The sequence below is a fragment of the Cornus florida genome, unplaced genomic scaffold, assembly GCF_030987335.1.
Source record: "Cornus florida cultivar Cherokee Brave unplaced genomic scaffold, ASM3098733v1 CherokeeBrave_3.0.0_Hap2_Chr02, whole genome shotgun sequence".
Classification (NCBI taxonomy): Eukaryota; Viridiplantae; Streptophyta; class Magnoliopsida; order Cornales; family Cornaceae; genus Cornus; species Cornus florida.
Window position 1 is genome coordinate 53,527,622 of NW_026775572.1, and position 72,089 is coordinate 53,599,710.

Sequence of the window (72,089 nt, forward strand, 5' to 3'; positions counted from 1 at the left end):
ATTCAAATCTTTTTTTACATTTGTTATCCTAATACAATACAAAGACAGTACTAATGTAAATCGAGCTCAAATTATTGAGGATATAAATAGTGATAAACACTATATAGTCCGGGAGATGCTAGTGATTTTATTTAATAATTTGATCGGTTTTAAGCTCATATTAATTATTTATGTATAATATTTTTAGATTATTTATATAAACTTAGAAAAGAGAATTTATTGTGACATTGTTTGTTGAAATATTTCAACCCAAACTTAAGTTGAATTGGGAGACAAATTGAGTCCAAATCAAATAATTGAATATATATATATATATAGTGGCGTTTATGAGTGTTTTTTTTTTTAATATTTAAGGTAATTGTTTCTTTTTTTATTACCATTATATATTATTAATAGGAAATGACAAAACTAGACATGTTTTTAATGGAAACAAATTAAAATCAAATTGGTTAGCATTTTCTTTTATACGAATTTCTTTCCATCCGAATTCTTGAAGCATACTAATTAAAAATAAAAATAAAAATTAATTATTTCCAATTCCTTCAACGATAGAAGGTTAAAACATAGAAGGCAACCACATTTGAAAAAAATAAAAATAATGAAATTTCCAATCTCATTAACTTTGAATTGCCATGGCGTATTCCACCTCCATCACTACCACCTTCACCACCCACCCCGCCACTGCCACCACCTCTACCACCGAAAATTTCCAATCCCATTAACTTTGAATTGCCATAACGCATTCCACCTCCATCACAACCACCTCCACTGCCGTAGCCGCCACCACCTACCCCGCCACTGCCACCACCTCCATCACCGGTGGTGGTGGAGGTAGCGGTAGTGGCGGCGACGACGGGGGCAGTGGAGGTGGCGGTAATGCCAGGGTAGGTTGTGAAGGTGGTTCATTCAATCATTTCCTTTCTCTTTCATATTTTATATATTGGATTACATGATTTGATGATTTTGTTTGTCTTTGAATTCATTTTTATGCACACACATACAAATAAACATATTTTGAGAGTACAACATTCATTTGTAATTGGATTATTCAGTAAGTATTGTTTCACAGACATAAATTAATTATAAGGTTGAGAAGGGGACAATTATGCGTTAATTTTTCAACTGGTATGCTTTGAGAATTCCTTGGCTGAACAGATATGAACGAAGGGAATTGGAAATAATTAATTTTTTTATTTTTAATTGGTATGCTTTGAGAATTCGGATGGGAAGGAATTCGTATAAAAGAAAATCCTAAACATGTCTAGTTTTGTCACTTCCTATTAATAATATATAATGGTAATAAATAAAGTAACAATTGTCTTAAAAAAAGAAACACTGATTAATGAATTGCCGTAGGATTAGATTCTAAAGTCAAGATCAAAAGTGAGTATACTACTCTATGCTCACCAGGGAGCAATTGAACGCCACTGCATATATATATATATATATATAATATAGTTTTACATATATTAAACTCATTATTTTATTTATATTTGTATTGATCTAGGAAGCACGGACATTTCACCTAGTGGTACAGTGCTTCAACATGGGGACACAGCTCGGACACGATTAGAAGTGTCCTGAAATTTGAATATTTTATTTTCTAGTTGGACATGGTTAGAACATGTTTTGGACACTTTCAAGACACGACGGAGTGATTTTGTAATTATTTTTTTTAAAAAAAATGAAATTCAATAAAATTTAAAATATATTATGGAGTAATGGGAAAAAAAAAAAAAAAAAATTTAAAACAACAAACATTAAATTCAAAATTCCAAATTAGTGCTTTCATTCGTGATTATGTGGATAAAATGAATAAAAATAATTATTTTTCTATATATAATAAAATATTATATTTTTATTTTTTGACGTATTCATCCCATATTCGTGTCCTTATTTTTTGTAATTACCGTCGTATCCATATTGTGTTGTACTCGTGTTTGTATATGTGCTTCCTAAGTTTTGACAATATTCATTTTATCACTCCTAAAAATTTAAGTTATAATCGTTAGTATTCGGAAGGAAAAAAAAAAAAAAAAAAAATTAGGACGTTCACAGGAAAACTTTAAAATTGATTATCTTTGGAAAAAGAATTCCTTAATTTGTTAATATGTTTCTGTATCATTCTAATTATTTGAAATGTTGTCAAAGGAACTGACGTTTGATACACACATGTATTGGTAATTCTTGGTTCAATTTTTTATTTTTTTTTGTTATTTCTAATACAATTTTATTTATCAAAAAGAAATTGAGAAACTAAAAACAATGCAAAAAATTACCTAGTTGACAGTTTTATGAGAAGTTAGAAAGAAAATTTTGTTATGACATGACAGTTATTTGTAATTCTAAGAAATCATTATGTTTTTCGAATTATTGAAAACTGCTTTTTAAAAGACCATTTGATTTGTACTTTACAGCATCCACTCTCCATCGCAAACTGCTCCATAAAAATAAGCTCCATAAAGGATCGTTCATACATATCCATCTTCGGCGACCTAGGAAACATCCATCTTCTGAGACGGCTCAGAATATTAGATCAAGAAACACAAACTCTCAATACACTGACACCTTCTCGATTGTTGTCAAGGCTGTGATCTTGACATTAGTAGGTGTTAGTTTTGCTTTGGATAGTTTAGTGTCTTTTGGCACTGTATGTGTTTCTTTGTTTTGTGTATGGTCCAATGTTCTTACCCATGTAGATGCCGTATGGCGATTATCTTGCCACGTTATAAAACAAAACAAAAAAAAAAAAAAACAGAGAAATGGGTGACGGTTCCTATCTTCCTTTGTGTGTATACTGATGTGAATAGCTGCATGTGTCATGTGAGTGGGTAGCTGCGTGCGTGCGTGGGTGTGTGTGTGTGACAGCCCACACGCGCATCTGTAAAGGCTCAGTTGATAAATCATGATATATTCATGATCAACGAGGCAGAGAAGTAATTGTTAACCATATGCACACTAGGCACTGAACAAGAAAAGCGAGGTAGAAAAATTCAAGCCCAGGTGTACATACATATAAAACAGCAAATAAGGAGTTAAATTCTTATAAGTCATTGCCAGAATCTGTTCCCAAAATTAAAGAAATCCCAGATGAAGATACGAGAATCTAATCAATGACAATAGGAGAAATTGAAGTCGCGCCATTTACCCTTGCTAGCAATTCGGGTGGGAAGTCACCGCGGAGAATTTGAACTCTGAACTCGACCTTCCCGCTGCTGCATTCCTGGAGTTCAAATACCAATCCATCTCCATAATTTAGATTGTTGTCAATGGCAAATGTCTTCCAATGGAAGTCGAACCTTTTGTTGCTGCGATCTCCATAATAGGATGTCTCCCATTTCTTGCCACGACAGGAGAGAATCACTGGAACTGTAGCTTGAGGAAGTACCGACTGCATTTTGGTTGGAAGGACCTACAAGAATCAAACGAGAACGTCTATAAATTAGCTTAAGCTTATTTATCATATAATTTACCCCAACTGCTGTAAAATCGGAGCTTCCCAACTCTCTGCATTTTTAATATTGTGTTTGTCCAATTAACTGGACACAAAATGTGCTCTTAAACACACATTTACTTGCAAACACATAGATGATACAAGTGATATGGATATCATAAAACTGGCTCAAATTTTTGAACCATCAAATTAAGGATGTAGATAACACAATATTAGTCAAAGAAAGTGATATATTAATTAGATGGGAGAATTACTTTTAAGACCTATTAAATAAGGAATATCCTAGAGAAGTAGAAGGAAATGAACTTCACATGGGTATGATATATGAAGTCACCAATAAGAAGGTAAAGGACGCACTTAAGAAGATGGGGAGTAATAAAGCTGTATGCCCGGAGAGTATTTACCTATAGAAGCTTGGTAACCTCAAGTAACATAGGAATTGAGTGGCTTACAAAGTTGTGTTAACATTATCCTAAAAAAAGGCATGATACCAAATGAGTGGAGAAAAAGTACAATAATACCAATTTATAAAAATAAAGAGGATATACAAAATTGGGGCAACTATAGAGGAATTAAATTAACACTAGTGGCCCAGCGGTATTAGGCTCTTACCTCCCAAAAGAAGGTCAAGGGTTTGAGCCTCTATAGAGACATGTGCGTGTGAGTACCAACTATGAAAATAAAATAAAATAAAATATTAACAAGTCATACAATGAAAATATGGGAAAGGGTAATACAACAAAGACTAAGGAATCCACAGTTTCCAATAACCAATTCGGATTCAGACCGGGGAGACTTAAGGAATCCATAGTATCCGATAACCAATTCGGATTCACACCGGGGAGATCAACAATGGAAGCTATATACCTACTTAGACAATTAATTGAAGAATGTAGGAATAAGCAACAAGACTTAAATATGGTTTTTATAAATTAAAAAAAGAAAAAAGAAAAAAGAAAAGAAAACAAATATGAATTTGGTGAGCTCTACGAAGAAAACAAATTCCCTTACAAATCATAAAAATTATCCCAGATATGTATATGAATTCAAAAACTAAAGTTCGTACCTCATGTGGTGACATTAGTGAGTTTTCCATAAACTTAGGATTGCACCAAGGATCGGTGTTACGTCCATATTTATTTGCAATAAATTTAGATGAGATAACAAAAGAATTCCAAAATGAGATTCCATGGTGCATGATAATTGCCGATGATATCACACTCTTGGATATCTCCAAACAGAATTTAGCAATAAAACTAGAAATGTACAGAAATGCTTTAGAATCCAAAAGTCTGAGAATTAGTAGAACTAAAACCCATTACATGGAATGTAAATTAAGTAGAAATTCGAACACTGATAATATAATTATAATCCTTCAAAATGAAAAGATAACTCAAAACAACCACTTTCATTATCTAGGATAGATAATACAAAAAGATGGAGAGATGGATATAATAATGTAACTAGTAAAATTGGGATAGTCACTTCATGTACCATGTTGAACACCTAAGATCATCTCACTGTTCGCTGATATTCAAATGAATCAAATGATTATCCCATCACTCAATTACATGAGTTACAACCTTCACCTGATTGAAATCAAACAAGTCCTTCATTACCTGGGAAAATAGAATCATACAAGTCCTTGAGTAGAGTGATTACCATTTGATACAAGGGTTTGAGATGTGTTTTTAAAACAAAAGTATGGAAGTTTGGTTTCTTTGAAAGAGGCCAATAGTCATCATCTTCTGCATGAGTATCCATCTGGAGGTTTTCAACATGTTGGACCTGTGGCAGGGGCATTTTAAGTTCTGCTTCTGGAGCACTTGCCAATGGATCCATCTGAAAATAAAATAAAATTAGAATATTCCCAAATTGGCTTACATGAAAATATGTATAGATTAAGTATTCCATCAACACAAAAAATTAGGTGGTCCCACCCACAACCCATTATCCAATTGGAGGCCCAAGATGGACACTAATACATGAAACATGCACAACTAGAATTATTAGTATACAAAATATAAAATTAAATCATGTACAAAAAAAATGTCCTTGTTGTAAGATATTGTGCATCCTATCTGAAGCTCCCTCCAATTTTGGGGAGAAGCTATTCTAAATGAATCAATACATCCCTATATGAAAACCTAATCAAGTAAATCTGTAACACTGACCATTTTAACAATAACTATTTCTAACTTACCAACTTCTTGAGGTAAAGAGCAAACCATAATTTTCATTAGAGGTAAAATAATTCCACCTATAAATATATATAAATAAATAAATAAATATATATATATATATAAATATATATATATATATATATAACAATAATTCCAAAAAAATTATCAAGAAAACACTACAACAAACCCAAATACATCAAAATACCATGAATACAACATTTAATTTGTAATATATTTCCATAGTTCCCTATTCTGCAGAATAATGGAATGAGTTGAAAGACAGCAAATCCCTGTGTTCACCACATGCATTGTTTTCCTCGTAATAAGGCATTCTTAGATTTTCTTCATATTATCTAAAACAATTTCCATACTAAGTCTATGATTCAAAATTTAATAATGAAATGCCCAAGTAATTTCTAAATCCTACATTTTTCATTATGGTCCAATGACAGAAGAGCAAAAGATGATGAATGTGAATCTAGCCACTGTGCCATTCATATGGATAGCCAATACCAATAAAATAACATAGAAAGCACAAAAACCCAGATAAATACCTTCTCTAAAGATCTCAGAGACAACTGATATTAATTGAAATTCAATTTATTATGAAATAAACAATATTTCTAATCATTTTTTCACTCATCCTCATTAAAATTTACTTCCTCTTTGTAATTCTTCTTCCATAACTATCTTGCATCCTTCTTCCTCTATGCAATCTCTTAGAAAGTATAACACTTACCACACTATAGTAACTAATTAAACCACCAACATGACAGCAGACCACCCCCCACCAAAAAAAAAAAAAAATTCTCCTCCTCTCCCCACCAGAGAGAGAGAGTGCAGGTGTGTGATGCAGTGAATGTGAGAAAATAGAAACAAAAAAGAATACAGATATCAAATATCTTTCATAGATACAGTAACCAGAAACAAGCATCAATGGCAAAAGAAAAAGCCGTTGAATGCAGTGTCTCTCCAGCAAATCTCAACTTTTGTGCCTCCAAAAAACTGAAAAGGTGAAGAAATAAAAATAAAAACTAGCTTTGTCACCACTCATTACTAAGTGTTTTCTTTCTCGAAAACAGAAGGTTTTAACCAAGCCAATCAAGTCTTCCTCTTGTGCTCTTATAAAATATTTGGCCTCCCTTTGCTTCATGCCCAAACTGATCTTTCTGACATCCCATACAAGAACCTTTATGAGAAAAAATTGTAGTTTTTACATTCCCCCATTTTATTTCTTTCTTTTCCTTTATTGTAACACAGAATTTAAAATTGGAAACAAAAAACATGTTCAGTAAATATTAACAAGTAAAGAATCACATGAAATGCTGCAAGAATCAATCCAAGAACCTTTCTGCTGCAATAATGTCTCATATTCCAATTTAATTAGGTTTCTACTCTATAGTTGTATTTTATTTAGGAAAATACTTGCCGGGATATACTTGGTCTCCTATGATGCTTAAGAAATAATTAAGATTGGTACTTTTTGAATAGATACTTAGGATTTTGTTGAAACTTATTAAATTAAGAGATATGTGCCTCATGAGATAGGTTCATGAGGGTTTCAGATCCTCTTCCTCACAAGACCAGTAGAGATGTGGTATATGGTTGGTAAAGTGGAGACAACATTGATTGCTAGAACTGAGTCGTGTAGAGTGGTACACTTGAACTTCTCTACAAAATTATAGTTGAATATCCGTTCTCATTCATGAATGCAAGTTGGGTTGTGTCGAATAATGTCAAATCTTATATTTTTGTATGATTTCTTTTTTAAGTCTATCTCCAAGTGCATCTGTTTCCACCTAAGAAGACGGACACTTCTATGAGCCGCCTTGTCCGTGTCCGACACCGTCCTACACTCATGGACACTCCTAGACACGTGTCCGACACTTCATGGCCGTGTCCATTATTTAAAAATAATTTTTTATTATTTTGGACACTTAGCCGACACATTTTGGACACTTGATCGAGGGTCAACACATTCCAGACACTCGACCAACACATCCAACATTCTTCGTCTTATATAAAAGAAGCACATGACAGTTCCGGAAACAACATTATGAATGTACACCAAAGTGTTCAACCTCTAAGGAACAAAAATATAACTATAATGAGAGGATAGAATAATAATATTATACATAATATAACATATTCTTTTTTATATTCGAATAGTGTCATCTTCTTACTTATGTAACTTTAGTATAGAATTAATTAAAGTTCTATGATTGTCTCATTTAATAGATATATAAATTTTTTTTGATAAGTAAAATATATTAGAAAAGCGTTCAAAAGGGGAATGCGTCCCTAATACACAAAATGAAAAATGGACCTAAGGACCAATAGAGTCCAATAGATCAAATAAGTCATCATTCGAGGAGCAAGCGCTTCCTCTTACATAGCAGAAAAGAGAACGAAAAATATGAATTTTTAAATTTACTAAAGACGATTCCTTTCCTTCGAAGTTTTTGTTATTTCTCTTTCTCCATATACACCACCAAACACAGTGTGGAACCATCCTCCAATAATCACGGACATGATCTTTGACTGGGCATCTTCTCCATGCGTTAATCAGTTGTATAGTGTGCTTAGGCATTACCCAATGAACGCCAAAGATACTGAAGATGAGAGTCCAACAATCGTATGCCACAAGACAGTGCATAAGAATGTGATCCACGGACTCGCCGTATGTTTTACATAAACAGTACCAGTTAACAATGGTGTTACCTCTCTTTCCCAAATTATTCAACGTCAAAACCTTTCCCAAGATGGCAGTCCAAACAAAGAATGCGACTCTGAGTGGAGCTTTAGAGCGCCATATAGACTTCCATGGGAAATCGTGGCCAACGAAATTGGACAAACACAAGAACATGTCGTGTCCATGCCTTTTCTGTGTCCTACTCTTTAAGAATTTGACGTGTCGGCATATCCGTGCTTCTTAGGGTTCCATTGTCCCAACAGTTCGTTATATTTTTAACTATTGATCAACCGGAGTCTCTATATTCTTCTATATTATTGAGTATCTACCACTACGATATTCAGTTATAAAAAATATTAATCACTTTGAAAGAGTAGTCTAAGTGTTTTGACCAAATTAAACTAAGTCTAAAAAAGAGATCTTATATATTTAATATTTCAATTGAATCCTAACTTGAATCGTGTCCGACTAATCTATTAAAATGAAGAGTGAAGTCTAAAAAGTGACTCAACCACCTTAGATTAATTTAAAATGTGTTTTCTCATACATTTTAAATTTGGGTTAGTGCAAAAGGAGGCGATATTCTCACTCCCCTTTTCTACACTTGCACTCTACTTGCCTATTACTTCTAAAGAAAAGGACAAGAAGGTCCCTAAATTCATTAGTGCACAATCCCCTTTTATATAATATCATAATTACCCTTTATACTATAAACCTTAACTTTTTTTAACCTTCTTTATTTTTTTTAAAACCTTTTTTTTTTCATCCTGTTAAAAATGATAATTTATTCAATAGAGATATTTTTGGGGTCCTTTTTTCGGTATTTTTTTGTTTTGTTTTTAGGTCTTGCCAAAAGAAATAATTAATTCAATAAAGATAATTTATTCAAAAGAGATGAGTTTTTGTTTTTTTGTCCAGTCAAAAGAGAGAATTTATTTATAACTTTTTTCTTTCATGTCTTTTTTTGTTGGGAGGGGGTATTTGTTTTTTAGGTCCCCTCAAAAGAGGTGCCCAAAAAACTAAAAATAAATAAATAAATAAAGATTGGAGAGAGAGGGGGGTAGCCAACCATATTTGGAACGGTAATTGTGTAAATTGAAATAAATAAAAAAAATCATTAGTTAGCGTTAGAAGAGTCATTTCCTTTTAGATGGGAGTAAAACGAAGAAAAGAGGAGTGCCAATATTGTCTCCCAGTGCAAAAACCCCCGTTGTACAAAAACATGAATAAAACACCCCTCCCGTTTATTATGTGTATATAAACTCCTATAATTTTTGGCAATGTTGTGTAGTGACCCCTCCATCCTACCGACTGTTAAAAAGTAGTTGTTATCAATAAAACCCGCCCTTTTGTTGCATATATACAATATATTATATGTATATTGCATACATCTATATTTAATAGTACAATAAATGTTGAAGAAGATACCAAGACTAGGAAAATGACTTCCCTGCACCGGCTATACTTTGTCATCCATGTCATCAACCAATTATATCTTGACACATAAGTAAAATGATTTACTTTAGTGGGTCTAATTACTACGTGTCAGTATTTAATCAGTTGGTGATACCATGTCATCAATACAACCGGAGCAAATAAAGTGTTTCTCCAAGACTAGGAATTTGTGAATAAGAGAAGAATTCTGTATTTTCATATACACTCCTATTGTTACAACACAGACACTCCTATTGTTACAACACAGACAGAGAAATAATAACAAAAGGAAAGTACAACAAGTATGGAAAGTGTGCGAGTGTGCCGAGCTTTATGGACAATTTATAATTAACTATCACAACATTATGGAAAATATGTGGGTGTACTAAGGTTCATGGACAACTCATAATTAACTATCACAACATTAGTAATGTTTGCGCCTCTAGTCAACCACTACTACATCCATATTATCTGACTAGAGGAGAGGACTAGAGGAGCGAACAATAATGTTGTGATATTTAATTATGATTTGTCTGCACACTCATATTTTTCATATTGACACACTTTCCATACTATTGTACTTAGCTTTTCTTATATTTCTTTGTACCTATATATACATGTGTTGTAACAATAAGAGTATCTATGAAAAATATACTCTTATTCACAAATCCCTAGCCTCGGTATCTTTCTCAACATGGTATCAGAGTTAAAATTGATCTAATTTTGATCGATTCTCTCTCTCTTGGTTTAGTCTCTCTACTCTCGGTTCAGTCCCTCTCTATCCTCATCTCTCTCTCTCTCTCTCTCGGCATCTTTTGTTTACTCAGATTTTGTCTCTCTTTGGTTTCTTTGTGTTTATTTCTTTCATCTTTCTGCTTATTTCGTTCTCTTTTCTAAATGGGATACAAAAGAGTGTCCAGTATCACATTGAAGGGCTTATATTACCATCAATTGTCTCGGGCAGTAGGAGTGTTCTTGAGGGCTCGAGGGAAATTATTGTACATTCGATCACCCAAAAACCTACTGATGAAAAACTTATTAATGCCTGGAAAAGAAGATGCACAGATTATGACTTGGTTGCGGAATAGTTTGGAACCTTGACATTTTCAACAATGTATCATTTCTAGAATCTGTCTAGGATATTTAGGAGACTTTCAGAGATGCGCTCATTGGATAAAAATATTTCTCACATCGATCAGTTGTATCAACACATTTTTAATCTCCAACAAGGAGATCGCTCTGTCGAAGAATAATACTCCAAACTGAAAGGTATGTGGGAAGAACTGAATGCCGGGTTGCAAGTAAGGAAACTCCCACAGCTAGTGAAACCTTTGCTCGGGTTCGGAGAGCCTCCATTCATTCTCCTACTCTTATTGCTCATGTTGGACGACATCAATAAACTATATCAATATAATAGCTGTATGGGTCATGATGTTCATGCTCCAAAAAAATGTTGTGGTGCTCCCCCCTCATCGTACTCACTGAAACGAGATGACAAGAAAGCCCCTATATACTTTAGGCCCAAAAGACTTTTACCCACAAGAGACACATAATTCAAAGTGGTCTCTCTCTCGCTCTCTTTCCTTCATTGCCAACCACTGCTACATCCTCTACTTCAACCACAGTTTCTCTCTTATCATTGCAAACTTGCCACCCGTCCCCTCTCTCTCAAAGCTCACCTCTTCACTATAAATATTTATGCCTATTAAATAGGAGTTTTCTCTGCCCTATCTATTCTCTAATCTCTCTATGCTTCTCCATTACCAGTCGATCCAATTCTTAATATTTTTCAATATATTCTCTGAGAAACCATGGTTATTACAAAATAGTAGAAAGATTTGGCAATTCAAAGATAGAGTTATTGAACATGGGATTAAACTTCAAATTGTCAATTTCATTTAAATTTGATTCCATCTGGAAGTAACTAAATGTTGTTCACATCGAGTTTAAAAGTACAAATTGCATGAGATTCGCATCAATCATGAGTAGAGCCAGTTCTGTTCCTTTGGTAAGGTGATTGCAATCATTGTTCATGGTGATGGCATGGTGATGGATGTGTCACTATTTTTACTGAGTTGTTAGTGCTGGCGGATGCAATGAGGAGAAGACAGATTAGGGTTTGTAGAGGAGAGAAATGGTCAGGGAGGAAAGAAGAAACAATGTGTTGGAAGTGAGAAGAAAGAGGGGCTTTTCTGTCATTTCATTTAAAAAATTGAGTGGAGAGCTAGAGTATCTCCTTGGAGGACAAGGATCCACTAAGTTGAATCTCTCTACATTATCATAAATTAAATTGTTAAAAAAATTGACATTTGGCCTTTTAAAGATCCATGGCTTACAATTCACCAAATGCGTTCAACATCGTTCCCTAAACTATGCCGTTTCAAACATTTTTAATTACTGAATGCTGTAACACATTACAAGCCGTCTAAAAGTTCAACTTCCGTTAACGTAGACAACAGTAACTTACAGGATCCTGATCCCCTCTTTGGAGTGCAAATAGCACTACTCTATTTGTATTTATAAAAAATTGCAAATGAGATCATGTTTGACCAATAAATTAAATTGATTAGAGAAATCAGAAAAGGAATTCAAATTTAAATAGTAGTGCTTCAATTATATAAAGAAAAAAGCTCTCCTGTGAGCTCAAACCCTCATTCATTGGATTCAGAATATGCCACGCTAGGGCTCAGGCTTACTGAGAACACCTTGTGGTAGACTTACTCTTGTATTAAACAACAATTATAGCAAAATAAACAATAATTAATCATTTCACATAATCATTAGTGAACAGACCAAATTACGATAAATTACTAGCGTTGTCATTGAGGAAAGAGAGAGAGAGAGAGAGAGATTGTTAGACGAACCTTGTTGTTGCTGGTAATGCTGCCCAATAGTTGGTCTTGCAAACTTGTGGAGGTTGAGAAGTACGGAGTGAACAATCTCAAGGGAGTGTGTGTCTGTGTGAGAGAGAGAGAGAAAAGAAAGGGAAGGAGAGAAGATGCTGGTTGCACCTTGGGATTATCAAATGCCTCTGTTTTGTTAGATAGAAATTGAAATATAATAAGGTAAAAAATTGCACTTAGACTGCTAATTCTGTTTGGTTAGATAGAAATTTGACAGAATAAGATGAAACGTGAAAGTAAAAATAAAGAAAGTAGAAGGGAAAAATAAATAATTATTTTATTCTATTTGATAATTAAGAAAAAATTATTTAATGAATGGAATTTTGGGAGTTGATATTTACACTCCAACATACTACAATCTTAAATAAAATAATAATTCTAATCTTACCTTTACAAATAAATAATTATTACTTTTTAAATGACACAATTGTCCCTTATTATTTTCTCTCATTGTCTCTAATCTTTAATGATTTAAATATCTTTCGACAACACAAATAAAATAAAATAAAAATTGAATAATATATTTTTTTAAGTGACCAAAAAAAAAAAAAATTATTATGTTGAATAAATTGCTCTTTTGGCCGGATAAAAAAATAAAAAGTAACCATTTAAAATTTATCTCTTTTGACATGAAGAAAAAAAATCCCCATAAAAATATATTTATTAAATAAATTATCTCTGATGTCAATATCTCAAAATAATAATAATAAAAAAAGTACAAAAGGAAGATGATTAAAAAAAATTTATTTCTATTGAATAAATTATCTCTTTTGATAAGACCCAAAAAAAATTATTATTATTATTATTTTTATTGAATAAATTATTTCTTTTGACATGATTCATAAAAAATTACCAAAAAATAAAGTTACCTCTTTTGACAAAATTGAAAAAATGTCAATTTTCTTGAATAAATGTCTCTTTCGATTGTAAAAAAAAAAAAAAAAAAGTCACTATAGAATAAATTATCCCTTTTGACTGCCAAAAATAAAATTATTCGTATAGAATAAATTATTTTCCTTGAAAGGACCTCCGGAAAAAACAAAAAGAATGAAAAAAAAAAGATAGTAAAGAAGGTAAAAAAAAAAAAAAAATTAACGTTGTATAAAAGGTAGTTATGACATTATAAATTAAGGAATTATGTATTAAATTATTAATAAATGACACTCGTCTCTCTAAATTTTTAGTATATTCTTTGTAGGATAAATTTATGAGAAGGTAAGTGGTTATGAAAAATAATTTTCTGTCAAAATTTTTCTTTTTCTTCTTAACTAAATTTCTAAAGTGTTTAAAAATTTTGCAATTTTTTTTTTCTTTCTATTTTCATCTTCCCAAAGGGATCCGTTACCAAAATATTGGGAGATTGAAAGGCTTTTTGGTTCAAATTATCTAAGAATTTAATTTCAAACTAAATATAATTCATTTTAATTCCAGTTTTAATATATTAATTTTTAAAAAGTTATCAATTGAGAGAAATTTGATTTACTATATTTTACATTAAAGAATATTTTTATTTTTGTTCTACCTAAGCAAATGCTAGAGACTAAAACTTGCACAATTTATTGAGAATATACATCGTGATACAAAAATCATAGTACATGCTATGTGTGGAGATACTAGTGACTTTTACTTAATAATTTGATTATATTAATGATTAGTGTTAAGTTTATATTTATTTGAGATTAGAGTTCCCTTCTATCTTGATTAGATTACTACTAGATGATAAGAAGGATAAGGTATTGGATCCATCATCCATCCCCTACACCGTGCACAGGACTCGTTCACTCTCTAACTATTATAATTAAAAACAAACACCCTTTTGAATCAACCACTTAAAAATTACTAGTAGGATATTTAAAAGAATGTATAAAGTGCAAATCTAAATAAATTCCAGAGACACATTCAAACCAAAAAAAAAAAAAATACACACGATGCATACCATACTATACTACTAAGTCGCACAAGATTAGACAGTATTGAAAAGTTTTTTCCATTTATCAGAAGAAATTGCACGACTGCAAACTTACAAAAGTGTGGAAAATACGTGGCTACAATTTCATTTTTTTTTCCCAAATTACATTGTTTTCCTTCACGTGCCACGTGGCTGCAATCAGACGTATGTAAAGATGATCATGGTGGATCAGATCTAACACTGTGGATCAGATGATAATGTGAGAGCTCATCAGACGGTGGTCTACCTATCAAAGGGTGGAGAATGAGTCATCATCTACTCAGTGGAGTAATCATTCGTAACGAACGGTGAAGATTGAGCCACGTCAGCTCCACTCTTGACTTTTGTAGGTACGGTTAGAGGACAGAACAAATCTTCTTCTCCCTCACCCTTGAGTGAGAGAGACGAAACGACGCCGTCTGAACAAGCCGGTGAAGACGCCGGCAAAGAGTTCAGATCGTTGGAATCCGATTCATCTGGCGACAGAGACGGTGGTGGGAGTGTATCGTTGGTTACGGCATTCTCTACAACGTCCCATTTGGCTTTGCTGTTATGAATCGGAGCCGGAGATGGTGTTCCGACATGTCTGAAATCTGAAGGTCCACCGGAGAAGCTCGGTGCTGGAGAGTCCAAGTCTGTGGAAGCGGATTCCACCGGTGAAGGAGACGGTGGTAGGCGTGGATTTTTTGTCACAGCATGCTCTCCAACATTCCCTTTGGCTTCGCCGTGATGATTCGGAGCCGGAGATGGTGTTCTGACACTGCCGGAATGTGAAAAACCACCGGAAAAGTGACTATTCACCGGATTTCCACCGGAGAAGCTCGGTGCTGGAGAGTTCAAGTGGGTGGAAGCGGATTCCACCGGCGATGGAGACCCATGTCGGCGTCTATCGTTGGTCACAGCATCCTTTCCAACATGCCCTTTGGCTTCGCCGTGATGATTCGGAGCCGGAGATGGTGTTCCTACACGGCCGGAAAACTGATTACTCACCGGCTTTTTACCGGAGAATCTCGGCGCTGAAGAGTTCGAGTGGGTGGAAGCAGATTCCACTGGCGACGGAGGCGGATGTCGGCGCGTATCATTGGTCACAGCTTTCTTTCCAACATCCCCTTTGGCTTCGACGTGATGATTCGGAGCCGGAGATGGTGTTCTGACACGGCCGAAAATTGTAGATCCACCGGGAAACTGTCTACTCGCCGGCTTTCCTCGGGACAAATTCCGCGCCAAAAAGTCCAAGTCTGTGGAAACAGATTCAGCCGGCGACGGAGACGGCGGTCGGCGTATAATTTCGGTTAGATTATCCTCACCAGGAAACTGATTACTCACCGGATTTTCGTCGGAGAAGCTCGGCGCCGGAGATTGAACAACAGTGCTCTCGGAATCTGAAGATCCATCAGGAACTACACCTTCCACCTCAGAATCGCCCGAGTGAGTCGGCGCAGGCGCCAGAACTCCAGCCGACTGGCCGACATCGTCCAAACTTCGTGAAATAGAGATTACAGTCACCCACCGGTTGTGATAGATTACCGAACCGTCAATCATAGCACCGTCGACAGTAACGGCGCCGTCAACAGAGCCGATAACCACCGTCTTGTTCGGAGCTACAGTCTTGATCTGTGTTCCGACGGAAAACGTCCCAAGATCCGAAGAATCAAGCCGTTTCGCGATGACGTGGTGACGGAAATCGAACCGAAATCCGTCAGATTCCGAGAAGAGACGTGCGTCGGAGGGGGCCAAAACCGTCACCGCCGTCAAACTCATTAGATCGGACCGCCTCATCTCCATGGCCGTCGCGACCACACCAAACCCTCTCCTCCTCAAGACCTTCACCGCATGATCAAGAAACGATCGGTCCACCTCAGATTTGACCTCAACCGTCAGATCCGGAGACGCACACTTGGACGCAGAGGCGGGGTCCATCACGCCGTCGACGCCGTGGACGGTGAGACGATCGTCCACGTAAAGATCCGGCTGCCGGATTTTCACGGCGGCGATCGGCTTCCTGGTCTCGGCGAATGTCAGCTCTCCATTGCCGTTCTTGGAGACAAAGACGCAGTAGTTCTGATAGAACGTGACCAATTCGCCGGGGTTGGGGATCCCGGTGAGGTTGTGGTAATTCAAGGGTTGTTTGAGGGTGTGGTAGAGGAGGAGGGAGGTGGAGGGACGCGGAGGCGCGCGTCTGGTGGCGGTGAATTTGGCGGTGGCGAAGGAGAAGGCGAAGTCGGGTGGGGCAAGAATGGTGCCAGTGCCATTCCACAGAGCAGTATCAGTGGCAGCAATGATGCCAGCGAAGAGGGAGTAGCCCCTGGCTCGGAGGGTCTCGGAGGCAGCAACGGCGGAAGGCGGTGGTGGAGTGGCGGCGGAGGAAGCCAAGGAGAGAAAGAGGCAGAAAATGGGGAGAGAGAAAGTGAAGATCTTGAAGAAGCTTTGATCAAAGATTCTCATTGCTAGTGTTTCTTGGTGGTTCTTGTTGTTCTGAGAATTCTCAGAGATGAGATAAAAAGAGAGAGTTATAGAGAGTGTTTGTTGCAATGTTGGGTTCAAATGTAGGCTTCAGTCTCTCTCTACAAACAAAGAGAATTTCCGAAAAAAATGTTAGTTCAAATGTTCGTTATTTGGCGGTTACTGAGAGGTGATGATATTTTGGCGGGACAAACAGAACTTTAAACTTAATCCAATGGAATGGCTTTAATTGGCTAGTGTTGGATTGTTAAGGGCATGTTTGGAAGAATGTCCTCTGTTAGTGGATTTGTTAAGGGTGTGTTTGGATGGTGTCTTTTTGCTTGAAAGGACACCTCCGGAGGAAAGGGTTTTGCAGAGACTGGAAGTGGGTTTCAAAGTGGAAGTGGCATTAAAAGGAAATAAGAGGTTGTTGAAAGGGTAAATAGTGTGTCAAAAAAAAAAAAAAAAAAAAGAAAAAAAAAAAGGGTAACTAGTATTTCTCTATAAAATATATATATATATTTTTTTTGTGGACAAGCATGTTACCACTTCACTATGTGACCGATTGATGCATTGTTGAAAAAGCATTTGAAATAATTAATTAACTCACAAAATTAATACAAAATTACCCTAAAATATTTTCATAATATTTTCGTCACTAAAATTCATGACAACCAAAAAGTCCATGAAATTATGAGAAAAAGTCAATTTTAGAAAACCATATATAAAAATTTAGATTAATTAAACTTTCCCTGCATTCAAATCCCATATTCTCCATCATCAAACAATGCAATAAACCATCTTTTCTCTTCGTTGCATAGTGGAAATTCTTTTTATTAAAACTCTAAAAATCGATGAATTTTTTTAAAAAATAAATTTCACTGTTGTCAGTATTGACATGTGAAATGAGACTCTATCTTTATTCTACTTCAATTAATCATCTTAGGATTTAAAAGTGGGACAAGTCAAGGGGTACCACTTCCGAGGATCATTTTCGAATGTGGAAACAATAAGGTGAATTTAATGATGTTGAATCTGGCCTAATTGGCCTTGGAGGTGGACGGATTGCGCTAATTTCTCGGATGGAATTCTTTGATTAATGGCAGATTTTCCTATTGCTTGGTGAACCCTATAGCATCTAGCAAATGAACTTTGGTGTCGAAGGCATGGTGTTAGGACTTAGAACAAGTCATGAAAAAGAAAACTTTCTACTTTGTGACAATGGAATGACTTAGTGTTGCCAAAATAATGTACAAGTTTTCATCCTCATTCAAATCTTTTGGTTCTAAGGGTGACATAGTAATTGACACAGGAGCGACATTGCCGTATCTTCCAATAAATATGTACTTTTCATTACAATGGGAAATGAGACTTACGTTTGAAATTTGGAAAATTATTACATGGTTTTGGGTGTCAATTGAAAAGTAAGTGTGTAAATTTTATATTAGTTTTATTCTATTTTTTGTTTATATGTTAATTGATTATTAGTCTGGACTAATAATCTGATCCTATAAATTATTACATGGTTTGAGACTATTGGTTCTGATCAATCACAAAGTGATACATAAGCAAAAACGTGAATTAAAAATGGCATAAAGTCGACACATTACTTATGTATGGCTTCTTGAATGGTCCGAAATCATTTAATAATTTCTCTATCATCTAATTCGTACAAATATCCTCCAGTTCTTAGATTGTGGTAGGAGTATAAAATTATAAATATTTCTATTGTCACAGTGCATTTTGCTGGTGGAAAATGTGAAGTTGAATCGTGAGACCTTCACAAGAATTACCATGAATGTCTCGTGCTTTACAATATATATTTTCACTTTCTTTTAAAAAAATTATCTGAAATCATTTTATTTATTCCTAAATGACAAATTTTTTATTTTTTGTTAATTCTAAATTGCTGGAATAATTCCAAATCTTTTCACTACCCTTTTCCTTTAAAACGGTTGAGAGAAATCCGTAACCAAAAAAGCTTCCAACGGTAAACTAAATGAATCTGGGTCAAACAAGAAATCTGAGCCAAAAATTCAGTCTCGCCTCATGAAAGATGCAAAGTTTCAAAGTCTAGGCCGAACTTTATCTTCAGCAACGAACTCCACAAAATTCATTCACTGATTATCACATTGGGACTCGACCAATCTGTCTTATTCTCTAGCAAACTCACAAGCAAGTACGCCAAATTTAGAGACCCACTTGCTTTTTATCAAATTTTCGCAGAATTTCACCTACTAACAATGTTTTTCAATGGAATTCAATCACATTCACAAGAGCATTGACCCATAATGGGTTGTTCTCTGAGGCTTTGGAATTTTATTCACAAATGCGGAAATTAAAGCTTCGACCTGATACATACACCTTCCCTTCAGTTATCGATGCATGCGCGGGTTTTTTGGATGTTGATTTGGGTAGGCTTGTTCATGATCATGTGATGGAAATGGGTTTTGGGGCGGATTTGTATTTTGGCAATGCTTTGATCGGTATATATGTGAGATTCAATGACTTGGATAGGGCACGTAGTGTGTTTGATGAAATGACTCAGAGAGGCGTTGTTTCTTGGCATAGACTGATTTTGGGGTACAGTTCAAGTGGGTATTAGGAGGAAGCTTTGGAAACTTATCATTGTTCAAGAGTTGCTGGCAAGGTTCCAGATTCTTTCACTTTGTCCAGTGTTTACCTGCATGTGGAGGTCTGTTTGCTGTTGAAGAGGGTCGGATAGTTCATGGGTTGGTCTAAAAGATTGGTGTTAAGAGTGATATCATCATCAGTAACCTGCTTCTTTCTATGTACTTCAAATTAGATAGATTAGCAGATTGTCGGATAGTTTTTATGAGATTGCAGTTGGAGACAGAGTCACTTGGAACGCTTTAATTTGTGGTATTCTCAAGCAGGCTTGTATCAAGAGTCAATCAAGTTTTTTCTAGAAATGCTTCATAAATTTGAGCCAGACCTATGAACAATTACATCTGTTCTCTATGCTTGTGGTCATAAGGGAGATCTAGATTGGGAAAATATGTTCATGAGTACATGATGAATACTACAGCTAGTAATATTCTTATTAGTATGTATGCGAAGTGTGGTGATTTATTGGCTTCATGGGAAGTTTTTGACAGAATGAATATTCAAAATGGATGTCATGAGGAAGCAAAGAAACTTTTTTGAATGTTGAAAACGGAATTCAAACCCAATTGTTTCTCATATGTCAAATTGGGGCTTGATTCAAGTTTGGTTGTGGGAAATTCTCTTGTGGATATTTATGCTAAATGTGGCAGACTGGAGGATGCATTAAAATATTTGAGAGCATGAAAACTTGTGATATTGTAACATGGAATACCATTATTGTTGCATGTCTTCATTCTGAGAACAGTAGTTTAGGATTCAGGATGATCAGTAGAATGAGAACAGAAAGGATAGTGCCAGGTGTGGCTACTATGTTAGTTACCTTGTCCATGTGTTCCTTACTTTCTGCCAAACGTCAAGGGAAGGAGATCCATGGCTGCAATTTCAAGTTAGGGTTTGGGTCACATGTTTCAATCAGGAATATGCACTGATTGATATGTACTCCAAATGTGGTAGATTGAAGAACTCATTCCTAGTATTTGTGCAAAGGAAAACAAAAGATGTAGTGACATGGACTTTATTGATCTTTGCACACGGGAGGTATGGTGAAGGAAGGAGAGTGAGAGCTTTCAAGGAGATGGAAGCAACAGGTGTTATTCCTGGTCATATTGCTTTTGTTGTCGTCATATTTGCATGTAGTCATTCAGGTCTGGTTGAAGAAGGTTGGGCTTGCTTTGACTGGATGAAGAAAGACTACAACATTGAGCCAAAGATCGAACATTATGCTTGTATGGCTGATCTTCTATCACGATCTGGGATTTTGGCTGAAACAGAGGAGTTTGTTCTTTCCATGCCATTGAAGCCAGATGCAAATATATTCAGATAATACTGGGTATTATGTTTTAGTATCAAATGTATGCAGCGTTAGGGAAGTGGGATCAAGTGAGAATGATAAGAAAATATTTTGAAAGTTAAGAGGACTTAAAAAATACCCTGGATGTAGCTGGATGGAGATTCAAAACAGGGTTTATGTGTTTGCAGAGTATAAGTGGGAGCCGGCAAATATTTTATTAATTGTCATCAATATCCTGGATGACGAATAAGAAAAAACCCTGGTATAAAATCTATGATATTTTTTCAATCCCATGCATAAAATGTACGAATCTAGGGCCGACACTAGATTCATTCCCAATTTGCTTAAGTGACCTAGCACACCAAAACTCGATTGTTGGCTGGTGATTCCATACACATTGGCCCTATCCATTACACCTTTCACCCCATTGCATTTAGGTTCACAATTTCGTTCCATGAGCTTCAATAGCTGGCCTCCACATGGGGACATGCCCAGAGCACCTGGGCGGAGGAAATTTTGGGCTGCAGTATAATATGTTGCATTAGATGGTGGGTTATTATTTAGAGTATTGATCATTAGCTTGTGGAGCTTAATTCGCCATCAATACCAAAATCAAGCAACATAATTGGAGAGTGGATGTTACTAGTGCTGGAGATCAAAAGTTCATGGAGAAGTGGTTTTCGTAAAGAGCAGATCTGTTGAGCAGACGTTACTAGTATTGCATCATGTTCGTATGTCGTATCTGTGTCCATGCTTTATAGATTGTTATTTATTTTCTAAAAGTAAAGGTGTATTATATATGATTTTCTTCCTTTATGTGGAGTTTCTGAATGCCTGGAGTCAAAAGAAGAAGTGAAGGACTTGGGAATAGGGTGCAACAGATAGGTTTCTCTCGTCTCAAGCAATGTTGCAGTGACAATTTTATCTTTTCCGAATGCCCCATTTCTTAGGCATGTAAGACAATTCTTTTCATTTATTTTACGTTATGAAGGCACTGTAAATTTACTAATCGTGAAGATAAATAATAATAGCTGGTCTCAGCAATAATTTTTGCATGTTCTTTTTAATGGATTTATCTATTTTGTGCTTTAGCTGAAGGAATTTCAGCACATGGATTTGTTATTGCTGATATCATCCTACTATTATATTGTTGTATAAGAACTCTCCTTCTTCCCCTCCTCCCTCCCTCCCTCAAAACAGACCATATATCTTCTCATGGCTGTATTGTATCAGGTGCAAGCAAATAAATTATTTTAAGCATGAAATCAATATCTGTAATTTTTTTTGGAAAATGTAAGATCACAATTTTAAGGTGAAATATTTTAATGCTAGATTCAATAGAAGCAAATTATGTTGCCAACTTTAAGTAGTTGAGTAAGATTTGTTAATGATTCATGCAATTTGTTCATTGATAAAACAAAAGTCACAACTCACCCATTTATTAAACTATTTAAAGACAACCCATTTATTATTTAAAACTTGGCGGTAAAGAAAAATAAACAGAAGGCACAACTCCCAGAAGCAATTACTAGGAACTTTGCCTCACAAACAAACATCACTTTGAGATTGGGTGTGCCTCATGTGATCTTCATTCATGTGATTGTAGGAACTTTGAAGGTTCGTGCAGGGCTTTGTGAACTAGTTCATTTTGGTGCTGCTGCTGCAAGGTATTTCTCATGCATAGTTTGGCTCTTGTAATCAGCTTACCACAAGGCGGCCAGTGTTCTCTGATAACTGGAACATCTGAGAAGTTTTTCATCCAGGCGAATATCAATTGGAACGTTTCTGAATCTACCACTTTAAGACCTGTTACCTCTTCAAATACGCTGATCAAATTAGCCATCCAAGCCAATGCAAGTTCTAGAAATCCAATAGTCTCTCCGCCGAAGACTTTTTTTCCTCTTATCTCTTCTTCTATGAATTTCAGGTTCTCCATAAAAGCAGCTGTAGCTTCCTCTTGCTCTTTTCCTTGGGTATGCAAAACATGCCGTGCTGATGGCAAAAGTTTGAGGGAAGAAGATGTAGTAAATGTTTGGTTAGATGATGCTTATAAACAACTTTGTAAACTAGCTAGAAATGGTTGGTTTTATGTTTTGGAAAATTATTTAAATCTATATGGTTTGATGCAAGTATATAGATACTAAATTATTTACTGATATGTTTTATTCAGGCCAGACTTCAAAACACATATGAGACTCTGGTATTTACCTTGTCATCATTGAATTTAGCCCAGAAACGTGCCATGGCTTTCTCATAAGGATCTTTTGGCAATATGGGAGTGTTTTGCCATGTCTCCTCGATGTATTCAAGAATTACAAGCGATTCTGCAATCGCGTTTCCATCATGCACCAGCACTGGAACCTTTTTGAGAACAGGATTGTGCTGGAGAAGTAAAGGGCTCTTGTTGGTAAGATCTTCAAATATGGTTTCATATTCTATGCCCTTAAGTTTCAGTGCCCAAATGATCCTCAGGGCAAATGGAGTTGACCATGTCCTGAAAAGCTTTAGTTCTGCCATTACAAACTGTGATAGCTAGGTCCTTCCTACTTTTATTGCCCTTGAATTTTCAATATGGTTTGATGGCAACTTCAATTCTGACATTATGGTTTGATGGCAAATGGCTCTTTATTTATTTTTTATTCTTATTTTTTGTTGGAATGTTGTAACAAATCCCTATATTTTTCTGTATATCTATGTAACCCCTTGAATTTAGATAATTTACATGCTACCCCTTGAATATTCAATACTTTCTAAATTTAATTTGATATTCAATATTAGGTAATCAATGCTCTTTATTTTTTCGACAAGACTGCAGGATTTTTTTTTTTAAACTTGTGATGATAATATATGGTCCAAAAATGTTAACAATTTGTTGATTAGCCGGCGCTGAGCTAATAGTTTGTGAAGGAAAATTGTGAAACACACTTGAGAAATCTATATCTATACTTCTTATAAAAGTATAAGGATTTTTAATTGTTTCTATACATTTTACATATTTCTTAAATACAAAAATAAGGTCACGCTTTGGATATATTCAACAGTTATGTGCGATTTCTAATCCCAAAATTTAACAAAGAGGAAAAAAGAGATTGAACAACTCTTGACCTGGGATATTTTGGCTTCCACTCCACCGTCTGCGATTGCATCCCTTTTACAGACCCACTCCCGGTTCTTGCTCGTGCTGAGGCGGGTTGATACAACTACAACAGGGTCAGCGGTATGTATTATTGATCATTATTATTCTATTATTTAATGTTTCTTTTTCAATTTCTTTCTTGATTTCACCACACTTTGACGTTTTCTACAGTTTTCTATAATTTTTTTTGTCCTATTGATGCTTTTTTTTTTTTTTTTTTTGTTTATTGTGGCATTACTTGTCCAACCATTGATAATAATTCACAAACTGCAATATTGTTCTTCTTTATATTCTATTCCCATTCTTGGATTGGCATATGCTGACAAGTACCATAAATAATTATATAATGTGACAATATTACTGTCTAACCTTTTTTTTATTCCTTTTACTTCTGCTTGTTATCATATATAGAATTAGTTGGCGATTGTTTTGGTCATGTTACAGCAGAAATTAGTTAATGAATTCAAAATTTAGATTCACATCTCATCAAGTATGCATCATTGCTAAAATCATAACATGCAATATTTACTTGATGTTTATAGAAGGCCGTGACTAAGATCAGTCTACTACTCTAGAATGGCAGTGCTTTCTGCTTTCTGCCTCTCTTGTTTCCTTTTCTTTTCTTTTATTATTTCTTATTTTTTCTTTTTGATTTTTCAATCTGTCTTCTTTAAGTACCTAATTTTATAATATTACCCTATAATGTGGTATGGCCTTCACTTGGGATTTTGCCATGTTGTGTGGACTCAGGACTGCCGACCTTTTTCTTTATGTTAACTTCTGTTTGTTATCATATATAGAATTGGATGGAAATTGTTTTTATCATATTATTCGAGAAATTAGTTAATGATTTAAGATGACTAATGGGAAAGTATGCAGCTAAATCCACGACAGTTTTCAATTGATTGTGTAATATTGTGCTACTTTAATACCACGATCAGTTTACTGGTATAGCATGACAGAGCTTTCAGCCTCTCTTGTTTTCTTTCTTTGCTTTTTTTTTTTTTTTTTGTCCCCTACGAAAGGTCAAGCAAACACACACGCACTATATTTTTTTCCCCACCAGAGCTCAAACCTTCAACCTTCCCGAAGGGGAGGAGAGCTTATACCATCTAGGCTAGAGCCTATTGGAGAGTGGGCAAAGCGGACAATATCTACACAACGGGGGTCGCGACATCTGAAGTTTGCGCAAGTTTTACTGACTACTCAAAACTCGATCCATTGAGCTTATAGTTTGATCGGTCACTCAACAATGATTTTGATTGGTCAAACTGCTACTGCACCAACCTTGACTTTTCCAAGCTTTAGCTCTATTGATCCAACGTCTGCTAGACAAATCTCGGTCGATTGAATCTTTAGATTGACTTATCGACTATGCCATTCTAACTACATTCTGAACTGAAGAATTATTATGTTTCCAAATTTTGACCTTCATAATCAATCCTTGTGAGGATTTATAACAAACTGTAGGCAAATTTTGTAAAAAAAAGTTGGAGTCTATAGTTTTTGTGTTGTTTTCAGAATTAAGTTTAGTTAGTTAGTTAGTAGTGATATCTATTTCCAAGGGCAGAATCAGATTTTGAAGATTCGGAAAGGGAAAATATTTAATATCATTTATTGAATAACTAACTCACCAATTAGGGTTCATAATCATACATTTTTATTTTAGGGCACAATGCATACATGTTTTGATTCATGATAAAGATGTTTTGAATGCATAAAATTATTTTTAGATCAAACTTATTTTAACCAGTAAATTTTCACAAAAACAGTAAGCCTCCATCAATATGTCGATAGATAAAAAAAATTCAGAATTTTTTTATTGAAGTCCAAAATCTTTGATCATTGAAAAAATTCCAGTAGGTTCAATCAATAGCTCAATCATCATCGACTTCTGCACGAAATGCTTTGGAAAGTCTCTCAAATCAGAATTCTAAAAGGTTTAAAAACCTGTTTGGTTTGGTTTTCTAACAGCGGTTTTATGTTTTCAGAGAACTGAAAATCATAAAACTGTACAACAATATGTTTGATTGACACTTTTCTGAAAATTCAATTAGAAGAGGTTTGTTTTTAGAGAACATTTTATTATTTTATTTTTATAATTCTCTGAAAACATTTTTTTTGTTTTTGAGAACTGCTTTTAGAAAATTGAACCAAAACAAGCCTTTTGTTTTCCTTTTCTAATTATGACTAAGAGACTAATATTTTGGAATCGAAGCACTATAGTAACACCTCTAAGCTCTCATGATACACATAGAGATATGGAGAATACATACGAGATTTTTAAATGAGCATCGAAACACAGTGCATAATTTTCTTTCCATCATCTAGTATGTTATCATTAACTTGTGGAGCTTAAATCATCATCAACACTGAAGTCACGTAACATACTTAGGGAGCGGAAGTTACTAGTTTTGGAGATCAAAAGTTTATGGAGAAGTGGATTTTGTAAAGAGCATATCTATGGAGCGGATCTTACTAATATTGCATCGTGTTCATCTATGTCCATGCTTTATAGATTGTTATTTATTTTCCAATACTATTGGAGTATTATGATTTTTTTCATTTATGTGGAGTTTCTGCATGCCTGGGGTCAAAAGAAGAGGTGAAGGACCTGGGAATAGGGTGCAACGGATAGGTTTCTCTCGTCTAAAGTAATGATGCACTGGCAGTTTCACTGTTCAGCAATATTTTTTGTTGGATTTATCTATTTTATACTTTAGCTGAAGGAATTTGAGCCATTGGATTTTTTATTGTTGATATCATCCTACTTGAAATGAATATATTGATGCTTAAACTTGTCTCATCAGCACGACAATAATTATCTTCTAATAACTAAATTATATTAGGTGCAAACAAATGAATTATTTTAGGAATGAAACCAATATCTGTAATTTCTTTAGAAAACGTAAGATTACAATTTTATGGCGAAAATTTTTAATGCTAGATTCAATAGTTTTTATCTTTGCAATTTATGTTGCATACTTTAAGTAGTTGAATGAGATTTGAATGATAAAGAGTCATGTAATTTGTTCATTGATGAAAGAAAAATGTCACAACTCATCTGCTTATTAAATGGGTTAAACACAACCCATTTATTATTAAAAACATTGCGGGGGAAAAAAAAAACAATAAACAAACAGAAGGCACAACTCCCAGAAGCAATTACTAGGAACTTTGCCTCGCAAACAAACATCACTTTGAGATTGGGTATGCCTCATGTGATCTTCATTCATGTGATTGCAGGAACGTTGAAGGTTCGTGCAGGGCCTTGCGAACTGGTTCATTTTGGTGCTGTAGCCTGTAGCTGCAAGGTATTTCTCATATATATAACTTGGTACCTGGTAATCAGCTTGTCTCGAGGCGGCCAGTTGTCTCTGATAATTGGAACATCTGAGAAGCTTTGCATCCAGGAGAATATCAATGGGAATGTTTCTGAATCTACCAACTTAAAACCTATTACCTCTTCAAATACACTGACCAAATTAGCCATCCAACCCAATGCAAGGTCTAGAAATCCAATAGTCTCTCCACCAAAGAAAATTTTTCCTCTTAGCACTTCTTCTATGAATTTAAGGTTCTCCATAAAAGCAGCTGTAGCTTCCTCTTGCTCTTTCCCTTGTGTGCGCAAAACTTGCCATACTGATGGCAAAAGCTTGAGGGAAGAAAAAATAGTAAATTTTGGTTAGATGATGCTTATAAACAATTTTGTAAGCTAGCTACAAAAGTTTGGTTATATGTTTTGGAAAATTATTTAATCTAAATGGTTTGATGCAAGTATATAGATATTAAATTATTTACTAATATGTTTTATTCAGGGCCAGACTTTAAAACATATATGAGAGTCTGGTTATTTACCTTGTCGTCATTGAATTTAGCCCAGAAACGCGCCATGGCTTTCTCATAAGGATCTTTTGGCAATATGGGAGTGTTTTGCCATGTCTCCTCGATGTATTCAAGAATTACAAGCGATTCTGCAATCGCTTTTCCATCATGCACCAGCACTGGCACCTTTTTGAGCACAGGATTGTGCTGGAGAAGTAAAGGGCTCTTGTTGGTAAGATCTTCAAATATGGTTTCGTATTCTATGCCCTTAAGTTTCAGTGCCCAAATGATCCTCAGGGCAAATGGAGTTGACCATGTCCTGAAAAGCTTCAGTTCTGCCATTGCAAACTGTGATAGCTAGGTCCTTCCTACTTTTATATCCCTTGAATTTTCAATATGGTTTGATGGAAAATGGCTCTTTATTTGTTTATTTATTTATTTTTGGAATGTTGTAACATATCCCTATATTTTTCTGTATATCTATGTAACCCCTTAAATTTAGATAATTTACATGCTCCCCCTTGAATATTCAATATTGTCTAAATTTAATTTGATATTCAACATTAGGTAATTAATGCTCTTCATTTTTTCAACAAGACTGCAGGATTCTTATTTTAAACTTGTGATGATAATATATGGTCCAAATATGTTAACAATTTGTTGATTAGCCGACACTGAGCTAATAGTTTGTGAAGGAAAATTGTGAAAACACACAAAGTGCAAGAATTTATTGAGAAATCTATATCTATCTATATCTATACTACTTATAAAAGTATAAGGATTTTTAATTATTTATTTACATTTTTCATATTTTTTAAATACTAAGGTCACCTTAGAAATCGCAGACGGTGCGATTTCTAATCCCAAAATTTAATAAAAACGAAAACAGAGATTGAACAACCCTTGGCCTGGTATATTTGGCTTCCACTCCACCGTCTGCGAATGCATCCCTTTTACAAACCCACTCCTGGTTCTTGTTCGCGCTGAGGCGGGTTGATCCAACAGGGTCAGCAGTATGTATTATTGATCGTTATTATTCTATTCTTTAATGTTTCTTCTTCAATTTCTTTCTTGATTCCACCACACTTGACGTTCTCTACAGTTTTCTTTTAATTTTTTGTCCTATTGATGCATTTTTTTTTTGTTCATTGTGGCATTACTTGTCCAACCATTGACAATAATTCACAAACAATATTGTTCTTCTTTATATTCTTTTCTACAGTTTTCTATGAATTTTTTGTCCTATTGATGCTTTATTTATTCATTTGTTCATTGTGGCATTACTTGTCCCACCATTGATAATAATTCACAAACTGCAATATTGTTCTTCTTTATATTCTATTCCCATTCCCATTCCCATTCTTGGATTGGCATATGCTGACAAGTACCATAAATAATGATATAATGTGACAATATTACTTTCTGGCCATTTTTTTGTTTTTGTATTCCTTATGTTTACTTCTGTTTGTTATCATATATAGAATTAGTTGGAGATTGTTTTCGTCATGTCAGAAATTAGTTAATGATTTCAAAAGTTAGATTCACATTTCATCAAGTATGCATCATTGCTAAAATCATAAACATGCAATATTTACTTCATGTTTATAGCAAATGGCAAAAATTGGATTTATTTTCCTTTTCTTTTTCTCTTATTTATTTATTTTTCTGGTTGACATTACATAATTGTTTGAGGATCAAATTGCTTACTTTGTAACCGTTGACTGATGAGGTCCAATTTTCTTTCCCTGCTTGCATATAGGATGACATTACCAATATCGAGTCACTGAAACTTGGGGCAGGAATTGTGACTGCAAATACAATAACACTTGTGATTGCTGGTTTCCGAGCAAGTTCTAACATTGAGAAACTGAGGAATTCCTTCAATATCACCATCACACTTCTCACTCAAATCAGTTTGCCTTGCAGTGCATCTGTTCATGAATCTGATCGAGTGGTGAAGGTTTGTGCTTGCTGTCAGTGGCGATGAACTTTCATTGCTAGCTCTTACTGCTTTTTGTTATATACCATTAGAATTAGTGTCATGTTTAAAGGAAGACGAGGTAGTGATACATAAATGCCGCTGAACTGATAAGTTAGAACAAGGGATGACAGACCTGCATATGTAAGTAGCTTCAACTGTGGCTTAAATTACATGACACGGTTCATGTGGTCTGTGATATTACTCATAATTTAATGTTCTATTTGCAGATGTATATATATATATATATATATATATATATATATATATATATATATATATATATGTATTGATGGTTCGTTACAAAATGCCGAGCATATAAACGTTGACACTTCCGAGTGTCCTGTTTGTAGGACTACCAGGGTTTACGGGGCAAATCCCCTGCTGTTCATTACCCTGCAGTCCCCTGCTGTGAGCTGATGAAAGGCCTTAGTTGGCGACGTCTGCTTCAGTTTGTAATATGTCTGTGGGCTCCACTAAAATGGTGCAAAACACATTATTCCGTTAAATCTGCCATCCATTAACTTATATTGTAATTTATTACATAAAAAGAAAAAACAAATACTCAAAAAGCTAACCCTATTGACAAAAGTTAGCCCTAAACCAAGATAATCTGAGAAAAGACGAACCCCTGCAAAAAAAAGAAAACGAAAAAGAGGCGGCCAAAGAACCCTAAATTCTTTGGGTTTCGAACAAAGAAATGAAAGTCAAAATTCAGCGGGTTTGTTGGTCGCGATCTTCGCCGGCCTTGGTTTGCTTGCCGTCAAATTCCGACGCCGTGATTCTGGGTTCTTCTCTGGCCACGGTTTGCTTCGCTATCTTCACCGGCCTTGGTTTGCTTGTCGTCAAATTCTGGCGCCTTGATCTGGGTTCTTCTCTGGCCACGGTTTGCTTCGCTATCTTCGCCGGCCTTGGTTTGCTTGCCGTCAAATTTCGGCACCGTGATTCTGGGTTCTTCTCTGGCCACGGTTTGCTTCGCTTTTGTGTTTCTGTTTAGCTGAGTCGAATTTACTCTTTTTTTAATGCTCTTAGATGCTGGTATTTTTTACGAATAAGAAGGTCACAGTTATGATTACTGTTGATATGATTTATTGTCTAAATTTTATCTGCATTTGTAAATTTAATTAAATCTTTACAACTTGCTTGTTGAATTCAGTTTTAATATTTTTACTAGTGAGGCAAAATTGATTATATTTATAATGGTGATGAAAAGTTCACCATTTAAAGTGTCAGAAAAATCTAAGTAAATGTGGTGGTTGAGAAAACCTCTAGGATGAGTGATGGATTGCCCCTGACAAGGTCATGAGTTGGTGACAAAGAAAAGAGTAGTTCATAATTGAGTAGCTTTAACAAGTCGAGTTAATCAGGAGAACTAAGAATTTAATTGGAAAATATGGTAAAGCTAAGTTTATGTATCGTGTATTGGCATATTTTGTGTTACTCTACCACATCAAGTTCCAAATTTTAATTTTATTCTATGTGTAAGGTCATTCCACCAGTAGCTTGGGGGGCTCATTGTTTCTAGTATGTCATTAGATTCAATCACAGAATATTAATGTACTTGGTTTCTCAAGTACCCTAAATCACTTTGAAACTTGCTGTAAATGAAGAGTGCAACTGCAGCAATATAAACCTGTTTAAGCATCGAACCGATCAGTTCTTTGATTGGTCATTGAGCACTTTCTTGTTAAGTTTTGAACAATCTAAAACGTGTAGCTTTCACAGGAATTCGACTTAATTTGACAGTGCTGATCGTTTTTTATAACTAAACACCTTTAAAAAGAGAGAATTTGTAGATTTGATGTCATCAGAATGTTACGAATTGGGTTGTTAAACTGGTGAGTTGTGTTATCTAGATGAGAATGTCAATGATATTGACTATAATTATTTTGGTTGGATTATTTAGTTCAGCTTGACAAATTTTTAAACATAATTCATTATTTATTCTTGAGAGGAATTCTATCAGCAATAATAGAACTCTCACATTGTTGTTAATTTTTAAATACTCAGATTAATCAAGAATACTAAGGTGGCTGTGATGATTAAAATCATTCATAGAGCTACAGTCTTCTGTGTATGTGTGTGTGTGAGCGTAATCCAAATAGTTGTATTTACAAAGGTATGGCAGATGATGTAGCTTCAATAGAAATGGATTTGGGTGAGAGTATGGTTGTGCATAAAACATAAATTTTATTTTATTTTTCCTTTTAAATTGCCACCCCAGCCCTCTCCTTTTGTCAAAATTAAAACAATGTCCTTTGTAGGTTTGTTTCAACTAAGATCAAGGCATGTTAAAGTTGAAACAGTGCCATTTTTTTATGTCTCTTTCAACTATGGGGAGAACATGAAAGATGAAGATTGTGTTTAAGTTTGTGGTTATACTATTACCAACCAAATTAGATTCTCCCTTGTAGCATTGTCTATGTTTAATTTCATTTAATCAAATTTAATTAGATTTTTTGTGGATATCATAAGCATACAAAGGTGTGTTCGTATGTATATATACTCTAATCTGGTGTAACCTTAAATCTTGTCACATTAGTTTATCAGTTCTTCTATTTAAAACAAAATTCTAACTGACCCATTTGATCTAATTTTAAAGGATATAAAACATAAATCTCTTTTAGCCAAAAATATGTATGACTATCACAATATCATAGCCCATTGAAGTCTAGGATAGTGTCCCCATTGTCATTACTATCTCTGTCCACCATGCACCATGTCATACCCTATATGATCTTTTCCTATATCCTACTAAAAAGCCGTCTCCTATAAAGATATTTCCCTTCGTATGGCATATCTTAAATAAATTCATCCACATTTCCTGAAATTGCGATTTATCAATGTTCATCTATTTCCATTTGGACTTGGATGCATTAACACTAATTATAATAAATATATTTTCTCGCATTATGAATTGTGAATCTTGTGAGAAAAAAAACCCTTAATGTAGTATTTAACTTAGAATCATTGGCTGGATGGCTTAAGCAGAATTATCACTATCAGTAGTATTTAACTTAGAATCATTGGTTGGATGGCCATTGAAGAAATCATATGCCGACTACTTTGGTGGCTGGTTTCGTCCCATGTAGCTGTATCAAATAAACAAGATCATAGCAAGAGCTATAATCAACCCACCTCCTGATCACTTCTTCATCTTCATAAACTTCTTGAATCTCAAATATTATGTTCAACAAACTGTTTAACTCTTCAATTGTATAACTAACAAATAAGCATAGCATATAGTGGATCCAATGATTCGCCATTTTTCGCAGTCATCTTCTTTTTTCTAGTCCATATATAGATAACCCCTGCCATGATATTTCTTCAAAAATTTAAAAGAAAATCACAATGTTCATAACCCATAAGTAACCAAGCAAAAGGAAGTAAGAAAATGCTAATTTTCTTCTACATCACACATATACATAAATATAAACACAAATAAAAGCATGGACATAATTAGAAATATTGTGAAAAATCATAAATGCACAAAATTTGAAGTCTCCCGTTGCCTTTCGTTTCTCCTGTCGCCTTTCCCTAATGGATTGAAGTCTCCTGAAAATTTGGTTAATATTTTGAAGTTGCATCTTCAATTCTTGAATATTACATTGATAGAACGGTTCAACACTTTTATCATCCAAGTTGAATATACCCATATCGTGGCCCCCGTACAAGTAATCCTCATCCATTCGATCCCAGTAATCGTCAGTGAAGTGAATTGAATTTGCCTTATATTCTGAAAAATCGTGAGCAGAGAGTGACATCGAGTGATTCCCACCCAAAAATAACATGCAATTGCTTAAAGATTTTACCTCTACCCACTTCTTTTGACCAAATTCCAACTTATAAACTTTGAACTGCAATGTTTTGTATGGACAAACCATAAGCACTGTATAAGATAGTTCCAAAACAATATAGTCATTTTGTTCAGCTGTCTCATGCCGAATAACTAATGTCACACATATATTTAACTCAACTCAACATAACCCTACATTCACTCTAAAAATTAGGTAGTCATATAGTGCGAACAAACTAATGTCACACATAAATTTAACTCAATTCAATATATTATTTGAAATTAAATTTTGCGATTAACTCATTTTAACTCGACTCCCCACTGCATAACCTCTGCAAGCTTCAAGCATGGTCTTTATGGAATCTGACATTACTCACTGAACACCAAAAATATCGGCCATCCATCCTTAGCCATAGGACAATGAAAAAGGAGATAGTTCATTGGGGCACAAATCCTCTGCTGTCCCTTTTCCTACGGTCCCCTGCAGTGCAGTTTATTGTGGGCCCAAATTGGCCACGTCTCATTATTTTTGGAAACATAATGAAAATAGATGATCATGTCTTAATTTTTTTTTATTCCCATGTATGAAAGAAATAATAAATTTAGTTATTCTCTATAACTGAATCATGGAATTCTTTTATAGTGTTCCAATTACTTTCGTACCAAACAAAATACTTGATGTTTAAAAAAATTACGAAAAGAACCACATCTGTTTTTTTTTTTTTTTTTTTCTTTCTTCGAAATATTAAAAATTCAATTACATAAAAGTGAAAATTGGTGACAACCAAATACCTCATAATCCTTTTCAAAATCCTCTTTAAATTAACATGTGACTGTGTTTTTTTGGATGCTTTTTTTATATGATAAAATTTAACTTTTAACTTTAAATAAAATATAAATATTATGATCTTTTAAGCTTGTAACTTTTAACTTTTAAGCTTCTAAATTTACTTAAAGTCTTATTATGATCTCTGTTTTTATAAGTGCAATATCTCATTATGAACTCATAGTCTAGGAACATCGAATGGGAAGGATTAAGCATGTGGCCAAGCGCGCTGAAAAAAAGGAAAAAAATGCAGCAAAAGCTAAAGGAGATGAACAAAAAAAAAAGATGTGGCATCCAAACGCGATGGAAAAAGAATTGCTTTAGATAGTGAAAGTAATTGTGATGATGCTTCATACTCTCCTTCTGCCAGTTCTCCATCTCAATCATCAAGTAGTAGCGATGAGATTGAAAGTGGAGGTCATTTAAAGAGTAGAAAAGTTATTTGTCAATCAAGACAAAGTGAGAGTTTGAAAAACACTGTAGGAAGTTCAAAACTGAAGCGGAAGGGACGAACTGTAAGCCATCATGGACCTTGCTTATTCAAATTTAGGTATATTTTCAAAACCCTGATTGACAATGAGATCAAATTATTATAAATTTCATGTATTCTGTTATTATTTTAAAAAATTTCCTATTTGTAATGATAAATTATGTTGTTTCCATATATTTTTTATTGAAGTTATTGATTCGATTAATACAAAAATTTGATTAGAAAGAAATAAAATAAGAAAATATTGAGACAAAGGTACTGAATATATATTGATTAGAAAGAAATATAATAACTCAATATATATATATGTATATATATGTATATATACAACAATGCTTTGAGACTAAAGTACTGAATATATATTAGTATATAAGTATGTACATCACCATGTTGAATTGACTTAGATTTATGAGTGACCATTAGTTTTTCAGCACTATGTGAATACCTTAATTAGATTATGAAGGTGTTGAGTGTGGCAATTAATAATAAATTTTGCCAAATTTTTTCTTTTGACGGTGACGATGAAGGTGGTGAGTGTGACAATTAACATTAAACTTTGCCCAAAATTTTTCAAAGATATGTTAAATAATTTATAGCTAAGTGTATGTTTTTTTTTAATATTTGTAAGAAAAAAACAAAAAAATAGATGTCGCTTTTTTCATTATTGCACTTCAGAGGATTCGCACCCATTTAAAAAGGCACTTGCAAAATTGTTTGTGCTGGAACTCCAGATTGGCAGGCCAATTCCACATCAATTGCTTGGGCAACACTTATTCTTCGTTGTGATGGCATCATATGTGTGCATTCTTCAATTATCATAGGATGATTGCGAGATTCGACAAAATTATATACAACATACTTTCCCTTCTTGCGGTCATATCTAATTTGCATCAGTGCACCACAATCGGTTCGAGTTTCAGCCTTGGGCTTTCTTGTATGGATATCCCTCTTGTCCTTCACCCTAAAACCTTGTTTGGAACACACAAACTTGCTTGTTGTAATATTTCCTGTCTTACGGCTTTTATTTGCATAATCCTTACGAATACTGAATCCAACTTTACCCCCATAAGCATTGTAAAAGTCGTATGCTTCATCCTCAGTGTCAAACTGCATGTTCAATTTTGGTGTGAATTCTATGTCAATGGGATTGACAACTTCTGCTACTAAGTTTTCAGAAATATTGATTTTGGCAACGATTGGAACGCTTGTTCTCACATCATTAGTACTTAAGTCGTCGTCCATTGGGATAACTTCAGTATGAATGCTACAAGAAGAAAAAGGTCCATCAAAACGTTAAAGTTAGTTTCTATAACTTGTGACAAAAAAAAAAAAATACTAAATATTTACCGAACTAATGAAAAGGGCCAAAAAATCGTACAATTATCCAAGATTTTAGATACACTAGAATGCTTAACCAATGTCAATTTCAAGTAAAAAAATATCATAATTTACACTAACGAATGACAAATGAAAGAATTAAAAATTGTTATATTTAGGTGTGAAATTAGTTTTGCAGAACTGTATGAATAACTTAATTTAATGGTGAAGGTGATCAGTGTCCCTACTTATTAAACTTCATAATGTTTTTTTTTTTTTTTTTTTTTTTCTCACAAATATCACATAATAACCTGTGAAATGTGTAATTGCCGCATACATGAGAAGACAAAATATTTGGATAACACATTGATACCTAATGAAGCCAACTCAGTTAAAAAAAATAATTATGGAAGATTTTACATTCACTAGAATGGTTATTGAAGATTATAGAAGAAAATCCTACAATTATCCAAGATTTCAAATACGCTAGAATGCTTAACCAATGTCAATTTCAAGTAAAAAAATATCATAATTTACACTAACGGATGACAAATGAAAGAATTAAAAAATGTTAAATTTAGGTGTGAAATTAATTTTGCAGAGGTGTGAAATTAGTTTCCAGAACTGTGTGAATAGCTTATTTTGATGGTGAAGGTGATCAGTGTCCCTACTTATTAAACTTCACAATGTTTTTTTCCTCATAAATATCACATAAAAACTTGTGAAATGTGTAATTGCCGCATACATGAGAAGACAAAATATTTGAATAACACATTGGTACCTAATGAAGCCAACTCAGTTAAAAAAAAAAAAAACAATTATGGAAGATTTTACATTCACTAGAATGATTATTGAAGATTATAGAATAAAATCTTACATTTATCCAAGATTTCAAATACACTAGAATGCTTAACCACTGTCAATTTCAAGTAAAAAAATATCATAATTTACACTAACGGATGACAAATGAAAGAATTAAAAAATGTTAAATTTAGGTGTGAAATTAGTTTTGCAAAGGTGTGAAATTAGTTTTGCAGAACTGTGTGAATAACTTAATTTGATGGTGAAGGTAATCAGTGTCCCTACTTATTAAACTTCACAATGTTTTTTTTCTCATAAATATCACATAATAACCTATGAAATGTGTAATTGCCGCATACATGAGAAGACAAAATATTTGGATAACACATTGGTACCTAATGAAGCCAACTCAGTAAAAAAAAAAACAATTATGGAAGATTTTACATTCACTAAAATGGTTATTGAAGATTATAGAAGAAAATCCTACAATTATCCAAGATTTCAAATACACTAGAATGCTTAACCAATGTCAATTTCAAGTAAAAAAATAGCATAATTTACACTAACGGATGACAAATGAAAGAATTAAAAAATGTTAAATTTAGGTGTGAAATTAGGTTTGTAGAGGTGTGAAATTAGTTTTGCAAAACTGTGTAAATAACTTAATTTGATGGTGAAGGTGAAAGTGTCCCTACTTATTAAACTTCACAATGTTATTTGAATAACACATTGGTACCTAATGAATCCAACTCAGTTAAAAAAAACAATTATGGAAGATTTTACATTCACTAGAATGGTTATTGAAGATTATGAAAGAAAGTCATACAATTATCCAAAATTTCAAATACACTAGAATGCTTAACCATTGTCAATTTCAAGTAAAAAAAATATCATAATTTACACGAACGGATGACAAATGAAAGAATTAAAAAATGTTAAATTTAGGTGTGAAATTAGTTTTGCAGAGGTGTGAAATTAGTTTTGCAGATTAATTTGATGGTGAAGGTGATTAGTGTCCCTACTTATTAACCTTCACAATGCTTTTTTTCTCATAAATATCACATAATAACCTGTGAAATGTGTAATTGCCACATACATGAGAAAACAAAATATTTGGATAATACATTGGTACCTAATGAAGCTAACTCAGTAAAAAAAAAATTATGGAAGATTTTCATTTACTAGAATGGTTATTGAAGATTATAGAAGAAAATCCTACAATTTTTCAAGATTTCAAATACACTAGAATGCTTAACCAATGTCAATTTCAAGTAAAAAAATATCATAATTTACACTAACGGATGACAAATAAAAGAATTAAAAAATGTTAAATTTAGGTGTGAAATTAGTTTTGCAGAACTGTGTGAAGAACTTAATTTGATGGTGAAGGTGATTAGTGTCCCTACTTATTAAATTTCACAACGTTTTTTTTTCTTATAAATATCACATAATAACCTGTGAAATGTGCAATTGCCGCATACATGAGAAAACAAAATATTTGGATAACACATTGGTACCTAATGAAGCCAACTCAGTTAAAAAAAACAATTATGGAAGATTTTACATTCACTAGAATGGTTATTGAAGATTATGGAAGAAAATCCTACAATTATCAAAGATTTCAAATACACTAAAATGCTTAACCATTGTCAATTTCAAGTAAAAAAATGTCATAATTTACACTAACGGATGACAAATAAAAGAATTAAAAAATGTTAAATTTAGGTGTGAAATTAGTTTGTAGAACTGTGTGAATAATTTAATTTGATGGTGAAGGTGATCAGTGTCCCTACTTATTAAATTTCACAATGTTTTTTCTCTCATAAATATCACATAATAACCTGTGAAATGTGTAATTGCCGCATACATGAGAAAACAAAATATTTGGATAACACATTGGTACCTAATGAAGCCAACTCAGTTCAAAAAAATAATTATGGAAGATTTTACATTCACTAGAATGCTTATTTATGATTGTAGAAAAAAATTCTACAATTATCCAAGTTTTCAGATTCACTATGATGCTTAACCAATGTCAATTTTAACTAAAAACTATCATAATTTACACTAACAGACGACAAATGAAAAGTGTGACATAAGTTAGTCAGTACTGTGTGAATAGCTTATTTTGATGGTGAAGGTGATTAGAGTCCATATTTGTTAAATTTCGCAATTTTTTTTTTCTCATAAATATTAAATATTAACCTTTGAAATGTCTAATTGCCGCATACATTTAATACCAATTTTTTTTTTTTGATAACACGTTCATACCTATTGAAGCCAATTCAATTCTTAAAATCAATTATGGAAGATTTTACATTCATTATAATGACAGATCGATGACAAATGAAAGAATCATAAATTTTCTAAATCTACACTGTTCCGTTCAAAACAAAAATTTCACTGTAAATGAACAATATATTAAATGCACAATATTAATAACATGTATTAAGACTTACCAACAATCAAGCATTAATTAGGTCAGGTCCATTGTAAATTTCCTTCCTGTAGATGAAGAGCTGACATTGCATTGAAGAAATCAGCACACTGCAATCTGGGTTTTGATTAAAAAAAGATAGTAAAAAAGTAAGAATAGAGGAGAGAGGAATTAGGGTTTTTAATAAAAAAGGAATTCAAAAGCAATATGATTTTTTTATGGAACAAAGAGAGACGAATAATTAGGGTTCTTAATAAAAAAGGAATTCAAAAGCAATATGATTTTTTTATGGAACAAAGAGAGACGAATAAGGGTTTGGATTAAAGAAATTAAAAAGAAACAATGAACAAAATGAAAAAGAAAGGAGGGAAATAACAAAACCAAAAGGGAAGAAAGGGAAAGTGCAAGTGCTGAAGCGCGGGGCGGTTAAATTTTCTAGCTTATTTCAACTTTCCTTCTTTTTTTTTTTTTTTTTTTTTTTTTGGCTTACAGTTGGCACGTTAAGTTACTATGCCGTTTATTGACTTCTTTTCCTTGTGCCAACCCAAATACGGTATTAATCAGCTCACATCAGGGGACTGTAAGGTAATGAATAGTAGGGGATTTGCAAATGTTTAATGGGGGCAAATCCCCTGCTATTCATTAAGCACTGCAAGTCAGAATTCACTCCGATCCGAATGCATGACAACGGATCACTGCAAGATAGAGTATGCTTTCTAGTTTGTTCAGTAATTGGATCACCAATAAATGAATAGCCTGCAGTCCCAACTCCAAGCCCAGTGTATTTGTAGGCCTTAACCCAATGCCCCAGTGTCTTTTCCAAAGCCCAGTTGCTAACTCAATTTTATAAGCGAACCCAGCTTTTGGCAACGGATTTCAAAATTAAATGGGTGGTCAAGTATCACTACATAATTAATTCAAATAAATTAAGCGAAAGCGAATTTGAGAGAAAAAGCTCAAAAATGACAAAATTTAAATCACACATAGTGGGAATGGAAGCGAGAACACGCGCGAAGCGTGAAAATAAGAATGCACTCGGAGTGTAAGAGCACGCGCAAAGCGTGAGAGTGAGAGTGCGTTTGGAGTGTAAGAACGACACCCATTAAGAAGAATTATCCAACTTAGTCACATAATAGCTTGACATTTTGCTACAATGGTACTCTTGTTAAAGTAATAACAGTCCTTCCTCCAATTTATAACCTCCAACCTTGCTTGGTTTGATTTACCCTTTACAACATATTCATGGAATACAATTTAGTTACTTTCAAGTCTCATGCTAAAGAGCTTGGAGGTATCAATCCTCCCCAAGCAAGGCATAATATTGTGAGATTGTTCATTCAATGAACAGTTCAATAATATCAATGCATGCTTCAAATTAGTACTAATATAGATTTGTTGACATACCTTACTTTTAGTATAGATTTGTTGAAATACCTTCAAACATATATGTATATCAGTAGTGCTACAGAGTGAGCCCGCGAGCACGAATCTCTTGGGATCATGTTGACTTATTACAAATAAAACATAAAGGCATTACATAGTTCTTTCATAAATAAAAATAAATTACATATAATCACCTTCTGAATTTTAGACACATTAGTGAAAAGAAAAACACACACACACACACAGAGTTATACACATCACCATTAAGGAAAAAACAAACATGCTACCTTTCTTTTACTACAGTTTTGGTACTGTACTGGTAAATTATAAGTCGAATTTAAGGAATTTTCAAAATGCTTCACAATATCTGATTTTTGTTTGGGTAATTAAAAATTGCTGGAAAAATTCCAATTTGTTTTCACTACCCTGTCCCTTCTTTAAAACGGGTGGGAGAACTCCGTAACCAAACAAGCTTCCAACGGCCAACCATATGAATAGTTACAAAAAAATCTGAGCCAAACTTCAGTCTCGTCTCATGAAAGATGCAAAGTTTCGAAGTCTAGGCCAACGAAGCCAAGAACTACTTCATATCATCTCGAAAGCTTTATCTTCAGCAACGAACTCTAGAGAGCTCCACAAACTTCATTCACTGATAATCACATTAGGACTCGACCAGTCGGCCTTCTTTTCTGGCAAACTCATTAGCAAGTACGCCAAATTCAGAGATCCACTTGCTTCTTTATCAGTTTTTCGCGGAATTTCACCAACTAACAATGTTTTTCAATGGAATTCAATCATACGAGCACTTACCCATAATGGGATGTTCTCTGAGGCTTTGGATTTTTATTCACAAATGCGGAAGTTGAAGCTTCGACCTGATACATACACCTTCCCTTCGGTTATCAATGCATGCGCGGGCTTTTTGGATGTTGATTTGGGTAGGCTTGTTCATGATCGTGTTATGGAAATGGGTTTTGGCTCGGATTTGTATATTGCCAATGCTTTGATTGATATGTACTCGAGATTCAATGATTTGGATAGAGCGCGTAGTGTGTTTGATGAAATGACTCACAGAGATGTTGTTTCTTGGAATAGTCTGATTTCGGGGTATAGTTCAAATGGGTATTGGGAGGAAGCTTTGGAAACTTATCATTGTTCAAAAGTTGCTGGCGTTGTTCCAGATTCTTTCACTTTGTCCAGTGTTTTACCTGCATGTGGTGGTCTGTTTGCCGTTGAAGAGGGCCAGATTGTTCATGGGTTGGTTGAAAAGATTGGTGTTAAGAGTGATATCATCATCAGTAACCTGCTTCTTTCTATGTACTTCAAATTAGATAGATTAGCAGATTGTTGGATGATATTTGATGAGATGGCAGTTAGAGACACAGTCACTTGGAATACTATAATTTGTGGGTATTCTCAAGCGGGCTTGTATCAAGAGTCAATCAAGTTGTTTCTAGATATGCTTCATAAATTTGAACCAGACCTATTAACAATTACATCTGTTCTCTATGCTTGTGGTCACATTGGAGATTTAGAATTGGGAAATTATGTCCATGAGTACATGATGAGAAGTGGGCATGAATGTGATACTACAGCAATTAATATTCTTATTAGTATGTATGCGAAGTGTGGTGATTTATTGTCTTTGTGGGAAGTTTTTGACAGAATGAAATGCAGGGATTTGGTGTCATGGAACTCTTTGATTAATGGTTATATTCAAAATGGACATTATGAGGAAGCAAAGAAGATTTTTAAGATGATGAAAATGGATTTCAAACCCGATTTTGTCACCTATGTGATGCTTCTATCTATGTCTACCAAGTTAATAAACACTGATCATGCGAAGGAACTCCATTGTGAGATAACAAAAATGGGACTTGATTCAAGCTTAGTTTTGGGAAATGCTCTTGTGGATATGTATGCTAAATGTAGCGGAATGGAGGATGCACTAAAAATATTTGAGGGCATGAAAACTCGTGATATTGTAACATGGAATACTATTATTGCTGCATGTCTTCATTCTGAGAACAGTAGTTTAGGATTCAGGATGATCAGTAGAATGAGAACAGAGGGGATGGTGCCGGATGTGGCAACCATGTTAGTTACCTTGCCCATGTGTTCCTTACTTGCTGCCAAACGTCAAGGAAAGGAGATCCATGGCTACAGTTTCAAGTTACGGTTTGAGTCACATGTTCCAATTGGGAATGCACTGATTGATATGTACTCCAAATGTGGTAGTTTGAAGAACTCACTCCTAGTATTTGAGCAAATGAAAACAAAAGATGTAGTGACATGGACAGCATCAATCTTTGCACATGGGATGTATGGTGAAGGAAAGAGAGCTCTGAGAGCTTTCAAGGAGATGGAAGCAACAGGTGTTATTCCTGATCATATTGCTTTTCTTGCAATCATATTTGCTTGTAGTCATTCAGGTCTTGTTGCAGAAGGCCGGGCTTGCTTTGACCGGATGAAGAAAGACTACAACATTGAGCCAAAGATTGAACATTATGCTTGTATGGTTGATCTTCTATCACGATCTAGGCTATTCGCTGAAGCAGAGGAGTTTGTTCTTTCCATGCCATTGAAGCCAGATGCAAGTATATGGGGAGCTCTACTTAGTGCTTGTCGAGCAAGTGGAGACATAAAGATTGCAGAGCGTGTGTCTGAACGTATCATTGAATTAAATTCGGATGATACTGGGTATTATGTTTTAGTATCAAATGTATATGCAGAATTAGGGAAGTGGGATCAAGTGAGAATGATAAGAAAATCTTTGAAAGCTAGAGGACTGAGAAAAGACCCTGGATGTAGCTGGATGGAGATTCGAAACAGGGTTTATGTGTTTGGCACTGGGGATAGTTCCTTCGAACAACATGAAGAGGTCAATAAGTTCTTAGAGATACTTGCTGGTTTAATGGCTAAGGAAGGTTATGTTGCTGATTTACAATATGTTCTTCATGATGTTGAGGAGGATGAGAAGAGAGACATGCTCTGTGGCCACAGCGAAAGGATTGCTATAGCATTTGGATTGTTAAACACGAAACCAGGCACACCTTTGCAGGTGATGAAGAATCTTCGGGTCTGTGGGGATTGTCACACTGTGACTAAGTTCATATCGAAGATTACGCAACGAGAATTATTAGTTAGAGACGCCAATCGCTTTCATTTGTTCAAGGACGGAATCTGTAGTTGTGGGGACTACTGGTGATGATTTCTTTACACAGCCACATTTGATTGACTGAAGAAGGTCGTCTGCAATGAAAAAATCTATTATCCATGCGCCGTATGGAACTTCAAAGTGGTGGCTGAAGGTCAGACTGGCTTGACATTTGGCTCATCCTCTGTTTGGTGGAAGTTAGTTGGAATGTTTCTTATATAACTGAATTTGCAGTTTTTTAGTTGCAGGAATAGTCATAAGCATCGGCACCAAGTTAATTATAAAACCTTAGGTCAACCATGTTATGTCAATCATCTGGTAGATGTTTTTCACTCTTCTTATATAATGTATTTTTTTCATAATTTTGTGAACTATATGGAGTTAAGGATTTTTATTTTTTATTTTTGTCTTTTTGTTCTGTTAATTAGACTTTAAGTTTTAAAATTTGAAACAACTTACTAATGTATTTTCTCTGCAGACAAGGTGGCTGTTTCAATTGGATGCTGTATATTTCCCGAAGGTATACTTCGATTGCTTTATTGCTGTTTATTGCTACTGTCAATATCCTCTCTAAAATTGATTAATGACTTTTTTAATTTTGCTTTGCAAATGCTTTCTTTATTTATTTTTGGGAAATTGAAGAGATATTTTTTTGTCAAATTATTTTTCTTCGATTAGCCATTGAAGCTTTTGAAAATAAACTATATGCTCGTCATTCCTAAAGCAATTGATATTTTAATATTTCATTTAGTAAGATTGATAAACAGTCTAGCCAAAGGACAAAAAAAGAAAAGAAAAATACAAGAACGTTTTAAAAAATAGAATTAGTAAAACCCCATACCTCCAAAAAAAACTCACACTGGTGTCGGTGAATCAATATATACATATACATATATATATATATATTCATTCTGTTGAAACACCTAAGGGTATGATATGCGCAAAGAATTTGACAATGCAAGATTAATAGAGAGGATTTCAAGAAAAGAAGAAAAGAAAAAAAGAGATAGCAGGGAAACCATGTTTCTTTTCTCCTCCTTCTATTTTTTTATTTTTTATTTTTATTTTTATTTTTTTCCGGGTAGAGTGGAAAATTTTACCCAGGGAAAAGGAAAAAAAAAAAGAAACATGGTCTCTCTACTATTCTATAAAAATGTGCAAAATCCAAATCATAATAGTTTTTCTCTTTATAATATCTGAAACACACTCTCCATCTAAATTGCTGGCTTAAAATCTAGGGAAAATATATAAATTTCTTTTTGGGTAGTCAAGAGGGAGTTAGTTACTGACTAGTGTGGTTAGAAGGTGAAGATGGTGGTCAACCATTCCAAGGGAATATGGACACCAGCATTAGTATTTCCACCATCATGCCTTGCTAGCAACCTATCTAGCATCTTCAAACTTAGTAGGTTTTCCATCTCCACTCTTAAGTAATTTCATTCTTTATTGAAAGAGACAGTGAAAGGTTATCTTTATTCTCTGAAGCTTTGCAGAGTGACAGAGAGAGTGGAGTGATTGGATCCTTATTATTAATAATGCAATCACATAATCAATTTATTAGTACATAATCAAACTCGAGCAGTAAAACAGGACATAGTCTTGAGTCTTGACACAAATGATCATTCCAATATGCAAAGTTTGAGTACAAAGACTACCGATGCTAAGTGTTATGCCCTAGTTGACAACACTGGCCTAGCCACTGATCGATTGCATCTATGCAAAAAATTTCTTCCGCTAGTTATTCACTTCTTTCTGAGTCTAGCTGCTGCCTCTTGCACACCTCATAGTCTACAAAAACTGACCTCACAACATCATTTACACATTAATCTCCAGCAATCTTAAATAGGAGATGATGTGGTTTGCCTATCGTTTATGCATGAGATTCCATGGAGAGTAGATCACTCACATAAAATATACCTCTTTAAGTTTGTTTTGATTATTCTTTGTTCTCCCAATTTAGAGTATTCTCAGTCTCTGATGCATTGTTATATTTTGGATGAACCTCGAGCTCTATTTTTAGTTTTGGAGAGTGTGCAAATAATTCAGTAACTTCAGAAGTTTCAGCAAGTTTTACTGACTACTCTATACTTGATTCATTGAGCTTATAGTTTGACCAATCAAGTGCTTACTGTTGGTCAGTCAACAATGATTTTGATTGGTCAAACAGCTACTGGACAAACCTTGACTCTTCCAAGCTTTGGCTCTATCGATCCAACCTTCCTAATCAATCCTTGCCAGAATAGAAATTGGTGTAGGCAAATTTTGGAATAAAAGTTGGAACCTGTACTTTTTGTGGTGTTCTAAGAATTAAGTTTCTTTAGTTAATTAGTGGTGATATCTATGTCCAAGTGCAGAATCCGATTTTGAAGATACGTAAAGGGAAAAAATGTAATATCATCTCTTGAGTAACTAATTCACCAATTAGGGTTCACACTCATACATTCTTATTTTAGGGCACAATGCATACATGTTTTGATTTATGAAAAAGATGTTTTGAATGCATGTATGCATTGTTCCCTAAAATAAGAATGTATGAGTGTGGACCCTAATTGGTGAGTTAGTTATTCAAGAGATGATATTACATTTTTTCCCTTTACGTATCTTCAAAATTGGATTCTGCACTTGGACATAGATATCAACACTAATTAACTAACTAAATAAACTTATTTTAAACTGTAAATTTTTACAAAAACCGTAAGCCTCCATTGATATGTCGATAGGTAAATAAAATTTTACATAAGTTTTATCGAAGTTCAAAATACTTTGATTGATCGAAGTAATGCCAGTATGGTTCAATTGATAGCTCGATCATCAACCTCTGCACGAACTGTTTTGGAAACTATCTCAAATCAAAATTCTAAAAGGTTTAACAACCTTTTTGGTTCGGTTTTTTAAAAGCAGTTTTATGTATTTAGAGAAATGAAAATCAGAAAACAGTACATAATTGTGTTTGGTTGACACTTTTCTGAAAATTCATTTTAAAAAGGTTTGATTTTAGAGCACGGTATTTTTATAGTTCTCTGGAAACATTTTTTAGTTTTTTAGAACTGCTTTTAGAAGACTGAACCAAACATGCCTTTTGTTTTCCTTTTCTGATTACAACTAAGAGACTAATATTTTGGACAAAAAGCACTATATAAACACCTCTAAGCTCTCATAATACACAGAGAGATGTAGATATCTCTCTACACATTATTAAGAGAATACATACAATCTAGAGAGATCTTTATATAGAGCATCTAAACACATAGAGTGCATATTTTTCTTTTCATCATCTAGTATGTTGCATTAGATGGTGAGTTATTATTTTAGAGTATTGATCATTAACTTGTGGAGCTTAAATCGTCATCAACTCTGAAATCACGCAACATACTTAGAGAGTGGGCGTTCTAGTGTTGGAGATCAGAAGTCCATGGAGCAGACATTACTAGTATTGCATCGTGTTTGTATTTCGTATCTGTGTCCATGCTTTATAGATTGTTATTCATTTTCCAAAAGTATTGGTGAATTATAATTTATATATTATTTTCTTCCTTTATGTGGAGTTTCTGAATGCCTGGAGTCAAAAGAAGGGCGAAGGACTTGGGAATAGGGTGCAACAGGTAGGTTTCTCTCGTCTCAAACAATGTTGCACTGGCAGTTTTATCTTTTCCAAAAGCCCCATTTCTTAGAAATGTAAGACAGTTCTTTGAATTTATTTTATGTTGTGAAGGCACTGAAAATTTACTAATCTTGCAGATAAATATAATAGCTGGTCTCAGAAATAATTTTTGCATGTTCTTTTTTGTTGGATTTATCTATTTTATGCTTTAGCTGAAGGAAATTGGGCACATGGATTTGTTATTGTTGATATCATCCTACTTGTATTGTATCACTTGTGGTTTTTCTCTGTTGATAAAAAAATAAAATATTGAAAAGAGAAATTAAGACTTTAACAACACAAGGATATATGTGGTTTGGCCACTACGGCCTAAAAAGCCCAAAGAGCTACGTCACTTTCATTGTATTTTCTCTTAATTTTTGTATACAATGATCACCTTTATATATAGGTTAAAGAATATAAACATGTGATAAATATGATACAGGAAAAATTCCTAAAATCACTCCCATTATTCACTCATATCAATATTCTGTAAGGAGGATTCTTTAATCACTCCTTTAACGAAATTCTCCAACAGCCCCTTCAAGTTGGTACACGGAGATTTTAACTCAAGTATCCAACTTGACACTAAATACGAAGTTGTCAAGGGTCCGAAACGAGTTGATCCAACTTGACACTAAATACAAAGTTGTCGAGAGTCTGTGATGAGTAGATCCAAGAAGAGTTGATCTGGAGATCCGAGACGAGTTGATCCAGAGATCCGAGACCAGTTGATCCAAAGATCCAAGTTGAGTAGAGTATAGAGTAGGGTATGATAAACCTGCTTTGATTAAAAAAATAAAATATTGGAGAGAGAAATTAAAAATGTAGCAACACAAGGATATACGTGGTTTGGCCACTACGGCCTACATCCATGGCACACAAAGCCCAAAGGGCTACATCACTTTCCTTGTATCATCTCTTAATTTTTGTATACAATGATCACCTCTATTTATAGGTGAAAGAATATAAACATGCGATAAATATGATATAGGAAAGATTTCTAAAATCACTCCCATAATTCACTCATATCAATATTCTGTCAACGAGTGATTCTTTAATCGCTCTTATAACGATATTCTCCAACATTCTCAAAACAGACCATATATGTTTACCATTATCAAACACCATACTTTGGATCCAATTTCTCATTCACCTGGAAACCGTTTTGAGTAAATAAATATACCACATTCATATACTCTCGAAGAGGAATGTGTTCCAATGTGGACCCACCTCAAAAGATTAGTGGGACCCACTCTAATTTTGACCCAAAGATGCTTGATTATCACTAGTTAAAAAACTAGTTTCCAACATGGTGATGCTTAAACTTGTCTCATCAGCACCACAATATTTATCTTCTAATAACTATATTATATCAGGTGCAAACAAATGAATCGTTTTAGGCATGAAATCAAGATCTGTAATTTCATTAGAAAATGTAAGATCACAATGTTAAGGTGAAAATTTTTAGTGCAAGATTCTATAGATGCAATTATGTTGCTAACTTTGAGTAGCTGAATGAGATTTGATAATGATAAAGACTCCTGCGCTTTGTTCATTGATAAAACAAAAGTCACAACTCACCCATTTATTAAACGTGTTAAACACTGCCCACTTATTATTAAAAACTTACTGGGAAAGAAAAAACAGACAGAAGCTTCAACTCCCAGAAGCAATTACTAGGGGCTTTGGCTCGCAAACAAACAAAACTTGGGGTGTGCCTCATATGATCTTCATTCATGTGATTGTAGGAACTTTGAAGTTTCGTGCAGGCTGTGTGAACTGGTTCATTTTGGTGCTGGTGCTGCTGGTGCTGCTGCAAGGCGTGTCTCACGCATAATTTGGTACTTGGTAACTAGCTTGTCTCGAGGTGGCCAGTTTTCTTTGATAACTGGAACTTCTGAGAAGTTTTTCATCCAGGCAAATATCAATGGGAACTTTTCTGAATCAACCAACTTAAAACCTATTACCTCTTCAATTACGCTGACCAAATTAGCCATCCAACCCAATGCAAGGTCTACAAATCCAATAGTCTCTCCACCGAAGAATTTTTTTCCTCTTAGCCCTTCTTCTATGAATTTCAGGTTCTCCATAACTGCAGGCGTAGCTTCCTCTTGCTCTTTCCCTTTTGTAAACAAAACATGCCGTACTGATGGTAAAAGCTTGACAGAAGAAGAAGTAGTGAATGTTTGGTTAGATGACAGTTTTAGAATAAACAACTTTGTAAGCCAGCTAGAAATGTTAGAAACACTGCTTAAAATAAAACGCAATGTCACTTTTATAAAATTTGAAAGTACTTTATGTTGGAAAGCTATATAAATCTAAATGATTTTTATGCAATTATATAGATACAAAAATATTTTTGATATTTTTGATTCAGGGCCAGACATCAAAACATATATGAGACTCGGGTTATTTACCTTATCGTCATTGAATTTAGCCCAGAAACGCGCCATGGCTTTCTCATAAGGATCTTTTGGCAATATGGGAGTGTTTTGCCATGTCTCCTCAATGTATTCAAGAATTACAAGTGATTCTGCAATCGCTTTTCCATCATGCACCAGCACCGGCACCTTTTTGTGAACAGGATTGAGCTGGAGAAGTAAAGGGCTCTTGTTGGTAAGATCTTCAAATATGGTTTCATATTCTATGCCCTTAAGTTTCAGTGCCCCAAATGATCCTCAGGGCAAATGGAGTTGACCATGTCCTGAAAAGCTTCAGTTCTGCCATTTTGGTTTGATGAACAAACTGTGATAGCTAGGTCCTTTATAGCCAACATTTTCTTTCTTTTCTGGTTTTTTTTTTTTTTGTTGGAATGTTATAACATATTCCTATATCTTTCTGTATATCTATGTAACACCTTGAATTTAAATAATTTACATTCTCCCCCTTGAATATTCAATATTTTCTAAACTTAATTTAATATTTGATATTAGGTAGTTAATGCTCAACAAGAGTGCGGGATTCTTATTTTAAACCTGTGATGATAATATATGGTCCAAAATTGTTATTTTATATACGTTTCTAACAATTTGTTGATTAGACTATATACGTTTTTAACCATTTGTTGATTAGACTGCACTGAGTTAATAGTTTGTTGAGAAATACATAAAAATGTTGAGTCCAAGGCCTAAAGCATAAGCTCCTATTTTGTGTAATTTCATGTTAATAGTTCATGACAACTTTGTTTTGATTTCTGAATCCATCTGCATCCATGGATGGTAACCGTGATAAATTTGTGTGATGTTGTGGTCTGAATTTTGTTTCAGTCCAGATTTTTGTCCAGAAAAATGATCTCTTGATTTTTGTATAGTGAATTTCTTTTTGTTTAATCTTCACTGTGGACGCAGCCCATGCTTTTAGTGAACCACGTAAATCTGTGTTTTTTTATGTGTGACGTGCTAACTTTTTTGTTGTGATTCTTGCTTTGTGCATGTTGATTCCAAGATGGTCATTGCTTTTTGGGGATCAAAATAGTATGCAGAATAAGATATCGTGTGGTGCACAGTACTCGTTTTAATTTTGAACTTTACCATTTCAAATTTTAAATTTCACTACTTTTATTACTAATAAATTTAAATTGGTAAAATTTCAGAAATTTACCGTTTAAAGAGGCTTATGAAAGTAGATGGATTCAGAGATAGTGGGGTCTGTCATGCTCTATTTTTAATCCTTGATGTTGGTTTGGATGCTCTGCTGTGTTTCCTTTTGAAATTCCCTTGTGTTTTTGGTGCCATTGTTGTTTGTTAGGTTTTATTTCAGCTAGTTTAGTCTTTCTTTTTTTGTTTGGTTACTGTGTTCAGTGTTGCTTTGTTTTGATGTTCTCTCTGGGGTATGTTTCCCTGTATCTTTGTATATTTATTTTTTTGAGTTAATGTTTATTCCTACTTATTGAAAATATATATATTAAAAAAAAAAAATTTACTGTTAAAAGTGATGAAATTTCAAAGTAAATGCGGTAAAGTTGCACTACAAGTACAGGGAAAAATAAATAAATAAATAAATAAATAAATGCATCAGAGAGAATTTTTATCTAATTGTGCTTGTTCTGTACCTAACTGTGATAGTATTGGTATTATTTAGGAAGAAATGGAATACGACTATTGATGGCATTTTTTTTCCTTCTTCTTCTTCTTAATTGATACTCACACACACGTTTCCACCGAGACTCGAACTTCTAATCTTTTTTTTAAAAAGTAAGAATTAAGTAGGACTAGGCCAAGGAAACTCATTCGTTCATCTAATTGGAAATTCTTCCTTTGAAGATGAAGGAGATTCGCAAAAGATTTTTATTTTTTATGATGGGAAACATGTCCTTGACAATCTACGTTCAATTTTATAATTTATTCAGTTATAGGGTCACCAAACCTGGTCTGGTCTAAACCATCCATTCCTAAGCATATATTCACACTTTGGGTTGCGATTCAAAATCGACTACCAACATTGAACAGAAGATGTACGTCACACGTCAATGTTACATTATGTACCCTCTGCAGATGTGAAACAGAATCCCATGATCATCTTTTCTTCAAATGCACCTATGTGAAGCCCTTATGGACATTTATTTAAGTACATTATGGGTTTCATATCCTACCTTCCTCAATGGCACAACTGATTACTTGGACGGCCCACCATTGGAATGGCAACTCTGCATTTCACAGCAATTCAATTTAAAAAATGTGTCTCACTTTTCTGGTATACAATGTTTGGAATGAACGTAATCGCAGAATCTTCAAGAAGAAATCTCTTTCCGCGAACTCATTCCTACACCTTACATTGGACTCTGTAAGATCTAACTTCTCACATCATCAATTTCTGATACAACAAATGCTCGAAGAACTGCAGATGAATGGGAATTGCCTGATGTGATCTTTCGGCCTCCACCAGAACCACCTGACCATACAACAAGATGGTGACGTTTAGAGGCAGTGATCTCTATGCATGGTTACTGGAATGCATAATAGTAGCCTGTAACAGTCACGTTTCTTCATTGTTTCAATGCTCTGTTTGGGTTTTTGGCCTTGCTTTGGTCTAATTAGGCCTCAGGTCTTGTAGTTTAGCCTTTGGCTAACACTGCCTATTCGGCCTATGTAATTTTTTCCATATATATATATTGCAAAATATAAATTTAAAAAAAAACCCCTTTTTCTCCTTTTTGTTTCTGGTTTATTCATTTCTCTCTCTCATATATTAGTCTTTATTCTTTCGGTTCCTCGATTCTTCTCATCTCTTCTCTCTTTGATTTGATTAGGGTTTACATGTGAAATCGAAGAAAAAACCATAATTAAAAGGGGGGGAACCAACAAGATGAGGAATTTTAATGCTCTGTTTTTCTGGAATCCACGGCCACGATTGTGCCTGACGGCATGGCTTGACCGAAAATCGGTACTGAAATATAAGGAGGCCGGTGACGAATTGAACTTCGAGCAAGGAGTACGGCGGCAACAACGAAGAAACGCAGTTCCGATGTTGGAATAACGTAACTAAACGGCAGCGATAGGATACTCTGGCGGGCAGTGAGCATCAGGTCTGAACTTACCTGTAGCGAGTCTGAACGGCGGCCGTAGTGACTACTCCGGCGATGATTAGGGACTACTCAACTTCGGCGATGGCTAACGATTACTCATCCTTGGCAACGACGGTCAGAGAGAATGCCGTTAGCAACTAAACAAACGTCGGCGACAACAATAGACCAGGCGAAGACGAAGGAAGCTCCGACGACTTCGAACGGCGGCGAGGTTGTGATTGGATGATCCAATTCTGGCGACCTTCGCAGTTGTTGGCAGCAGACAAGTGAAACCCAGATCCAATTTCACCATCATCTCTTCTTTTATCTCATCAAAGTAGTTTTATCCTGGCTTTGGCTTCGCCTAATAGGTTTATTTTTTGCAGCCGGTCTTTTAGAAAGAGAAAGTAACATGGATGGCGTGGCATGATTTATGGGGATGTCATGTCATGTCATGCCAAGTCTGATTTGGAGGAATTTTCGGTGATTTGGGTAGGAAGATATATCACGGTTCATTCATTAAATATAATTTACTTTCAAGATGCCTTATTAGTGAAATGGTAGACATGTGAGACTAAAAATCTTACGCTAAAGAGCATGGAGGTCTGAGATCTCTTCAAGCAAGGGATAATATTGAGATTGTTTGTTTAATGAGCAATTCAATAAGAGAGCTCAAATCAAATCACTATATGGAGGAATTGGATAAAAAAAGAAAAAGAAAAAAAAGGAGTGACTATAGCTAGTTGAAAGATATCTAATGAAATTATTGCTAGAAATGAGATAATTCAAAGATAAAAATATTAAATATATGAAGTTTCTTTTTGTATATCATATAGATGATCTGATAGGAAGGATATAGTTGGAATTATTTGATCGTCTTTATACGAGAATGGAGCGAAATAGAATCAACTTGAATATAGAATCAATATTCAAAATCTTACCAAAAATACTTAATATGTTATCTCATGCATGTCTGTTGCTTTCGATTCAAGAAGCCGAGTAGGCGGGTTGGTGTGAGTGGAGAGAAGAAAAAAAAAATTGAACTTAAAACCTTTTCTGGAGATATTCATTTTTCGGGAGAAACGGATAAGAAATCCAGACACAGGGAAAAAAAAAAAATTCAAAGGAATAAAAAAAAATTAAAAAATTGTATCTATGTCCAACGGATCACACTTACCAAGAAAAAATATTTTGTTTTGGTTTTACCTGTAGTGGCACATGAAATAATGGACGATATAAATTTAGCAACACTTTTTTGCCGGATCTATTGAAAATCAACACTTTTCATGACTTGCAAGGAAGATGAAAATCTAGCGTAAAATAATGAGATATTGAAAAGGACAATACTTAGGTCTTCGCTAGTGACGATGTACCCATGCTCATTGTTGATGCAGACCAATAGAAAAGCGGAAAATAATGAGATATTTAAAAGGATAATACTTAAGTCCTCATTAGTGATGATGTACCCTTGCTCACTGTTGATGTAGATTAATAGAAAATAGACACGTCTTCTTTCATTATCAAATCAGAGATGATAGACGTACCCACAATATTTAATTTGGTAAGTGAATATGTACCCCACTGTATCTCATTTGGTAATTAAAGATAACGCATTTATTTATTATTGGTTCACATTAGTTTGAAAGAAATATATACTTTTATGTACTCAAAGTCTTGTATTCCAAAATCCCTCGGAGGCACTAACTCACTAAACTTTCGGGACATTTGGTAGATTGCAAGATCACTATTTAAATAATTTGGACCTTGATTAGAAAATTATTCATTAATCATTATTCATTAGTATAAAGTAGAGTCTTTACGTAAAGTCATAATTCTCAGTGACCTTTTGCTTAGGATGCCCAGATAATTAGTGGATCTTGTGTGATGATATCAAATCTTTGGTCTCATGATGAAGTGATTGGAGGTGGGCCTTCTCATTGTCCATGAAGGTGTGTCGCTTTCGGCTTTTAAAAGGCACAATTTTGTGGAGGGAGGTGGAGGCAAGCATCCTAGACAAAATACAGTCTTTGCAGGAGAAAATTACAACCTCTGCTGAGATTTGAACTCATGATATTATTTTTAAAAGGTAGAAACCTAATATTTCTGGACCATAAACTTATTGATATTAGACCATTAAGTTTTAAGTACTTTTAAATTATTATTTTTTTTTTTCCTAATTTAAGTTATGTAACACTCAAATTTTCATTTATACCCTTACTATATTAGATATATTAAATTTAATTTAAATAAAAAGGATAATATTTCATTGTATTATAATTGAAATGTTGTTAATTTTTTTTTTTCTTAGTTGGTACTCATACACATATGTCTCTTTGGAGACTTAAACCCTTAACCTCTCTTTGAGAGATAAGAGGCTGATACTGCTAGGTCACTGGCTCGTTGGTAAATATTGTTAATTTTTTTGTATATTGACTAAAGTTTATAAGATAGTTTTATATTCTCTATCTCTCAAAAAGAATGGCGAGGGTTCGATTCCTTGTAGGGACAAATAGAAGCGTAAGTTTCTTGCCAATAAAAAAAAAAAGTCACAATGAGTTCTACACGAGTTTTTGAATTGAATTTTAATTTAATAAACTATGATTTAAATTCATAATGTATTATTCATTGATCAAAACTTAAGGGAAATAAATAAAATAAAAAGGATTATGTGTCAATTTTCTAATAAAAATATAATTTCAAAATTTTTATTTGTATTTAGTAAGGTCATAAAATGAAAGATTTAATAGTTTAGAACTTATATATATACTTCTTTATCTCCATGATTGTACTATGTTTACATATTTTAGATGAAGGGAAACTTTTGTTACCTACAAAGCTAGCTGTACCCTACTAATTATTTGCTCTCTCTGCCCTCCTCTCTCTCTCTCTCTCTATATATATAGACACACACATAAATGACATAATATATATACACACAGACTAACACGCGTATTTGTCACATACTAAAAAAAAAAAAAAAACACAAATACGCGTGTTAGTCTGTGTGTATATATATTATGTCATTTATGTGTGTGTCTAAGACTTGTTTGTTTTTTTTTTTTTTTTTAAGAGTATGTGACAAATACGCGTGTTAGTCTGTGTGTATATATATTAGGAAAAATTACATATAAATGGAGTCAAAGTTTCATATTTACTTAGAGACTGAGTCAAAATTTCATATTTCTCTAAAATGGATTGCTGAGGTGGCACATGGTTTTTTACTGTTTAGAAAATTGTAGTGCCTAAAATGTCCTTCCCTAATAAAAAAAGTAGTACCTTCAATTCAAAAAAGTAGTACCTTCAGTTCAAAAAAGTAGTACCTTTGGAGAAAAAGTAATACCTTCGCGGGTGTTTAAAAAACATGGTACCTGGACGCCAAAAAGTAGTACCTTCAGTTCAAAAAAGTAGTACCTTCGAAGAAAAAGTAGTACCTTCGCAGAAGGATATTTTAGGCACCACAATTTCTAAACAGTAAAAAATCATGTGCCACCTCAGCAATCTATTTTAGAGAAATATGGAACTTTGACTCAGCCTCTAAGTAAATATGAAATTTTGACTCCATTTATATGTAATTTTTTCTATATATTATGTCATTTATGTGTGTGTCTATATATATATATATAGAGAGAGAGAGAGAGAGAGAGAGAGAGGAGGGCAGAGAGGGCAAATAATTAGTAGGGTACAGCTAGCTTTGTAGGTAACAAAAGTTTCCCTTCATCTAAAATATGTAAACATAGTACAATCATGGAGATAAGGAAGTCAGTATAACCCCATTCTCTTGTTAGGAAATTTGACTAAAATAGTAAAAGGGTCAGATCTGATTAGGGTTTAGATTTTATTTAATTTTGGTAAATGGTTTAATTAGGTGTGATTCGTGCATAGATAAATGTAAACCACGGTATCATTTTTTATTGCAGAAGATTCTTCTTCCAATCGATGCATTCTCTTCACTAGAATTGGATGTAAATTATCTTTGAAAACTGACATGGATCTACATCTCCAGGCTTTCAATAATATTATGTGTGTATGTGCGTGTATATATATGTATATAATGTTTAGCTCTTAGATGTATCCAGACGAATTAAGAAGTCACCAAAACACGCACTAAATAAAGAGTGTTTAGGCCTAAGATGTATCCAGTGGGAACAAACTTCCACTGTTTTCTTTCAATAGAGAAACATCACTGTATGTGTATGTGTATATTTATATATGTGTATATATATCACCTCAAAATAGTGTAGTGGTAAGTGGCAGGCAGCAACTTATTTGCGAACTTTTTATAACATGGGTCTCAACCGTATAAAACGCTCACCGACTAAATAACAAAGAAGAATCCTATAACGAAGCTAAAGTTAAAAGTCTCTTCTTTTCAACGTCATTTCTTGGCAATGAAGACAATTAATCATCAATCTCACGCGCCTCCTACAAATTATTTTTGACATGCTTCATCTCTCTCATGGATTCGGATCCTTTTTATCATGCAATGGCAGAATTTTCAGAGGGAAGAAGGCCTCTCAGAGAGTCGTCTGTGTCAAGATCTGTTCAACCATTTCTGTAATTCTAAAATTGGGGTGCCTTCATGACTGTTCATCATCAAGATCTATTCTCATGGATTGGAACATCTCTCCGTCTTGCTGTAGACCACCTCCGCCGCCGCCGGAATGATTCTCGGCGGCTAAGTCGCCGCTCCTCGTCACCGGACCGAACTTTACCTTTGTCAATGGCTATTGCCGTTAATGGCAGTTACCATCTTTGTTGAATGTTTTTTCATTCTTGGGCCTGCCTTCACCGGCTTGTTAAAGCTTAATATTGGCTTCTTTTGGGCCTATGGCCTATTGTAAATATTTATCACATTCGCTATACATACTACCGACTGACAAATGTTTTTGTTTTGTGTTTCTATTTGAATTCGAAACAGAAATGACTTTTTTTATTGTAAAGCTGTAAAAAAAAGTGTAGTTTCAACTGAATGAAAGAAAATAATAATAATAATAATAATAATATAGCATGCATGATTAAGTAATAAAATGGCTAATTTAAAAATATTATATTTTTATTTATATATTTATTTTAGAGTAATGTTTATTGTCGATAACAAATGTTACAAAAATTATCAGATGTGTCGTGATTTGTTTCTCTACTTACAGTACACTCATACAACAAAAATTGTACAAAAACAGAATTCCCATCCCGTATATATACAACAATGATAATTTAACTGATACAACACATTAAAACTTATTTTTATCAAAAAAAAAATACAACACTCATACAACATATTATATCCATTAAACTGATAATTTAACACATTTGCCTAATTATTGTGTAATCGTTTAAAAGCCCCCAACACACACAGAGATGTGTGTGTGTGTGTGTGATGTATATCTTGGAGTGTGCTGATCACGCTAGTTTAAGCACGTGGAGTTAGTAATCCCTGAAATGAAGAATCCAATATAATGCCACTCGCTATATAAACCATGTTCACCACACAGTTTGCTTCTCAAACCAAGCACAGAGTCCATTCATCCAAATATACACATTACCTTATAAACCCCTCTGAAAACTAAGCTTTGCTAGAGATGTCTAAAGATCACTATTCATCTTCTTCCCACTCTGATCATCCTCATTTGCCTATACACTTGTGCTTCTTTCTTCTCATACTGTTCACGTTCATCAGCTTCTCCTGGTACACCAACTACGAGTCGATCGATGTTCGAGGGCCCTTTTGATCAGTTCAAACTAGTTCTCATAGTATCACCCCTACTCTTTCTTCTGGTTGTGCACGTGTTCTCCAACTTCGATCAGACTCCGTTTTTTGTTCCGTTGCCGGAGAAAGACTCGCTGCTCAGGGCTACTGGTACTCCTTGGTGTGTTGGGTTGTTTCTTGTGCTTCTCCTCTTCATGATCTCTCACCAGTCTTACTTCCAAGAAAGTTGGTTTCCTCTTCTGAGATGATCATCATTTGTAGTATTTATGTAATTACAATATATGGTGGGCTTGTGTTTGTGTGTCGCTAATTGCTAAAGGAAGCATTGGTGAGATTTTCAGATTTTGGATTGTTTTATGTAATGTCAAGTGTAATATAATTAATTTATCAAATTTAGTTTTCCATATTTTTGGTTAATATTATGATTTATGTGTTGAAAGCTGAATTTTATGTTTGTTTGTTTCTCTTTAAACTGTATCACACTTTCACTAACACGCCCACGCACCAACATGATTCAAAAAAAGTGTGAAAACATCTTGTGACACGCTCGGTGGGACATACGTTAGATTAAAAATGTCATACAAACGAGTGTTTGGGATATATAGTTTGGCTTTTAAGATTATGATGAAGTTAGAGAGTTTCCTGCCCTACTCCCTAGGGACAAATTGTGAGTTTTTTTTTTTTTTGAAAGGTGAAGTCAATATATTAAAATATATAAGGATAGAAGGCCTAGAGATTAGACCAAGATACAACAGATATTACAATGAAACGTATGCCTAGCTAAGAAAGGCCCACCTAACCCAGAAAGAATCACAATTGAAACAAAAAACACAGTGGGGCAAGGACTGAAGGATCCAACAACACAGAGACGTGGAACATGGAGAAAAAACTCCACTAGTATTCAATCACACTACAACAAATTTGGGCTCTTGCCACGAAATTTTTTGCCACGCGCAAAATTTTGTGACAAAAAGTACCTTTTGACCACAAAATAAACTTCTGGTGGCTAATATATGAGTGTTTGCCACGGGGTAAATTTTTCGTGACAAATACTAGTTCTTGCCACGACTATTAGGGACGATCTAAAAATTTGTGGTAAAATATCAATTTTGCCACGACGAATTAGGGACGACATACAAAGTTGTGGCAAAATGTTATTTGTGCCACGAAATTCTATTTGTGGCAATTGTATGTTTCTTTTGCCACAAATATATTTTCGTGACAAATCACTTTACAGTTTGCCATGATGTTATTCTCGTGGCAAATATAATTTTTTTGCACGAAGTTTTTTTCTCGTGGCTAAAAAATGGATTTTGCCACGAATTAGTAGTTATGGCTATGATATGCTCTATTGCCACGAAATTATTTTCGTGCCAAATCTATTAGTTATTCGCAACGATGCTTTATTCGTGGCAAATAGTATCTTTTGCCACGAATTTTCAATCCTTGTGGCGAAATGTCTTTTTTACAACGAATTTGTTTTCGTGGCAATTAGGAGCTATTTTGCCACGAATTTTTAAAATTTCATTTTTGTCAACGAATTTGTTTTCGTGGCAATTAGGATATCTTTATTGACTATTATTTATTTATTTATTTATTTAGTTTTTATAATTCCTTAAATAAGAGGCCTAGAACACCGAATCCCTAATCAAATTAATTAATTGTTAATAAAAATCCAAAATGGCATTTCCTTTAAATTTGATCCTTTTAAAATATTATTACTTGTTTTATAGAAAAGATTAAAAAAAAAAAAACGTACCAAACATTCTTATATTGAATTTAAATTAATCATATATATATATATATATATATATATAAATCCATAATGCAATATTCATAAGTAATTAAAAAATAAAGATATAATAAAAAATATAGATCACATATCAAATCTTAAATAAATTTACAATTACAAAATTTTACTTTGATTTAGTACGGGTATAAATAAAAGATTTAGTTATTTGGGAATTAAAAGGAATAAAAGATCTTAAAAGTACGTAGGATTTTGTTGGCACAAAGCCTTTAACCAAGGACAATCTAGTAATTTTGGTGATTACAAACTATTAATAGTGTTTGTGGATTAATGTTTAATTATATACATTGAGTATTATAGATGATTCGTCTTCAAAAATTGACTTCAATGAAGCGATCGATCACATCAATGGAAAAGAATGGATACAAAGAGACATGAATTAAGTTGCAAGGAAACCAAATATTGCAAGTCTATCCAAAGATAGCTTGGACTAAAATTAATGAACAAACAAGCAACTTAAAGAAATTGAAAGAAAGTAAGAATATCTCAAAGCCTAAACAATCATATATGAACAAAGCTTGAAGAAATGAGTAGATAGTATGGTGAGTGTTTAGGATTTAATGTCAAAGTATTTATGAATCCATTTGAAACTCATCTCTATAGGACTATGCATATCATATCATCATTCACATGCATGTTCCTATATACACTAGCAATAGACACATGAAATCATTGCTAAAAGAATAAGTTAGTTCAAGTTTGCATAAACTTTGAAAGAACTCAATACTTGAGCTAGAAATGGTAAGACCATATATGCACACCAATTGATCATATGTTTTGTTAAACAAATGTTTTATTGTGATTAAGCCGGAAATAATCAAAAGTACCAAAATAAATATATTAATTTAGTAGTTGTATTGATGGCTTTAAGGTTAGTGTTCTTATCTCATGGAGGCTCCCACAAGTTAAACTTTCCAAAGTCATTCATGGAGGTTCATGGGGGTGATTTCTAAAGGTAAGATTATTACCAACAAGATAGAGATCCAAGGAAGATGCATCTAACATAGGGATCTATAATAAGTAAGAACTTTCACTTTAGATGAGAGATTTAAGATTTACTCAAACGTTGATATAAGTTTTCTATCTCTAATTGAATAGATCATCACGTTCTTCATGTATAAAACCTGTCTCTACACATGAATCAAGATCTTTATTTGAAAATCCCTCTAAAAGTTTTTAAAAATTCCGTTTCCCCAACAGAAGTGACCTCTTCGACTAGATCAACCTCTTTTTCAGTGAGTTCACAAGATTTTTTCATAGACTTTCTTATTCTTTTCTTCTCTGAACAAATTGTTGGTTTATTCTGTTTGTCTTATTTTCTCATATTTTTTGGAAAGATTTTATTCTGATTTATTATTTATTTGTATAGAGACATAATTATGATGATCTTTTGGTAGGTTAGGTATTCAATTCCATAAGTTTGATTTTAAAATTTTTTATTCTCTAAAAAATATTGTTTGATTTTAATTTGTGATTTTTTTGAAAGTTACATAATTGGTTCAGATGAGAAATATTGGAATAGGTATTAGTAGCTGAATGTGATGTAACAATTTATATTCTTGGTAAATGAAAACTGCAGAAGATATTAATGTTTTAAGGTCTGAAATGCCCAATCCGTGGGAACCGAACCGACCCGATTCATCATTTCACGGATCGGCTTGGTTAAGATTGAAAGTCCCCATGGATCAATTGGGTTTCAAATTTAACCAATCCGTAGGGACTAGATTAGATTGAATTTTACTCCCAAACCAAACCAAACCGATCCATGATCAGCCCTAGGTATATCAAGGTTAAGTCTCCAATACATATTTTGTTGACCAACACTCCCAAGTTCACATCTTTGTTTAAAATTTTATAAAAGGGGTTAAAAAATACACGATCCCCACCTATTCTAGCAAATTAATTGTTGATAAAAATTCAAAAAGGAATATTCTTAAAATTGATCCTTTTTAAATTTTACTCCCTGTCATTAAAAAAAGGGTCAAGTGCAAAAAAACCTCAATAATATACAAAATGTGCAATTAACACCCTGTTGTTTCAATTTGTGCAAATAAAGGATATTATAATTTTATCAAACCCGCCTCAACTCCGCCCCATTGCCATCCATATGCAGTATATAGAGAGATAATCTTATATTATTAGGACCCTACTCTTCTTTATTATAGCTTTTTAATATAATTTATGTCTATTCCTAATCAGGGGTGGAGCCAGGATTTTTTTTTCTGAGGGGGCACAATGTACTTGTTGAAAAAAAAAAAGTAATAAATATGACAAATAAGAAGTATAATTTTTTTTTTTTAAAATCAAAAAGGCAAACAAGAAAAAAATAGTTGTAAAATAATATGCTAAATAAATACTGTAAAAAAAATGTAGTTACAAATATAAGAATCAAAATATTAGTTAATAATATTTTAATTAAATACAATCATAAATGTCATCGATAAAAAGAAATAAGTTTTAAAAAATAGAAAAATACACATAAGTGAAAAAAGAATTTTTTTGAAAAAGGAAACAAAAATTAGAAAAGGAAAAATATATTGTACAATATATGTACACATGAAGAATGGATATATGTAACTTTTTTTTTTTCCAAAAGGAAATTAAAAGAATTTGAAAATTTGAGGGGGACACTATTTAAAATTACCATATAAGTATATGTATATACCGAAATATGTACCTATATATAGTAGGTTGGAGCAAAGTGAGGGAGGCATATGCCCCCTCTGGCCTTAATTGGCTCCGCCCCTGTTCCTAATGTATATTTATTATACTATAAAGTGTTGAGTATCAGTTAAGTAAAAAATTTGAAGTAAAACTACTACCCTATTATTTTTGCAAGTAATATTAACTAGGGAAAATTACCATCAAGTCCAATTTTTCACATTGAAAAACAAACATGTCTTAAATATTATTTTTAAGACAAGTAAGTCCTACTTTTGAAATTGTTTTTTTCATTTAAGTCCTAAATGACTAAATCTTCCATTTATACCCTTACAAATTAGATATATTATTGCTAAATTAGATTTACATTCAGACTCTAACTTTCATACATATCTTTAGACATAAAATTTGAATAAAAAAAAAACAAAATAAATTTTATTGAAAATTTTGTAGAATAAATTTGAAATGATAATTATAAAAATAAAAAATTTGCTATTTTATTATATAAATAGATGAATAATGTTTTTGATTAAATTAATTATACACTACAAAAAAAATTGGTTTTTCTCTACCACTACACGCTCGCCCATGAAATTTTTTCTGGGAAAGTTTAGCGCCTTCCTTTACCGCGTGTCAAAATATTTTGAAATTTTCGCTTTTCAAAATAAAATAAAGAAAGAAAGAGACCAGACGTTGTCATTTTGACCTATTTGTGTATATGCGTACTTTACCCAACTCCTAAGCTGTGTCTTCTCTCTAGAACACCCCTCTCGGCACCCACGTCTCTCTCTCTCTCCCCCCCCCCCCACTTTGTATTCCACATTACGCCTTTCTTTCTCTCTACCATCACTCCTTCCTCATACTCCACAGGATACCTCCCTCTCTCCAATCACTCTTCCCCCAATCTCAACAGATTGTCCAAGTTTGTGTTCTTCACGCAATTTTTATTTTTTTTTCTTCACGAACTGTGTTTTTTTTTTTTTTCTCTGTTTTTCTATTTTTTAAAGCTCGATCATATCCATCAGATCTGTTCGTTTGATTTGATCCGTTTGTTTTACGATAAACTTTAGGGGATGAAGCTTGGGAGAAAATACAATTAAAGTTCTATAAGTTTCTTTCATACAGCCTATTAGTAGGTAATCAAAATTTTCTGTTTTCCTTTTTTTTAGGGTTTTTTTTTGCTTTATTATTAATTATTTTGTTTATTTTTAGTATCATTATCATTATTATTATTCTTAGGGTTTTTGTTTTTTAATTTTATTTTAGGGTAAGCTGAATAAAAGAAAAACGTTATCATCTCTAGTCAACAAGTTTATTTTTGCTTTTATTTCTCGATTGATTAATTTATTAAATAACATACTTCGTTCTAGAATGAATGTTATTAAAGGTTGGGAAGTTAATAACTTCATAATTTTTTCATCTAATTAATTTATTATGATTTCCTCACATGTTTTAGTTATTTGTAAAAGGTGAATATATATAGTTTAAAGGATTAATATAGATTTTTTATTTTTAAAAGTTCAAAGAAGAAAATCAGAGGCATTTGGTACTGGTCACCTTTGAAAAATGAATAAAAAAAATCGGGGGTTACAGAAATAAATCAATGTATTATGTAGCTTATAGAAAATACTATTATGTCTCATTCTACTGATTTTCACTTGATAACTGAAAAGCAAGATAGTATAAAACAAAGCAGTTTTTAAACTAGTCACGATATTATAATGGTACCCCAGCCTCTTTAAGCCCAAGGATCAGTGGGGAACCGAACAAGTCATTTTTTATTACATGAAAGGATGTCCATATTGTAGTTCCTCAGTATAATCAAATACAACTCTACCAGAGTTGTAACAGGGGACTTCAAGTTTAAACAGATATAAATTTCAACCAAGGAAAGGGAAAAAAGGAAAGGTACAAAAAAAAAAAAAAAAAAAAAAAAAAAAATCCCCCAAACTTCAAGATAACCATCCATGAGATTTACACCTGCATGTAGGCGAATAGGTGTTTTTATCTAATTTATATTGTGTTTTAAATATAAAAAATTATTCTATTTGATTTTTCTTTGTTTCTAGTACATCAACAATAGGTTATATGTCTCTTAAGACAAGTCCTTCATAACTAATAAACATGTTCAAGCTTTAAGATATGGAGGTCAAAATTCCTTGTTTTTATACCAAGGGTTGTTCTCTAGTTGGATAGGCCTGTTTTTTTTTTTTTTTTTTTTTGTGGGTAACAGTGATTACATAACATAAATTTGAACAATAGCATGAAACTTGCATATTTCTCTTTGAATTTTGTATTGTTAATGCAATTCTCTTATATTTAAGCTTGAATAATAGCATGAAACTTGCATATTCTCTTACAATTCTGGGATGTTATCTATTGTTTATAATTTGTTAAAGGAAATGGTTTATCTTTGGTTTTTTTTTTTTTTTTTTTTTTTTCCCTTTAATTTACTCCACTTTGATTCATGTCGGAGTTGTGTGCGTTCGTGGATAGACGGACTCGTGTGTGATTTGTTGCGTTGTTAGAGTTCGTCGGTAGAAGTTCTGGACGAATAGGTCGACTCACTCCCATGGGGGAAGGTGGAGCCTTTGGTTTTTGTAGTGTTTGTTTCAAGAGTGGTTTTGATTGGTAGGATGTGAGGTATGGGTTACCGAATAGGGGTTGTGTTTTCGATGTTTGGTACTAGCGGTGATGGCTAGGTAATGTGTCATGTATTCGGATGTTTTTATAGGCGTTTAATTCAAGCAGTGTCTTGAGGATAAGTGTCGATGTTGCTTTAGAATTTTGTGATTTGAGAAAGTGAATGTGTGATTCTATTGAGGAATATAGAAATGATTGACTTTGGTTTTGAGGTTTTAGGTATGAGACGGTCATATAAAGCCGAACTTTAGCCATATCACATGTAACAACAATGTCCCAAGACTCCAAAATAAACCAAATAAGTTCATAACTTATACATATTACTACTACATAGTAACAAGTTAGCAATATAACTCTCAATTGTGCATAATAAGCATTTTATATCCATAGTGCTATGAAATCACAAGCCAACAATATATTCATATTAGAAACATACTCTCATGAATATAAATTTAACAACAATGCTCTTCAATGCATATAACACAATTAAGTGAATACATCATAAATTTAAATCCATGCTCTTAAAATAGAAACAACTTCTAAAACATGATTAAACCCATGGATAAACAAGATAGAGTTTAATTACATCAAAATGATTAAACTCTCTAGATTTCAAATCATTTCTAAATGGACTCAATTTAATATATGTCAATGTTAAAAGACATATCATGGTCATTACATATATTCACACAAAAGCTTAATTTGGCCCATAAAATCACAAAATAGATTTTAATTAATTCTCTTAATTAAAGTCTCTAGATTTCCAAACTCAACCAAATGCTCTTAAATTAAAATATGTTAAAGAACATGCCATGACTTAATTTAAAAGCATATTACAACTCAATTTCATGCAAGGTACGGCCATGAACTTTAATCTTTCACAAAAGATAAATATTAATTAAAAAGAGTAATTCTTATTTAATTAATCCCAATTTAATATATATTAACTAACATATTAAAACAAGAGTTTTTATCATGCCACAATTCAAATTCAAATTTCTCATTATCATGAAAATTAAATCATATACAAAGAATTAAATATTTCAAGTTTCCTAAATTTGATACAAGGCATGCATATAGGTTGTATAAATATGGAAAACATACAATATAACACATATAAAATCCTAAAACATTCCCTACTTCCATTTGAGATGAAATCTCAAATCCCTATCAAAATAAATCGGCTCCGAATCCGACGAAACTCCTAGGTTTTGTCGGGGACAACACCACGGACATGAATCTCAAAGAAGCTCCATCAAAAACACAACTTGACTTCAAACCCGAACTTAAGAAATGGCCAAAACGAGATTCCAATCGGTTGGAATCGAAGGTCTCGCCAAGGGGAACAACAAACATAAAGGCATTACCACTTTTTAATGAAGGGAAGAAGGCCAAAAGAGGAGAGAGAAGGTGGCAGCCATGGGAGAAGCTTGGACCAACCATGAGAGAGGAGAGAGAGAAAAAAATCTGATTTTTCATCTACTAACCCCCTATTTATAGAAAAACTCAAAAAGTGCCCGGAACGGGCCCCGTCGGGTCCGGAAAAGTGAAATTCGAGCAGATGAGCTCAAACGGCAAAACTCCGTGAACAAAAAAGATTCCAAATGAGAAAATATGAACAACAGAAGAAACGACGTCAAAAACTGAGTCCTGAGCAGAAAGTTATGCCCAAAACAAGTATGCCCAAAACAAGTTTGGCGAAAACTAGGGCCAGAAACCCTGAAACTGGAAAACATCGACCAGGAGGAAATTTTAAGAGTCCACGACTCAACAAAATGTGAAAATGAATCCCATACGAGGATCCAGGCTCAAAACAAGGAATTGAGCAATAACTTTTATTAATTGCACAATGGCCCTTCAAAAAGGTGAAAATTGCGAAACTGCCTTAGAATGAAAATATCTTCCAAAAGATATTTTCTTAGATACCCCTGAAATAAAATATCTTTAAAAGATATTTACGAAAAACACCTCAAGAAAAGGAAATGTTTCCAAAGAATAATGCATCCATGCCCCTATGGACACCGGGAGCAACCAGAGTACTTTCTCACGAAAATAAAGATATGTATCTCATAGAAATCATTAAGAATGAAGATACGTGAAGTCAGAAACCAACTCCGAACACAAGAAGTGTGGTTACGCAAACAAAGTGCCAAACGGGAAAAGACAAAATAGGGAAAAAGACGAAATAGGGAAAAGGACGAAAAGTGAATAGTGTCGTAAAACGAGAAAATATGGAAATGACTCGGTCCTCAAAGGAAGTTGTTAATTCACAGAAAAGAGTCTCGGAAATCACTCCAGAGCACTCGAGATGACACTAAGTGACATGAAACTGAACTCAGAAAGGAAAATATTAACGGAAAAAAATATCCGTGAAAATCTGAGGAAAGAGAAATGAATGAAAATGACCGAGTCATTACAAAAAGTACAACTTGGGAATCCATCTAGTGGACCCTGTTGTGGTACCCCCAGATTTTCGAATGCGGTTGGCCAGGCCCACGCCTGAATACCCGAGGATATAAAAAACAATTCGGTAATAAACGAACACAGTATACAAATATGATAAAAAAAAAAATTAAAAATAAGATGCTGAAAGGAAACTAAAATAATAATCCAATAATTAATCAGCAGAATAAATTTTCAATTAATAAATCCTTTTGATATAACTAATCCTTTAAAAATATACAACTCGGGAATCCATACAATGTGGACCACTAGAAATCCAAACTAAATAAGTAACTGAAATAATGTCTACATCTGAAAACAGAAACATAAACAAATCTTCTAAATGGAAGCGGAAGAATGAAGCAGATTGATCCGTGCTCAGCACGAACAACCTCTACTCCTGACGAATACCTGAAAAAAAAATGGTGGGTCAGGCCCACAAACAAGTTCTACTCTACTACAGTCCAAGCATAGATCCGATACACGTCCTAATCAATTCAACAATAGCTATATAGTTCGTACATAGATATTTCCACACTAAAGGACTCTCACTGGACTATAAAGGGGTCTCAACCTGAATAGAAGGTAACATACAAAACGCACCTGAGTGGGCATGAGTACCTAAGCCTAACAGGGTATACTTCTACCATCATAGCCAGCTACGCATCCTACTGCATATACACTCCCTAACCGTCGACACTAAGACTCAAGCTCATGCCACGGTACCATAAATATATATTTAAAATCCTATCCTATCCATCCATAAGAAATCCAGTTAGTCGTTCAGCTTGTTCAACTGCACAGACTAAACATCCAGAGAAAATCCAGTTAATTGTTCAGCTTGTTCAATTGCACAGACTAAACATCCAAAGGAAATCCAGTTAGTCGTTCAGCTTGTTCAACTGTACAGACTAAATATAAGTAGGATTCTATATTTATAATCCATTCACTTATTCCGTATAGGTAGGATATAGTATTTTGACTAAATATAAGTAGGATTCTATATTTATAATCCATTCACTTATTCCGTATAGGTATGATATAGTATTTTGAAACTAATCCATCCCTAGTATGCCACCGTCCCATACTGGTACATACAATCCATCCATTCATAATAAATGATGCACAAATAAATTAGTATACCAATTAATCCATACCTAGCATGATATAAATCATACACATAACCATTTGCATTTATTTAAGCAAATACAATAATTTAAATAGCATGTAGTTAACTTACATTCCACGTAATTAACCTACATTTCAGATAAATAATATAAACTCCTAATCATGAATAAAGTCTTTTAAACATTTAATTAAATTGTTAAAACAATTAAATAACTAACCATCCATTAAATAATTTATAAAAATTATTTATAAATCCGTATTGTCCAATTCCTTAAGCATATGAAGTGTATTATGCATTCTAGAATCTTCCAAAGTTCATTTAACCCATTTAGATTAATTAAAATAGGTTAAAAAATATTTTTGGACAATTAAAACCAACATCCAGGTTGCGGTCCAACTGAGCAGGCTGAGTTCCCAACTTAGTCGGCTGAGTTCCCAACTTCGTTGGCTGAGTTTGTGCTGAAGTCGTCTTCTTCGTCTGTTGAGCCTCTGTAAACCCTAAAACTCTATAGTTAAAGCCTCTAAGCTTCAACCTAAGTCCCATACGCCCGTACTAAATTATTTTAGATGTTTTAACATGCAAAGATTAAACTTAAACATCAATTATGCATCAAAAAATTCCAGAATCATTCAAAACAAGAATATGAAACTAAAAACATACAATCCTTTGTTTTAGTTCAATTAAGCATGCATAATGCTTCAGTTTAATTGTTTAAGTCTCCTGGAATATCCTAGGTATATATAGAAACACAGATCAAAGTGAGAGAGTAAGAGAAAAACTTGCCTTAGGATTTCAGATTGAAAATCCCAAATCTCATTCTCTGTGTTCTTCCTCTGATTCCGGCGACCTTGGTTGCCGTCGAACCTTTTGCTGCTTGGTCCTAACCCCATGAACAGTATCTCCTTTTTTCCTTCTAGGGTTTGGCCTTGAACCCTTGGCCAAAGCCTCCTTCTTTTCCCTCACGTTTTCCTCTCTGTATCTCTCTGCCTAAAGTATAAAATATATCACGTATATGAAAACCTAGCCTCCCACAGACCTATACTATTATATATATAGGAATCCAATATAACCATAATCCAAATCAAACCCTAAGTCTGCCTTAAGGAAAAATATCAGGAAAAAGGAAAATAAAAATAATTATATATATATATATATATATATATATATAAGTCTGCTATAAAACTCCCGTGAACAAACATATATACATATATATATACTATATAACCTTCTAACTATATATATAATATATATCTGAGTATAGTTAAATTAGTATTAACTATTTATAATACTAATGAATATAAAATCCTTATATACATATATACCCATATATATATGTACATCCATCCATGGGTAAACATTCGTACCCAACCAACTCCTATCCAAGTAGTCCATGTGACCTATTGGGTTGGTCCATTACTACTATTTATATCCAACTCCTTTAAAATAAAATACAACATAAAATAATTAAATGATTTAATCCAAATAAATAACTACAATTAAACCACACATCAATTTAGCAAGTAAAACACCTAATTAATTAAATACACAAGCACCTAATTAATTCAAATAAATCACATAAGCAATTAAGACAATAAACATATAATCATGTAGCCACATAAACATCTAGCCACGTAAACACATAATCACATAGTCACAAAATTAAATAAAATGTAATAAAATAAATAATTAAATTCTCTTTTTATCCTTTTGAAAACTAAGGGTATTACATTTTTTCCCCCTAACAAAAGGAATTCCGTCCTCGAAATTCACGAAACTCTGAATTATATTTCTTTTAAATTCATTTCTGTTTTACGTGGACGCTGCCTCTGTGTATGGGCTCCACTGAATTCCAAAGCATCCAATAAAAATTTATGGTTCCTATTTTTTAAGAAACCAAAAAAAAACCTTACCACATATAAATTGTATCTATCAACAACTCAATCTTGCCCAATATTTAGTCATGGGCAATGATACATAATCCTCCAAGTTTTATAACATATATGCACAAAACTCCTATGCACTCAGCGTTAACAATTTGGTGACGCAAATCTATAGGCTATTGCCTCAATTAATAATCAAAATCCTCAAAAAATCAATTTAAAAAGTAAAACTGACCTTCCTCCAAAAATCGCCTTGCTTCCTATTTGGAAGACAGCACGAACAACTACTTCCTGATAGAAAACTCTATTATATGAGTTCTACTATTTCCAAAACCTACTGCCGCCTCCCAACTGCGCGCAGACCACTACAAAAGAGAGTATTTCTCTCCAACGTGTCTTTAAATGAAGTCAAGGTCTAATTGTATCCCCCTTACTTCCATTTCAAATCAACAAATTAGAGGTTTGCACATCATCGCAACAAGATCCTGAAAAGCAAAATAAATGCTTTCAAATTGGCCACGAAAACCTAAGATATATGCCTCAAGCATAT

At 33.7% G+C, this 72,089-nt stretch overlaps 5 protein-coding genes and 2 pseudogenes across 9 annotated transcripts; 2 read left to right on the forward strand and 5 right to left on the reverse strand.

The window, feature by feature from the left end:
• Nucleotides 1-2,966: 2,966 nt before the first annotated feature.
• LOC132294993 (B3 domain-containing protein Os04g0386900-like) lies at nucleotides 2,967-12,779 on the reverse strand. The gene is made up of 3 exons (XM_059793056.1): nucleotides 12,628-12,779; nucleotides 5,117-5,296; nucleotides 2,967-3,412 (listed from the first exon to the last, which is right to left on the reverse strand). The coding sequence occupies exons 2-3, from the start codon at nucleotides 5,294-5,296 to the stop codon at nucleotides 3,107-3,109; spliced, it is 486 nt and encodes a 161-aa protein (XP_059649039.1). The 5' UTR covers nucleotides 12,628-12,779; the 3' UTR covers nucleotides 2,967-3,106.
• Nucleotides 12,780-19,251: 6,472 nt separating this feature from the next.
• On the forward strand, nucleotides 19,252-21,237 carry LOC132294994 (pentatricopeptide repeat-containing protein At3g03580-like; annotated as a pseudogene).
• A 1,326-nt stretch (nucleotides 21,238-22,563) lies between these two features.
• LOC132296245 (glutathione transferase GST 23-like) lies at nucleotides 22,564-23,492 on the reverse strand. The gene is made up of 2 exons (XM_059794459.1): nucleotides 23,213-23,492; nucleotides 22,564-22,967 (listed from the first exon to the last, which is right to left on the reverse strand). The coding sequence occupies exons 1-2, from the start codon at nucleotides 23,490-23,492 to the stop codon at nucleotides 22,564-22,566; spliced, it is 684 nt and encodes a 227-aa protein (XP_059650442.1).
• A 3,629-nt stretch (nucleotides 23,493-27,121) lies between these two features.
• Nucleotides 27,122-28,351, reverse strand: LOC132294995 (probable glutathione S-transferase). Its single transcript, XM_059793057.1, has 2 exons — nucleotides 27,970-28,351; nucleotides 27,122-27,766 (listed from the first exon to the last, which is right to left on the reverse strand). Exons 1-2 carry the CDS (start codon nucleotides 28,276-28,278, stop codon nucleotides 27,395-27,397), a joined length of 681 nt encoding a protein of 226 aa, XP_059649040.1. The 5' UTR covers nucleotides 28,279-28,351; the 3' UTR covers nucleotides 27,122-27,394.
• Nucleotides 28,352-35,716: 7,365 nt separating this feature from the next.
• LOC132296246 (protein FAR1-RELATED SEQUENCE 5-like) lies at nucleotides 35,717-36,268 on the reverse strand. Its single transcript, XM_059794460.1, has one exon. It carries the CDS (start codon nucleotides 36,266-36,268, stop codon nucleotides 35,717-35,719), a length of 552 nt encoding a protein of 183 aa, XP_059650443.1.
• A 5,136-nt stretch (nucleotides 36,269-41,404) lies between these two features.
• LOC132294996 (pentatricopeptide repeat-containing protein At3g03580) lies at nucleotides 41,405-50,200 on the forward strand. 5 transcript variants are annotated; one of them, XM_059793059.1, is made up of 4 exons: nucleotides 41,405-44,275; nucleotides 44,356-44,439; nucleotides 44,600-44,641; nucleotides 49,513-49,712. In XM_059793059.1, exon 1 carries the CDS (start codon nucleotides 41,500-41,502, stop codon nucleotides 44,170-44,172), a length of 2,673 nt encoding a protein of 890 aa, XP_059649042.1. In that variant the 5' UTR covers nucleotides 41,405-41,499; the 3' UTR covers nucleotides 44,173-44,275; nucleotides 44,356-44,439; nucleotides 44,600-44,641; nucleotides 49,513-49,712. The 5 variants fall into 5 exon arrangements, with proteins under 5 accessions (XP_059649042.1, XP_059649043.1, XP_059649045.1 ...); XM_059793060.1 differs by having other exon boundaries at nucleotides 44,364-44,439; XM_059793062.1 differs by having other exon boundaries at nucleotides 44,370-44,439.
• LOC132296247 (probable glutathione S-transferase) lies at nucleotides 49,549-50,491 on the reverse strand (annotated as a pseudogene).
• Nucleotides 50,492-72,089: the final 21,598 nt, after the last annotated feature.

What these genes read in the sequence shown, in the direction of transcription:
- LOC132294996 (XM_059793061.1), top strand. Translation starts at nt 41,500, where the DNA reads ATGAAAGATGCAAAGTTTCGAAGTCTAGGCCAACGAAGCCAAGAACTA.
- LOC132296246 (XM_059794460.1), bottom strand. Translation starts at nt 36,268, where the DNA reads ATGGACGACGACTTAAGTACTAATGATGTGAGAACAAGCGTTCCAATC.
- LOC132294993 (XM_059793056.1), bottom strand. Translation starts at nt 5,296, where the DNA reads ATGGATCCATTGGCAAGTGCTCCAGAAGCAGAACTTAAAATGCCCCTG. An exon ending in TCAAACCCTTGTATCAAATG is followed by an intron (nt 3,413 to 5,116) that starts GTAATCACTCTA and finishes TGATTCTTGTAG; the next exon opens with GTCCTTCCAACCAAAATGCA.
- LOC132296245 (XM_059794459.1), bottom strand. Translation starts at nt 23,492, where the DNA reads ATGGCAGAACTAAAGCTTTTCAGGACATGGTCAACTCCATTTGCCCTG. An exon ending in TTATGAGAAAGCCATGGCAC is followed by an intron (nt 22,968 to 23,212) that starts GTTTCTGGGCTA and finishes TTTTGCCATCAG; the next exon opens with CACGGCATGTTTTGCATACC.
- LOC132294995 (XM_059793057.1), bottom strand. Translation starts at nt 28,278, where the DNA reads ATGGCAGAACTGAAGCTTTTCAGGACATGGTCAACTCCATTTGCCCTG. An exon ending in CTAAATTCAATGACGACAAG is followed by an intron (nt 27,767 to 27,969) that starts GTAAATAACCAG and finishes TCTTCCCTCAAG; the next exon opens with CTTTTGCCATCAGTATGGCA.